At 38.2% G+C, this 71,215-nt stretch overlaps 7 protein-coding genes and 2 long non-coding RNA genes across 16 annotated transcripts in view; 5 read left to right on the forward strand and 4 right to left on the reverse strand.

Annotated features, from left to right (window-relative positions):
- Nucleotides 1-6,488: 6,488 nt before the first annotated feature.
- LOC147761552 (collagen triple helix repeat-containing protein 1-like) lies at nt 6,489-8,725 on the forward strand. Its single transcript, XM_087013265.1, has 4 exons — nt 6,489-6,546; nt 7,078-7,181; nt 7,829-8,039; nt 8,365-8,725. The coding sequence occupies exons 1-4, from the start codon at nt 6,489-6,491 to the stop codon at nt 8,511-8,513; spliced, it is 522 nt and encodes a 173-aa protein (XP_086869391.1). The 3' UTR covers nt 8,514-8,725.
- A 1,511-nt stretch (nt 8,726-10,236) lies between these two features.
- LOC106172076 (uncharacterized) lies at nt 10,237-12,448 on the forward strand. Its single transcript, XR_002886490.2, has 3 exons — nt 10,237-10,522; nt 10,859-10,954; nt 11,995-12,448. It is a non-coding gene; the product is annotated as an uncharacterized LOC106172076 (long non-coding RNA).
- Nucleotides 12,449-16,861: 4,413 nt separating this feature from the next.
- On the reverse strand, nt 16,862-45,976 carry LOC106172075 (uncharacterized). 4 transcript variants are annotated; one of them, XM_087012678.1, is made up of 6 exons: nt 44,704-45,976; nt 44,030-44,264; nt 25,498-25,722; nt 18,874-18,979; nt 18,190-18,354; nt 16,862-18,071 (listed from the first exon to the last, which is right to left on the reverse strand). In XM_087012678.1, exons 4-6 carry the CDS (start codon nt 18,971-18,973, stop codon nt 17,326-17,328), a joined length of 1,011 nt encoding a protein of 336 aa, XP_086868804.1. In that variant the 5' UTR covers nt 18,974-18,979; nt 25,498-25,722; nt 44,030-44,264; nt 44,704-45,976; the 3' UTR covers nt 16,862-17,325. The 4 variants fall into 4 exon arrangements, with proteins under 4 accessions (XP_086868804.1, XP_086868801.1, XP_086868802.1 ...); XM_087012675.1 differs by having other exon boundaries at nt 44,644-45,976; XM_087012676.1 differs by having other exon boundaries at nt 44,625-45,976.
- Nucleotides 25,993-32,853, reverse strand: LOC147761553 (uncharacterized). Of its 2 annotated transcripts, none has more exons than XR_015334459.1 (2): nt 26,213-32,853; nt 25,993-26,045 (listed from the first exon to the last, which is right to left on the reverse strand). XR_015334459.1 is itself a non-coding variant. In XM_087012674.1 (2 exons), exon 2 carries the CDS (start codon nt 32,311-32,313, stop codon nt 26,557-26,559), a length of 5,757 nt encoding a protein of 1,918 aa, XP_086868800.1. In that variant the 5' UTR covers nt 32,314-32,460; nt 32,628-32,853; the 3' UTR covers nt 25,993-26,556. The 2 variants fall into 2 exon arrangements, 1 of the variants encoding a protein (XP_086868800.1); XM_087012674.1 differs by having other exon boundaries at nt 25,993-32,460; nt 32,628-32,853.
- On the forward strand, nt 33,157-36,142 carry LOC147761554 (uncharacterized). Of its 2 annotated transcripts, none has more exons than XR_015334461.1 (3): nt 33,157-33,407; nt 34,821-34,912; nt 35,021-36,142. It is a non-coding gene; the product is annotated as an uncharacterized LOC147761554 (long non-coding RNA). The 2 variants fall into 2 exon arrangements; XR_015334460.1 differs by having other exon boundaries at nt 33,167-33,407; nt 35,303-36,142.
- Nucleotides 39,564-46,078, reverse strand: LOC106156336 (nociceptin receptor-like). Of its 2 annotated transcripts, none has more exons than XM_087012681.1 (2): nt 45,991-46,078; nt 39,564-41,090 (listed from the first exon to the last, which is right to left on the reverse strand). In XM_087012681.1, exon 2 carries the CDS (start codon nt 41,015-41,017, stop codon nt 40,040-40,042), a length of 978 nt encoding a protein of 325 aa, XP_086868807.1. In that variant the 5' UTR covers nt 41,018-41,090; nt 45,991-46,078; the 3' UTR covers nt 39,564-40,039. The 2 variants fall into 2 exon arrangements, with proteins under 2 accessions (XP_086868807.1, XP_086868806.1); XM_087012680.1 differs by lacking the exon at nt 45,991-46,078 and adding an exon at nt 41,542-42,381.
- Nucleotides 46,079-51,791: 5,713 nt separating this feature from the next.
- On the reverse strand, nt 51,792-61,387 carry LOC106172069 (uncharacterized). Its single transcript, XM_013552662.2, has 4 exons — nt 61,176-61,387; nt 55,886-55,946; nt 54,794-55,386; nt 51,792-54,307 (listed from the first exon to the last, which is right to left on the reverse strand). The coding sequence occupies exons 2-4, from the start codon at nt 55,935-55,937 to the stop codon at nt 53,495-53,497; spliced, it is 1,458 nt and encodes a 485-aa protein (XP_013408116.2). The 5' UTR covers nt 55,938-55,946; nt 61,176-61,387; the 3' UTR covers nt 51,792-53,494.
- A 3,643-nt stretch (nt 61,388-65,030) lies between these two features.
- Nucleotides 65,031-65,411, forward strand: LOC147761555 (uncharacterized). The gene has a single exon (XM_087013269.1). The coding sequence runs from the start codon at nt 65,031-65,033 to the stop codon at nt 65,409-65,411; it is 381 nt and encodes a 126-aa protein (XP_086869395.1).
- A 2,361-nt stretch (nt 65,412-67,772) lies between these two features.
- Nucleotides 67,773-71,215, forward strand: part of LOC106171665 (asparagine synthetase [glutamine-hydrolyzing]) — a 6,074-nt gene continuing 2,631 nt past the window's right edge. The window contains exons 1-5 of one of the 2 annotated variants that reach the window (XM_013552101.2): nt 67,773-67,904; nt 68,663-68,919; nt 69,556-69,793; nt 70,030-70,200; nt 70,816-70,908. In XM_013552101.2, coding sequence (XP_013407555.2) covers nt 68,671-68,919; nt 69,556-69,793; nt 70,030-70,200; nt 70,816-70,908 — 751 coding nt within the window. In that variant the 5' untranslated portion in view covers nt 67,773-67,904; nt 68,663-68,670. Of the gene's footprint in view, nt 67,905-68,306; nt 68,328-68,662; nt 68,920-69,555; nt 69,794-70,029; nt 70,201-70,815; nt 70,909-71,215 lie in introns of those variants that run through there. The other variant, XM_087013601.1, reaches the window with a different exon arrangement.

Below are 71,215 nucleotides of genomic sequence, written 5' to 3' on the forward strand. Positions count from 1 at the left end.
TCCGTTTTATATCCGCATGCTTTCTTAAAATTCGAGAAACACTTCTTTAAGAGCAAGGACATTGTTACTGGAAAGCAACACGTGTATACATGTACATGTATGTCAGAAATCGGCACCGTGTGTAGAAGAAGTGATAAAGTGCCATGTTAACACTAAGAAAGCATGACACGGCACTGCATTCGTGTTAAATATTAATGTTGGCTCGGCACTAAGTAAAGTATAGGCCTTTCTTAATCCATGATTTTTCCACCAAGTGTCAACGCAAATTAAAATCAATATTTAACGAAGGCGCCAGTTATCCCCAGGTATTGTCTACTCTACTGAGTCCGAGATTCTGTTTTTCTTCATGTGCGTGTGGGTTGGTGAGTGTGTGTGTTTAAGAACAACTGCTACCAAAAATCAATGCTCCCGCTTTCAAAGAGAATGTTTTTTCTAGTGTTTCGAGAACGCATTGCTAGGAATAGGAAACAAAGTGAAAAACGATATAAAGATGAGTGAAAATAAATACATTATCTGTTGCCCGCCCTTACTTCGCAGGTTACATAAAAATTTAATGTCTCAAGACGACTGTGTGTGCTCAAATGACTCTGTTCAAGCTGATTAAATAATGAATTGTGGTAGAAAAATCAGGTGTTGTACAAAGATTTTAGTAGGTATACCGAAAGACGTGAAATATTTATTAACGACACTTTAAAAAAACAATGCAAATTTTTTTCTTTAATTCAAGTTCCAACAAAATAAATATTGTATTATTTCCTGACATTTCTGAAATTATTTGCAAGCTCGAAGCAAGGATGGGGCAAGTGAAAGAAAACCTTGACATCGCGGCTCATTTTTTGTTCTCAGTTTCAATCCTTTTCTTTAGGAAATGCACGACCGAAAGTCAATACAATGAATTCGTATCTGGTGTCAGGCTCTTGTACAAATGAGGCACTCGACAGACCTGTGTAGTAACTGAAATCTATGACAAATCCGTGATGTGGGTTTTCCATGCATTCCTATGGTCCACCGCGTTAGAATTTTGTTTGAAATATGGTACCGCGGCAGCTACTGTTAATTTATGTGGCGGCCTCTCTCGTGAGATCAAATGCGCCCATTTTCGGCAAGTTTTCACTAACTATACCGCAACCTTCATACTGGATACTGTTGAAGCAAACACCAAGTTGGAATGTACCGGGAAATGTGAAGAAACGCACGGGTGCGCCGCAGTTGTATTCAAGAAGCATGATCACACCTGCGATATGCTACCTGAACCACAAAACGTCTCGCAGTTTTCTTCTAATTCCCCGACTGGGATATGGATGGCCAATGTCAGAGACATCTCCGTAAGTTTTTCCCCTTTTTATGTTATCCAATAGGTATATAAATCAGACGCTCATCAGAGGATCCGGCGGGTAGGTACCGTCCTGTTGCCCTTGACTTCGAGTATAACTGTTCTCCCTCGTACGAACACACTAAACATATAAACTATACAGATGATTTGAAAAAGTGATGGGTACGAGAAAACAAAAACATATAAAACTTCATAATTGTTGATGAAAATTGAACACAATTTTTCAAGACTTTTATACAATTAATTTCTTCTTCATATGTCGTACACCGCTGCAAATGCACAATGTTTCAAGACACATACAATTGGTTTATGGTTCATATGCACCGCTGCAAATGCAAATAATATTGCCATTTATCCGTTGTTCATAACCTTTCGACTGTTGAGCGTAATATTTTTTTTTCTTATTTTCATTTAGACACCTACCTTTTGTCCCTTTACTCTCTGGCTAAATGCTTCTTTCAATGTTTTCTGCCAAAAAATCACTCGAACAAAATATTAGCCAGCATGATCCACGAGTTATGTAATTTATAGAGGATAGAACAGATTATATTAAGGACAACCGGTGAAAGTGCAACAAGTGCATATGGCCTGGTAAACTACCATTACCATAATTTATTATGTTAAGCAGTCAAACGATCGTAATTTTGTCGCAATTTTACCTTTTTATTATTTTTCTTTTGCTAATATATCCTCTAGGAATGATTTTTTAGTTTTATCAAATAACAGAAAAACGTTATTTTATGTCTTCCCATTTTTTCACTTTCCAATACTTGAATTAATCATATTCTCGGTAGCGTCCGTCGATCATCTTACGAAAGTCGAATTGCAACAATTTTCATTCGGATGTGATTGCAAATTTGGAAGGATTTCCATAAAATATTAGATAGGCCTACATGTATGTACATTATAAAGTATTTTATAGTACAAAGTAACACGAAGAATTCATCTACAAGCTGTTGTTGGCTCATAATTACCCTCCTCATTTCAGACGAGGGATGGGTTTGAAGAAGTGTGTTCTACTGTGCAGTGCAGTGTGGGCTCTCGATGTCGTGTTGATTGTGACACAGGAGAACCGATCTGCGTAGGTTTGTACAACATCTTAAGGCACACTTCAACGACCGGAAACACATTTAACAGAGTGTCTGTAGTCCCAAAAGTAGTATAGACATTCAGACAAAAAACTAACAGTTTCAGTCTATAGTATGACTCAAGATTTATTCACGGAGGTTCTATTAATGAGATATTATTTTTATTTTTATTTTTAATTTTTATAAAGAGATTGCTGAGGTTTCAGGAGAACACGTACTTCATTCAAGTGAAGTATTTTGTACTTCCTTTTAAACATAGATTAAATTTTGGTCTTACCAACCAATTACCAGACCAGAGGTGATTCTTGTACCACTCTTGGCATATTCCCAGAATAATTTAAGATAAACTATTCAAGCATAGGTTATCGCTTGGTTTATTCGATAAGGCTCTCTGATATCATTGAGCTTTTGTAATGGGTCGTATACATGTATAGGTGTATAGGAATATTAATGTTAAAGAACATGAAGTTAAAAAGTCATACTCTTAGTTCTTACTTTTACCCAGTAGATGTAATTTCTTATAAAATTTTATCCAGTAAAATGAAAGGGGGCATTGCAATAGAATTGCATGTCCTCTTAAGAACCCAAAGGGGGAAATTATTAATTATAATTAGAATTGATGCATAGGACATCCAAAAGAAAGTTTAATTAGAGGTTGGTACATAAGAAAAAAAAGATTACATAGAATACACACAAAATTAAGTAACACTTAGTGTAATATTCTATAACCCTGTAGATTAAATATACGGAAAGACTACGTGTAATGTCTGCAACACAGGACTGACTGCTTAATCCCCCTTTACACTGGACGGCGTCATTTCTGCATCCCGTAGTATGACGCATGAAGGCCGCTGTCCAGTGTACCAGTGTAAAGGGGGGTTAACTGCTGTCCTATTGCGGACAAATTAATCAGAAATTAAAATTCATTTACAACTGAACTGACGAGAGTCACTATGCCATGCTGAAGTTAACATGTTTTATGTTGTAGGGAGTTCAGCGTATTGTGATGAAATGCCAGTTTCCAATATCGCCTACATTCCGTGGGCTGGTGGTTTGATTGGTGTGGAGAAAAGCGGGCCAGTAAGTAAACGTATGCACACTTTTACCACAAAGGGGAGACCACATTTTTGTCAACCAAGGAAAGTAAATGAGGTTCGTGGGGAAGGTAAAATTAATATTTACCATGTATTTACCTTCAATTAAAAATGTAAACATCTGATAAATAAATTGGAAAAATGTAAATGTTGCAGACACTGTACATTTTTACATCATAAATTATTAAAGGCCCCGTCACACGTATTCGGAATCAGCAGGAATCAATCAGAACAAGCCGGAATGAATAATTTTCAAAATGCGTACTACATTCGGGAAGAAATTTCAAATTGATCTAAAGTCTTGTAAGAATGCCTTTGGAATACTTAGAATGCGCTTGAATCCGCTTGAAATGATTCGTGCAAATTTCGACTGTATTTACTCTTAAATACAGCTCGAATGTAGTTGGAAAACAGGGAATATCGATAATGCTGTCAGAATGCAGTCAGAATATTTAGAATATTTAGAATACACTGCGAATGCCGTACGAGTGTAGTTCGATTGCTGGCTGAAATAGGATTTCGGCAGCCATCGAGATGCATTTGAGTTGCATATCGGCTCTTTCTACCTGTTTTGCCATTTCGGTTCTCACTCGAACGCGATCAGAATGTTTCGAATGTTGTCGGAATGCCCTTATAATATTTAGAATGCATAGTGCAGTTAGAATACTATGCAAATGGCATTCGATAATTTTTCTCTTGGAATGCACATCAAAAGTTTTTAAGATGAGCAAAACATTCGGCCGGCCATACGAATAGGTAAAAATATTTGGAATGCACTCGAGATTTTTAGAATGCTCTTCGAATATCCATAAACGCACCAAGAATTGTCTTTTCGGCGGCATTCTTGCTCGTTCCGCCTCTAGTATGACAGGAGTATAACATTAGAAAATTCCTTTTTTTAGCACCAAAACTGAAAAGCAGGCTTTCTAGAATAATTCTATTCTATACATAAAACGCAATTCAAATGCTTCACAAAAATACATTATAATGATTGTAAAATATTGATAATAATAATAATGATAGTTTTACCCACTGAAAATATGGAGTCATTATCTTTATTGCAGTCTTTCACTTACAACAAACTGCAGCACAGCACCGGAATGAGAATCGAATATGGCGGAATAATACGAGCCGCAATTAGATGCAAAAGATGTGGGACTCTGTTCTACTTTTATATTAACGGAGCTCATTGTGCGAGCCCTGGACCCATCATGTTTTTCGAATATCACGATACAAGTCGACACAGATTGGAACATGGCTCGCGTAAGTGTAGAACGTAATAGTTGTAGTTTATGTTGGCAACATAAACAGCAAATCGTAATGTACAATAAAAATGCACATGAACGTACACATCATTTCCCAACCTATCTCTTCAGATTCCAATACGCTTATTATATATTTAAAAGTTTTTGTTTTACTAGTTACACAGCGTTTCCATAGAAAATTGACAGGGCCATCTATACCCCCCCCCCCCCCCCCCCCCCCACACACACACACACACACCCTCCCTTCTTTGGGAGATAGTTTTTTATATTTGCGCCCCTTAAGCAGTCCTGACATTGGCAAACTTCGATTAAACAAATACGGTTAGGAGAAGCGTTGCGTACACCTAGAGGAGTTTCGATAGCCACCATATCCATAGCTCCTACTTTGCCTAAACAATTGCCCCTAGCCCATCGCCGGTAACAATGCCACTTCAAATCGTACTCATAAATTATATCAGCAATCAAAAGATGAACAACAACATGCTGGATGTTTGATACTAGCTGGTCTAACCTAAACTATATTAGGCATGCATCTGTTTCTAGTGTCCGGGATCTGTTGGAACGTTCCTGCCGGCATTGTCACGATTCAAATCAATGTCATGAACACAAGTGGGAACGGAACAGGAAGTATTGGTGGGATATCGTACCAATACCTCAAATTCGAGGAAATAGAAGCCAACCCTGGACAATGTGAGTATAATTATTATCATGAATTCTGACAAACCGATTGACTGTTTGGATCCCTGGTTATAGATAGAGACCAACTTGCGTCATTTCTGACATAAAATCATTTAATAATAACTTTTATAAAATATGTCTTACCATTCTAAGCCATGTTGATGTCATATAAATACACTACATTTCAGCGCAATGTGAAACGCTGACAGTTTTCAACATAAGGGAATATGTGCTGCGACACAGCATTCATGTCAAAGATGAAAACGTCTACATGGTAATGATTATTCTTACTCTCTTTCTCTCTCTCTGTCGATTCATTTCGTATATAAGACTATTTATGAGTCTCTGGGTAATTGGAAACGGTGGCATTGCATTTTGTTAATATATTTCAATTAAGTCATTCAATAAAAAACAGTGGAAATGGAAATTCACAAAATAGTGTTTTTTTACATTATGGCCTTTTTAAAAATTTTCCTTTGCAATTTTTCATCAATTTCCTGTGTTCCTTACATATTTACAGTACATATGTCGAATAAAGAACACTGTGAAATGAAGACCTCTTCTGTTTGGCACATTTCAGAGTGGAACGTACTTAAAACGAAGCTCGAACACCGCCCTGGCAGTCTACTGGACAGGAAATCTGCATGAAACAGGAGCAAACTGCGCCAGATGGCACTTCAAGTTAAATGGCGTAGAGTGCTCTGATCCCGGTACGATAGATGGCGCTTTGTACATGGCAAATGACGCAGTCTCTAAGACTAACAGGACTTTTGAGTGTGAGTAGAATTGATTGAGGCAAACTTGATTAAGATTTTATCATTTAAAATGAATGCGTGTATCAATTTTAAGGGAATAATGACCAGTGTAAGAGACAGCTAGAAATATATATTTTCGGTCTAATTTACATTTGATAAATTTCCCAGTTTCCGGTATATGCAAAGGAATCCTTGCAGGGGTAGTAAACATATCTTTCCACTGCGGAAAGTGCCCTTGGAACATCACCTCTAGCGGTGACCCGTCAACTGGCTGGATGACAGTGTCCAGAATAAGAGTGGAGGAAACCAGGCTGGGTTTAGATATAAGTGCACGTGAGTAACATATCTTAATTATTACTTTAGCCACGCTTCACCCATTTTGGCCAATTTATAAGCTAGGAAAATTAACAAACAATAATTTTCACAGCTGCATTGGTTGCAGTTGCACTGGTTTATCCAGGAGTCCAATGAAGGAAACGGGGGCGAGGGGCACAACTAGTTTTTTTTTTTTCAAAAAACGTTTACAATAATTCAAAGTGGGGCAGGTGCATCAAGATTTTTTGCCGTAATATGAAGGACAGAGGGGTAGAAATTGCTTAGGTTTTGTCTCCTTTCGATCGCATGTTATTCGGTATTTCAAGAAGGGAGAAAGAGGCAAAGCGGGTACCTGAAAGGCGAAGGGTTCCTGCACGTGCCCGCTGCGACCTTCTGTGGATCTGTTAATGTGAATATGATCGCTTGCATTTCATCAAAGTTCGGTAGAAATGCATGTACATGTACCTTCCTATAATATCACTTATTCTGGCAAATAACACATCTTGATGTACAGTTTTCTTATGAAGATTTAAAATCGTTATTTCTAAGTCTCAGGCCCTGCAGGAAACACAGCTACTAGAATCCCAATCTTCAACCGACAATATTGGTGGTGGCCAGCTCAAAACATCACTTTGAACACTGGAACACTTTACGTAAGTCCCTTTTTATATTACCGACATATTGATACATCAGTAATGTAATACAAAAAACATAGGCATACATAGGCATTGGCATACAAAAAACAAGGATACACACAAAGCCTTTTTTTTTGGGGGGGGGGGCATGAATTTTCCGGCTGATAATAGTCCATCAACATGTTATGTATCTAGTGCACATGTTAGCTGTTTGATACCCCCCTCTGAAATAATACACAAAATGAAACTTAAAGCGCCGCTTGCAATCTTATTGATGTCATCAAAACATCTGATATTTGTAAGAAGCTCTACGTTGATTATTTCTGAAAAATGAAATGACTGCGGGCGGCCATTGTGGGTTTCTCAAGTGGCATCTATCTGATTCTTAACACTAAAAGTGTGAATGAACACAGGCCACAAATGCATAATTAGTTAGAAAGTGTGGCACGATAGATGGCGCTTTGTACATGGCAAATGACGCAGTCTCTAAGACCAACAGGACTTTTGAAGTTCATGTATGCTGGGTTCTAATTTTTGATTGAAACTGGTGGTCAGTTTGGATATTTCATATTTTCTTTAATGGTGTTCTTTGGGATGTTATATTGTATTGTATCATATTATATTGCCTGGGCTACACAGTACATACGAAATATTTGATTTTTCAGACTGTGACATACAGTAAGAAGTCTGGGGTCAGTGGGATAAAGGTACTTTGGTCAGGAAATGCCCAAGAATTTTTTGTCCCCTTTAGTTGTTCACGATGGTACTTCACCTTCAACGATTACGAATGTAGCAACCCACAGACAATTGAGAGTTGGAAGCTTAATAGGTACTATGAAGCCAGCGAACTCGTCTATTTTAACGACCCATTTACAGGTATGTTTTTTTCTCGCTGCATGCACTGTACAATTTTTCCAGAGTTTCGCGGTGATAAATTACACTCCTCGTTCTTTTTTCTCCTCTGCTTTTGGTCAGACGCTGGTTTTGTTATAGAACAATTTAATAACCGACATACGCAATTTCGTCACATTTTTTTTTTGACACAGATTTGTTGACTCAGAAAAGACATCCCACAGATCCATATAGCTTCAACGTATACTCAAATTCCACACACACACACACACATACACACATACACACACACACAAAATAGAACTTTATTTAATGCATTGTACATATACTCGCGTTACGGACTTTGCAGTTCAAGGCACTTGTCAGGGCGTATCAGCCGGTGACGTCACCGTAGCGTTGAAGGTCGGTGTTTGCTCCAATACCAACGCAGAACAGGAAATCTTGACCTCCTGGGGGACAAAGACCTCGCTCATGATTGAAGAAACATTCCATGGATAACAAAACAAACTTTCTGACTTTTTCATGTGACCAGGTCGGTGTGTGGAAAGTCACGACATATAGAGAGCTGTTGCTCTAAACATTAGCCGATTTTAATTTTTTTAAAGAATTCATTTCTTAAAAGAAATAATTTTAGAATGTCAACGCCTGATATACAACTTCAGGGTTTTCAACTTTTTCATGAGTTAGCATATATGAAAAACGGTATACGAGCCATACTAACGTGTGTGTGTGTGTGTGTGTGTGTGTGTGTCTGTGTGTGTGTGTTGTCGACTCTTATGTTTTTGGTTACCTAACATATTGGTATTGTTTTTGGCACAAGTATATGATGATCTTATGAAATATAGGAGAATTGCAAACTAATAAGTTATTTTGATTCCTCTTTTTTTTTTGTGTGTGTGTGTGTGTGTGTGTTTGTGTGTGTGTTACGAAGATAACGTAGGAAGAAAGACAACAAGTATTTAAAATCAGCTTTTGATTAATGTGTAAAAACAAGATTTGGTCGACCATGTGTTTGTGAGATGTCGAATAAGGTTTGCATCCAAATGCTGTTCACTAATGCTATATTGGTTGTTTGTGACTATTCGTATATTCGTAGCTGTTTGAGCCTCCCTTACACTGGACAGCGTAATGCAGCCCTGTTTGAGAGTAAAATAAACACTATTTTACGTGACGCCAACTGGCTAACAACTGGCCAACCAAAGCAACGCTTGTGCCTCCTTTTTACGATCAATACGATGCCTGTTCCAAGGTCGCACAAAGGACGCAAAAAGGACGCCGTCAAGTGAAAATGTTTTTTACTGGTACATATATGTGCGTAATGTTAGTAATTGACACGATCTCGTCGTACTTTGGTGGTAAATGTAATGTAAACGTGGGAGAACGATGTAACAGGCTGTAGAAAGAGCAATGTAAGAGGATAAAGGGAGAGGAAGAAAATATAGATAAGGTAGATAGTGAGTAACAATAAAGAATATGGAGGAACATGAAAGTTGTTTAGTTCTTACCTCGCGTAATCAGTATGATAAAGTCAATACCTTCGTCACATGTGCTTTACAATACTGTCGTACGCGCACAAGGATTTTTGCTTTTGGAAAACAAAGTACAGTGTATATAATGCGATTGTTTATAAACCTTAGTCGAACTTTCTTCGTTTTACGTCCTGAGTGGATCCGTTAGTTGCTCAAATTACTAGCTGTGCATACTTTAAAACTTGCAATTTCAAGATTACCCGCAGAAACCACAGGACATCACATATAACAATGGGAATTACTTTTTCGATTATTTCAAACAACCCTATCTCTTGTCCAAATCATTATCTGTGAAATAAATAAAAACAGTTTCGTTCATCCAGTAAAATTGTAAAACGCAATGTGTGTCTGCAGCACGCCGCTTGCTGGCGCCCTCCTGTCGTACGGGACGGTGTTTAACTGCTGTAGTTGAGATCACCGCAATTTTGAACTTAAAACGAAACAAAAATCCTCGGATATTTGGACAGGAGTGAAATTGGAATATATTGCAATCTGTTATTTTGGTGGCTAACAAGTTTTTTCACTCTGTTAAAGTGTGTGTGTGTGTGTGTGTGTGTGTGTGTGTGTGTGTGAGAGAGAGAGAGAGAGAGAGAGAGAGAGAGAGAGGCGTGGTCCACTGCATTTATTGGATGAATTAACAAAAGTTTTTTTTAGTTGGCTGTCTCTAAATGATTTCACAATTTTTATTTTTATTCCTTGTTAAATGAGTTGATCAACAAAGCTGTTTATCATTATTTGCCAGCGGTGATTTAAGGTTAGATCGGCAACATTCATAAATTATATTCTAGTCAAGATCCAAAGATAATGTAACGTACTTCGGAAGAGGGCGTGTTTTAACTCAGGGAGTACTTGGTTTGAAAAATATCACGCATATACGTTTACGTATATGATTTGGGTCAATACAGAGTCTTTTTCAACAAGAGAAAAATTTATATATGAGAAGCTGAGAAAAACTTTTAATTTCCAGTTGTGACAGAGGTAAGTACAAGTGCAACATGTTTCTTCAGAAATTAACTTTCGACCGAATTGAAGTTTTGTTGACTCTCTCTCTCTCTCTCTCTCTCGCACACATACACACACATTAACAGACAAACACGTATACAAACATGCGCACGCACAAAGAAATCACTACTACAGACAGTTTTTGAAAACAACATCACGATTTAAGACTTTAAAAGCCCTTTCTTTTACTTTATAATATTTAATTTTAATCTCACGTTAATTTCCACATTGTAATGAATACAAAAATTACGATATTCGATATCAAAAAATCTAAACGTAATCATTTTCATATTCTAACTTCCATTCAACTAGACAGACGTAAAATGAGGGACGCTGTGATTCTAGGCGTTTTCTGTGTTTTCATGTTATCTACCGTCATCTCCAAGCCGGCATCAGATCATACAGGTGGTAAGCAAATTTGAGTTTTTATCTATCTTTTGACATTTAAAAAAAGATAACATGGACATGTACAAAACTGCTAAGATTTGTGTAACTCAGTCTATACCTGCCTATTTGTTCAACTTTCACATTCAGGTACGTGTTCTACAGGGATTTTTTGCCCTAATAAACAAACCGCTTTTGTACGTGTGGTGGAAAAAAAGGGCGTAGCCCCCTCTTTCCCTCCCCGCTCCCTCTCTCAATTTGCTCGTGTGCGCGTGTGTGTGCGTGCATGTAAAGGTGTTTCTCTGTGTGTATTTGTGTTACCTCTGGTTGTGTCATAAATAGAAATAACAGAAAGAACATTTGTGAACTCTCGTCCTAGGGCAGTACATTTGCAATTGCGTGCGTGAGTACATTAAGTTACCACAGTATGTCCTGTCGCTGTTGCAATAAATCTTCGTGCCACGAGATCAGGGAAAGTCATCATTCTCCGGGCGTCCAGAAGGTGTGACAACATGATTTATTCGAAAACGTTTTAGGGGCAGATAAAGACGATAACCACTATAGATGGATCCAAACTTCCACAGCATTTTTCCTCTCCTCTTCATCACCTTTGCAAATTGAAATGGGGGTTTATGTCTTGGTCACTTCCAAAAATGAGTATGCTACTACCAGTAGCCCTAATGCATGTACATGTACATGTACACTCATACAGTACATGTATATGGATTACATTTGTATTACGAGTGCATGTTTCGCATGCTCGTTACTGCAAAGAGCCTAAAATTAAACCCATTTCATTTTAAATTTCGAGGGTTAGGAGAAAGATTGGGCCCTCCCAGTAGTCAAAGTTTGTATGTACAAGTGACAACACTTTGGCAGCAACATGCAGTGGTCTTATGAGACATTTTTAAATAAAAACACGTGTGTGTGTGTGTGTGTGTGTGTGTGTGTGTGTGTACTTATAACGAACACCACATTCCAGAACCAGTAAATTTCATTTCATTGGCCAACTTTTCATTAATCAATCTTAAAGCCACTGATCAATTAAATAATTCTCGTTCCAGTTGCAAAAGAATCATGCGGCTGCGAGCATCACGCCACGCATGCGCACGGTATGGGTCTCTGGGACGTGTGCACACCTCTCAGTCAGGAAGAGTGGGAGACATGTCCAGCTTACAAGGACAGCGTGGTGGACAGTGACCTGCTTCATAACATACTGGACATAGTCTTTAAGACAGAGGATTAATTGATATTGCGCAAGATGGCCAACCGCTTGTATTTAAATCTGTGAAATGAAGGTAATCTGGTGTTGCACTCAAATACATGCGCAGTACATGAACATGAAAATTAAGTCAAAACATGCTTAATTGGACTCGGAGAATTGTTATATTTGTGATACACCGCACTGGTGAAATGTGAACTGGATAGCTCCTCTGGATGTGCTACTTTTCAATCCCCAAAAACATAATTTAATGCATAAAATAAAAGCGGGGACTGTTTGATATACAGCTACCTAATCTATTATTTTGTTTTCTACTCTTTATTGCTTTTTTCTTTTCTATTTTAACTTATTTGTTTATTGTCGTTGTTGTTGCTGTCCTATTCCCTGATCAAAGCTCAACTGTGCAATCTCCTGGTAGATGTTGAAAAGCTGCTTATGTGGGTGTTGATATTTTCAGACGGGTTTCTTCTGTCTGATTTTTTTTTTTTTTTTTTGCTTTGGGAGGATTAGAATAATCTCTGGGATATTTGATAGAGAAATCGCTGCATCTTTGTTTAAGCTGCTCTAAAACCGCCAGTCAGATTTTTCTTGAATTGAAAAAAGAAAAAACCTTACGTGCCAACAGCATAACTAGGCACGCATTTTTAAATGTCTGTCATGCCATCATGACATTGCAAACTATGATCTAGACTCGTTTAGCTGATAAACAGTACACTATGCTATTGATTGCCGTTTTGTCGCGTCGAATGGCGTAGATAAGTTTTGTTAGGGTGGGAGATGTCTCGCAGAGAACGGTTGCTATAATGGTGGTTCATATCTACAGTTTCCCCAAATATCAACTTTTAGTTTTTGAAGTATTGGAATTTCCTAATCGTATGCACTTCTTCCCAACCGTACTAATTATGATTTATACTGCAAAGGAAAGTCCAGCATTGGTCATATCTCAATCAACCTTCTTGCACAGCGCGGTTGTACACTAAATAAAACCGTCTTAATATATCGATCCATTAATATATAATTACCTTAGCCCTTTTTACGTCGAGCGGTACAGTTTTCTGTATCGTTCCAGTTTAACTGGCCTTCATTTATACATGCGTTCGATGTTATTAAGCCCTAAGAGAACACTTAGCATTTGCCAATGTCCCCATATATCCCTGCAGTCTCAGGATAGCCAAAACCCCTGTAATTTATTCCCAAAGCTCTTTCCTCTCCGACATTATTACATGTATCTCTCTGTAGTATTGCTGTCTACAGAGATGTATCACCCAAACCCAATATAGAGGTGCATTTCACAAGTTCAAGTCTCAAAAAATGAAATTGAATGAATTTGATGTATTATCTAACTTTTTAAAACTTACATGTGTATAGAACAAAAATCCACAAATGTCCCAATTTTACGCCCACGCGTTTCTGTTTTGTAAGCAAATAAACTGATAACCGTTTGAAGTGAAAAAAGCGTAAGAAAGAACATACGTTACCACTGAATCGCCTGATACAAACACGATCATTAGTTGAGCGCTGTGAAAATTTGTGCAAGCTAAACACTAACAGAACCCTATGAGTCATTAATAATGGAAAAGTGATAGGAAAATACTTTTAAATTGACCAGATCTAGGAAAATTACTTTCAAACTAAAGATCATTTTTCTTTACAATGTCCACGTTGATGACTCTTTCAATAGCAGTAATTGTCAATTGTATAGAGAATTGAAAACTTTGTTACCTAAAAGTTATCTACCACTGGTCATATTCGTCGTGAATTTAAAACTCATTGACAGTTTCAAATTTTGGGTGTATTAGTTACAATACCAACTACGCCTCGCATCCTTCGCACACCGTAATGTAACGTATGTTCCACAGCCATAGAAAAGATACGGGACACGAGTTTAATAAATATTGATAAGATATTTTTTCGCTTTTTTTCGTAGAATTTATTGAGGTGTTTAAAAGTAACTCAGACATCAAAAGTGATAACCTATTACACAAACACGATCCGCGTATCAAACGTCTTAATCATTTGCATGTAAAGAAAGGCAGATCCCAGAAACATCTAACCTACCACCTCTTTAAACGAAGCCTTTTTCAACACACCTATAGGTTTTCCAATACAGCAGAGAATTCGTTCAAAATTAGCTTTACTATCCTCTCTGAAAGGTCTAAATTGTCTTGCGGATTTCGGCACATTTGGGAAATTAAAAAAAATATGTATATATATATAATGTTTGTTCCATCTATAAAAAGTATGTGGCTCACAAAATTTTTAAGTCTTTCCATTGAGTGAGTATAAGAAACAGATATCACTTTAGAGTTCAAGGGTCTCTACGGTCCTTATCAGTCGCTATTTAAGACAAATTATAGGCTGCATGATTTCTTGTAAAAGTTTAATTGAGATTTCTTAGATGTTCATACTGTATTTTTACTCTGCCAACGTGCTGGATGATTTTTTTATTTTGGTTACTGGCGCTCTTGGCCTCTACTATAGTCGTCTCGTTCAAAAAAATCGTATACAGCTTGCCTTTTTTTCCTGCTACTCCCATCCGTCGACTTTTCAACCAGTTCATCCCCTTTTCGCGAGTTCTCGACCAACGATTCCGGCAAATGCCAGTAGCAGCGGAAAGAAATCTGAGACAACGGTACGTCTTCGCAATCTTCTCAGCCACTATATTATGCAAAATTTTCATCTTACTTTTTGGTGTAACTCGTTAAACTTGACCCACTGTAGCTATAAAAACATTTTCTATAAGTCATATTTTTTAGGATGATGAGTCTTATTGAATATTATTTTTATCCCTAATATAAGGATAAAGGCAACAATTTGCTACATTGTTATTATTGCTAAAATAATTAGGGTAGTGGGGTTATAAAATAAAAGCGGCCTTGTTTGACCAAATCTTGAACAATCAATATTCTTTGTTGCCTTCTTTTTGTTATAAATAAGACTATGAAAGTTTGTGTTGCACTGGGATGGAGGAGACATAAAAGTAATTGCTACTGCACAGTGTTAGCTTGGGTCTATAGCCTGCTGTATGATGCGTACTGTCTTAATTTTGGGTCATGTGGGAAATTCAGGTGGCTCCGTATTTCGTGCTCTACAATGGCTAAATCGTTGCCGGACAGCATTCTCCCTCTTTCTTATGGCATTAACCTGTGACTGCAGTTCTTTAATTGTTCATTTTAACTGCCTTCAGTTTCTTCTTAATTGTTTCCACGTTGTGACCACCTTGCACACACAACAAGTCTCTCAGGTGGTGATTGCTGTGGACTTGCCTCGGCAACTTCTATAGCAGCTAGGAGCTCTTTTTTCCTTTGGTGAAGGCTACGTTTTCGCGATTTAGTCTTCGCATGCCTCTTTTGTTTTTCACGACATTTATAGGGAGGCGGAAGGTAGGCCTACATAGTATTTTGAACCCGTTTTCCTTCGCTTCCAAATAAGCGTCACCTTCATTTTTTTTACGAGATCGATATCTTTTTAAATCTCAGCTCTTGTTTTCGCATTTTTCTGAAATAATGATGTTCCGTTCGGTATCAATGTATTTGGCACTGTGCTCACTGCGCTCGTTGGCGATTATTTTTTTCTTGCACAGTCTTGTTTGACATTTATTTCCGTCTTTGACATTCATTTCTGTATTTGAATTAAATTTTTTATTACGACAAAATCATTTACTTCGCCTACATCGTTACTAAGGATTTTATGGATTTATTTACACTTGTACCTAACCTCATCTAATCTTTAGCTCGGGCAGACGTCAGAAAGAACCACCTGACATCTCAAACAGAAGCTAGTTTTTCTTTCGGAGCCAGTTTCGGGCACAAGTAGATTTTCACTGGTAACGTATGTTCCGGTAACGTATGTTCCAGGCCACCTAATTTTTATTTCCATAACGTTTTCTTATATATTTTGAAGTGATTCGATCATGTTAAGTTAAATATGACGTAAGGACGTTTTTAATAAATATTTAAACCGTAACTAATGGGGCCTGCGTCATGGCTAATACTAGGTAACGTATGTTCCCTAGGAAAATTGACAAAATGTTTCATTTTGTACAAGTACTTGGTGCAAGAGAAAACAAATGTTTTCTTTTGCTGACAGAAAAATATATAGTGATTCCATGATAGTTTGACATTTCAGATATAATATTTGGAGCACGAGGGGAAAAATAATCTATTAAATGCTTATTTTACTGTCGGTAGGGTGTATTTTCCCCGTTTTTTTAATATTCAGTGACAGGCAAACTTAAGTCGCTAAAAAACAATTAACAGCTCAATACAGAAGCTTTTTGTAATTTTTTACAACGTTATACTTGTAGAAGATAAATTAAAGAACAAAACTCGTGATGATTAATTTTTCAATGTGATTAAAACGTTTCCACAGCTAGACGTTATGCATTTGTGACAGTAACGTATGTTCCTTTTTGGGGTTAGATGATGAATTATTTTTTATTATTCATGGTGTCAGGAAAGTGAAACTTTAATACAAACTTCTTCGTGTGGGACCCTTAAATAATCAAACATAGTTTGTAATCTGTGCACTACATATTTTAAGGAACATGCCTGTGACATCGTTTGCACCTCTATATTGGGTTTGGGTGGTATACGCATTTAAGATTTTCTACGCGCTTGAATATGTCCCAAAACCACATTTTATATTTGAAAATCCTGCAAAACTCATCTCATCCACTTCCGATATTGAAAACGATAAAACCTCTCATCTGAAGCGTACATGAGGTTGACATTTACTTCTGAGCTCTAAAATCCACGCAGACTACTAATTGTGTAGAACTAGATTATTAAATTTAATTAGAAATGGTACAAAATATCGAGTCTGTGTGCAGAGGCGGGTTGAGCTTTTTCTCGAGGAAACTAAGATTTGGTGTGAAAATCCCGCATAGAATACCTGGAAATATGCATACCATTTAGGCAAATAAAGTGAGCCTTGAAAAGAAAATATATTCTAATTAGACGCGATTCCAATATTTCATAACAGTATATACAATAGTCTACAGTCACTCAGCACTGATAAAGATGCTTCCAAGGTTCAACACAAGTCTCGGTTTTCACTGCGAAGTATTTGAATATAGCATGCCGTTTAGACTGCAAAACCCCATTAATGTTCCACTATGGCGCGGCCACACACCCTGTAAAGCTTAACAACAGTTAACGTAGGCCAGGAGAGTTTAATGAGACCCAATGTACGAAGCGGACCCCCGGCGTGCAGCCGCCTGTCTTGCCACGTCAACATCCCGGTGTAATCCCACCATCAGGTACCAATCCGGTTCCTCCGGATCCTCAGAGTGAATGTTTTGTGGCTGGGTCACTGGCTCCTTAGGGGGTGGTGTCGGATCCGCACTGCTAACGTCCTGGTGTGGGTTTGGGTGTTTTTCTACACTTGACCTGTGCTTACCATGACCGCGGTCAAGTCCGATCATTTGGTACCAGTCTTTCTCTTCGTCAACAGAAGGTTGCTCGGTAGGGGAGACAAATGGTACCGCGGAGAGCTTGACGGGTGGTGGTTCCACAGGCTGTAGTTCATCTGGTTGAAGGGAAGAGGAAGAGGAGGCAAAAGTTGGATACGAGGCGATTGGATCCGGTTGCGTTGGTTGAACTGGTTTGTGGTTTATTATCACTCTACGGCTGGCGTGACGGCGATTCAGCCCGATGACAGCGTACAAGTCTACCTCTTCCTCGGGTGATGAATATGGCGGGTTGACAGCCTTGTAGGGCTCGTCTGTCGGGTGGGAAGACGGGTCGTGGCAATTGCCATGGTGACCATTCAGAGACGCCACGATGTCGAGGTCATTGCAAGTGGAATCTTTATCGGGAGATGAGCAGAGCTGCCACCTATCGCCGTGTCTATCAACTTGAACCTTGTCGCTGCTGGTTTTGATGCCGTCTTCCGTCTCGAAGCAACCACGTGTTATAACTGTAATAAAAGTGTGAAAATGGGTTCAAAAATGACAGAACGTTTAAATCAAATTTTTTTTTAATTCTTAATTCTTACTCTCCTATTTTTCTCTGCTCCCGTTGGAAAGAAAACTCACCTCCCGAGGTAGGGCTATACCGGACGAAGCACCTATCGCTCAGGCATTCCTCTGCTTCCACACCGGAGTCACGACTTCCGGGGTATGCGCACGCTGGGTTTCCGAAGTTAGGGTCCAGGAAGAAGGAGTCCGATACTAACACACGGAATTGACAGTGGTAACATCCTGAAAGAAAAAGCAATATGGCATTTTTTCTTCCTTAATGTTTATTTTCACAAATGATTACCAAAGCACCTATAAACGAGCTTCCTTGATATACAGAAAGTTATATAAAGAATATTTTATTCGAAATTTTGAATTGCCAAACTGAAATTTATCTGCCATTTCATTTAATTAACAAGATCGATGGTGACGCTTTAAAGTAGTGATAACAATATTCTGCACGCTAAATTGTCCTTCTTCATAAGCATAGGCGTAACGGTTGAAGAGGGATACAGGGATTAGCTCCCCCCCCCCCCTTACCTCGTTGTTGATATTTCCTGAATAGTTGCCCAGCTTAAAATTTGCTCCAATGCTCATTTAAATTAAAACAAATGTACATTCTTCTAGTCTCTGCGATAATAATAAATATAATATCATATATGATATATAACATGCTGATTTATTGACTACTTGCTTTATGAGATAGTTATTAACTAAACCAAAAGTATATATCTTTGCTACGTAAGGCATTTAAAAACTTACTTGTTCCCAATGTGCTCGACTCAGTAGAGGAAAGAAGGCTCAAGACGATAAGACCTCCCAGCAAGAGCAGACAACTACCTCCCATACTTGTTGCCGCCATATAAACCTACCTACCAACCTCGAGTTAAAGTTGAAACTTAGATCCAGATACCGCTGAATGATAGGATAACATCTTTTATGAGATACTAAATAGTTCCTAGCACAAAGCTTTATTTCTTTTGTCGTAACATTACGTTAATGGACCAAGAGGTTTAACCATAATATGTCGTGACTATATGACTCTGGTGAACCGTTTACTTCGCAACTGCCGCCTTAACAGGTGCTTAAGGGTGGAAAGGTGCCAGGGGCGGGTTCTGAGGTTTACATGATGTTGCGTTACACATATATCATTATTTGTATCTCGACAGGTGAACTACATTGACGGGCCATCACAAACCGTAATTCAAAAGAAAAAAAAAGTTGTGGATTACCATTTTGCTGCGTGTCGTTCACCATTACATCCTGTAGACACTGACTATTGTTGACGACTGGCGTAACGATTGCACATGTAATCTTGATTTCAGGCAAGAAGGAATTTTTACAATATTTCTTGAATATACATATTTATGGGAGAAACTGCAGAATGCAGCTTGACTCAAGTTTTTTTTTTCACGAAAATTAATACAGGACATTTACAACACAATAAGAGACAAATACACCTTCCACACACCATTCACACACTGCAAACAAAGTTCTTACAAATGTTGATTAAACTCAAGTTTATTGACTCAAGTTGACGGCTGAAGCACTCATAGTTGTATACAGAATCTTGAACGTTTGAAATAAAGAAAGTAAAAAAGGAAAACATAACTACAGAAAGCAATGAAAGAAAAAAGCAATTCACAAATTGGTCCGTGTCGGCGGTTAAAGATATACTATCAGCTTTAGAATATACCCAAAGTCATATTTTCCATGTATGTAATAAAGGTACTTATTTTTCCCGATTCAGACCTTGAAAGGATAAAACTACTCAAGTTAAAAAAGCAGGTGTCATTATTTTCTTTTGAAAGTTACAGTAAGACGTGGCTTTCTAAACGTTAAGGAAAACTTTTAAAATAAATGTGTCAATTAAAAATAGAAAAGAAGCACTGACTCCAAATGCAGATGATGATGGAACAGTGATAGGTGGAGATTTCTTCTGGTTTGTCGGGAAAATAGCAGATAAGACACCATTATAAATATTGTAAATATTTTAAGCAACCGGAGAATAAATATGCATGTACTTAAATACTTCTATACGCATATACATGTAGTTATTAAAACAAATACAAACATTTGACATATTAGTTCACAGAAAAGAATAATTTTTACTTTGTATTTATCTGAACACCAGAAATGTAAAGAAACTGAGTCTGAGAGAGAAAGAGATAGAAAGAGAGAGGCTCTTGTAACACTGGGCTTACAACACCGCTTGGAAAACGAATTTCAACCCTCAACGCAAAAACATGATATTGATGACTAAAGGCTGCCAAAATTTCAGTTCATTTCCACTTATATATGAATTTGATGTTTACTTCAAATTATTGTCTAAACCCCAACTTTGTATTAGTGGGTGTGAGTGGGCAAAAATTAGTTTCACAAGCGGTCTCAAACCCGGTGTAACAGACATTTAATTCGACACCTCGCGTGCTGGACTGATATAGCGACATAACAAGTAAGTTTTTACTGTAAGCTCCCCACCTTTTGTTCATTTAACGACCTATTAACGCAGTTATTTTCTCGAAATGAATATTTCTCTCTCCATCAATGCTTATTTATACGCAGCTCAACGTTTAGTTATCGTTTGATCTAACTGCTGAATAATAATCTATTGTATGCTTTATTGTAAGTTTTCGATAATGAACTCGAGAATTTGCACACTTACATGTACATGGACAGGTAAAGCGCCCCCATAGTTTTTGGGTAATGAGTTGCCATTTCACTGGCATTGTTTTTACAAATTGTAAAAGCCATTAAAGAAAATAAAACCACAACTAATGTGGTTTTGTGTGACTTGATATACATAAAAAGAGGCCCGCAAGTGTCTTTTGTGGCACGCAACAGTCACACCACAAAAGAAAATTGCAATCAGGAACTATTACAATGACCATTTATAAATCAACTTAATTGGAAATCTGTCATAGATATAGCATTGTTTTTGTGTCATGGCATAGCAAACCTTTTCTGAATATTATTTCCGCCAGACGTAATTTTGTAAGTGACTATTAGTGAGAAACCAATGAATCATGCCGTTCAACATCTTCACTGTCAACGAAATAAGACGACGCGTGACCTACTTCTTTTATATTATGAACATTGGAGTACTTAAGAGTGTTTTTTTTTTTTTTTTGGGGGGGGGGGTATGAAGTAATTGCTAGGTAATAGAAATGCGTTTAAATTGCTTTACTTGCTTCGCTGATAATTTCGGGTGCGTTACAGTTAGAAGTAGTCTATTTGCTTGCAGAAATTTTAGACCTATCGTGAAACATATTTTAACACCCGTACAGGCCTAACCACGCGGCAAAAATGCTACAGTTGAGATGTCGTTGAACTACAACTGCTGGATACTGTATGTCATATCCATAACACACGATACGTTAGGGCCTACTCCTTAAAGAGTGAGGCGAGTAATCGTGAATATTTCTATATCACAATATATATATTAAAAAAGACACATCAGAAAGATAGCGCATGTATCACAATGCGTGTATAATTTATTGCAAATGCACTGGTTTCAAAGATGTTAATAAATGTCTTTCCTTTTTTTGTGTCAGTGTGTGTGCATGCATGCCTTGTTGGGTATATGCTCTAAAAGCACATTTATGCCGGTAAGTATGTATTGTTTGTATTTGTTTGTTCACGCTCCTACACTATAGAGGACTTGTAATCTACCAAACGAAAAACAAACATGTGTGAAACAAGCTCCAATGTCATCGAATAATAACGAGTAAGAATATAATTTTTACTTTGAATCGCTTCTGTAATTCCCGGTGTTTTGAGTGTGAAAGGTAGCAAGATCAAGAGCAAGTAATATCTGACATATGGTCTCGAATGTGTAGACCATTTATCTTTCTCTTTCAATGCCAGTGCGTATTTATAAAGAGCGCTTGTCCGTATAATTATATAAGTAAAGTAAAATGAGTGGAATATTATCATATTATTTGAATGTTCAGTTAACTTAAATATCAATCTTAATTAACAAAACAATTTTGCAATTTCCTTTGAACTTTTTTCACAGTATACTACAAAAAATTATTCTCATCACTAGCAACTGCCTGCCATAACACAAACAACGACACACGGTCATAATTTTCCTTCTTTAACGTTTTAAAGTCAACGCAATGTAACTAACCAGCTGCACAAAAGTTCTTCCTATCTCCTACCAAAATATATGCAAGTAGGTACCATTTAAACATGTTATTTCAATCTATTTAGGACAGAAGATAATGGATCTTATTTTGCCTCTATTTTAGACAGTGTCCGTGAACATGGAGATGTCCCCACCAGCGCCAAGGACCAGGTCAAGCGGGTCAGAGTAGCCATTTATTGCGCAACATGACAACGCTTTGTCAGCTACAGCGTGCACTAGCGCGTGGCTAACAGGGGCAAATATGGCCCCTCTTCCACGCTTTGTTAACACGCCGGTGGACTCGGGTCATCTTGTCCAGAGATAATACTATCAGTCCAAAGTGGAATAATAATTATAATAATAATAGTGATAATAATAATCATGTCGGCGACAGAACAGGATGGGGCTGTGAGATTTTTTTACTCATGGTGGCTCTCAATCTTTCCACATGTTCTAGACCAGTATCGCTCATCAGTATGTCTATAAATTTATCTGATTCTCGGTCTCTACTGAAGTACCGAATCTTACGCTGTTATGTGATGAGCTGTTGGCAAGGCGTAGTCGTGTGTCTACATACATGGCCATAAAGTGTCTTGTGCATGTTTGGGAAAGTTTGGAGAGGGAACCAAAAAGAGCTGTATTTCGCACTTGCCCATCACTGCTGATGTTTCGTTCTGATTGTAAACACAACTGTGCGGTTGATTCTCCTTCTGTTTATTAACTTAGCCACAAATGATGTAAAGCTGATGTCACGGAGGTTGTCTGTAAAATCGGGATCTCCAAATGGGTGCTGGAGTTTTATTTACGGTTGTGAAGAAATCCTTATTTTACACGTCCAAATAGTTAATATGCATAAATATCATTATAGCTTCAATTCTGGCTCCGCCCATGAGACTGCACACCCGGAACATATATCATTTTAATCTGAACTATTGCTACCAACTGCCTCTAGGAACGCCTTCCTTAACTGTCCGTATCTGATCACGTAAATAGCAGGATTCGCCGCAGAGTTCAAAGCCGTTAGCTAAACGAACGCCAATCGAATACTCAGCGTGAGAGGATTGTTCAACTCTCTATTATCAATTTTAAATGCTCAATTTTGATTCTGTCCATGAGAATGCACATTACATGCACTGGGCCCTGTTTCGCATGGGCTAGATTGCAACTTCTTACTGTCTACTGCCTCTAGAAACGCCTTCCTAAACTGCCGGTATCTGATCACGTAAATAACAGGATTCACCGCAGAGTTCAGAACCGTCAGCTGAACAAGCGCCAATCGAATCTTCAATGTGAGAGGATTATAGTTCATGAAAGTGTAACTATGAACGCCGAGCATTACTATAATAGGTGTCCAACACGTGAAAAAGCACGCCAGCACAAGAGCAACCGTGCGTGATAGTTTAGCCATTTTGTGCTTGTCATGTGACAATGAATTTATTTGCGCATGCTCGATTTTAATGTACATGAAGAGTATCCCTACGGCGTTAAATACGAAAAAAGGTACTAGGACCCAACTTATGTAGATCTCCGGGATGACCAAGGACAAATCACACTCTTTGTCCTTTTCAAATGACCAATCCTTACGCCAGAAAATCGGCATGACAAATCCAAGAACAAATGCTGGAATCCATATTGAGAGAGCCACACCAACGAACCACGCTTTTTTGTTGCGTGACATATGCTTTAGTGGGTATATTATGGCAAAATATCTGTCTACTGTAATCATGAAAAGCGACAGAACTGATGCCATGCCGGGGAAAAATACGAGAGCTACCATAAGGTACAAATATAAATGTCCTCAAATAAGTAATCGTACGATACCGTAGCTGCATGAAAGATGAGGGTCAGCCCAGCAACTAGGTCCGTAACTGTTAATTGTACCATCATAACACTGTTACTTGTCCGTAATCTTTTCACTCGGCAGTATGCCACGAGCACTATACAGTTGCCGACGCAGATTAAAACCATTAACATAATGAAAACTGATATCATCCAAGGTTTACTCCATTTTGTGACTGCTGCCGTCGAGTTCTCAACACTGGTTGAATTTGTCCCTATGTTGGAAAAAGTCTTTAAAATTCCTTCAACTGTATCATTCATTTTGGTTCTGTTGTAATCTGTTAAAGTGTAGTTCGTTATTTTGTGACTCGGGATAAATCGTCCTTGTTAAAAACTGCAAAAGAGATTGAAATATTTTAATTAACTGTGTTGGCAAAATTTTTCTTGACTAAATACGTCTTTTTTTTTTCTTTCCTTTAATACTGAAATTTTGCGGTTGAACAGGAATGCAGAGTCTAATCATATACCGTTTCAGATTTTAAGATATATTTCTCAATGTTTCCCTAGTTTCGTTATTTAAACATATTTCACTTTCCTGAGCGTTGGTAATTTCATTGTAATGTATCATATAGACGTGTTTATTCCTCGCTTGAGAAAGCGAAATGCCACGGTTCGGACTATATATATATATATATATATATATATACTTTAGTGTGAACAACCCCCCCCCCCCCCCCCCCCATTTAGACATGGCCTGTAATTTGAGGAATTAACAAAGCAGCCTGTGGGGTGTACCCAACCCAAACTGTATATGGGGTCTGTCATGAGCATTATTTGCACCCCCCCCCCTCACGCCCCGCCAGTAAATTTTAGACCTTGTCACTATACTAATATTTTAACGCAGACATTGTCGCGTTTATAAAAGAATTACATGTACCACTAACTCCCCTTATTCATTCCTTCAAAAGAAGTACGACTGCACAATGATGTATTACACTAATATAAACAGAGCAATAAAAACATTATTATATTACTCTTTAGATAACTCGCCCCACACCATACTCACTTATGAACAGTGGACCCCAATACTTTTAAACATTAAAATATTTCATACATTTTCCCCACTGTATTATCATCTCAGCGTACGTACTATATGTACCCCTGTACCTTTTATAATCTACATGTAAACTTATTTTACGTTTTCCAATATACAGGTATAAATATCTACCTAAAATTTATTGTGCAACCAATTTCACTTGTTAAATTATTAATTTCTGAGTTGCACTTCCAGTTGCTGATGTCTTACTTGATACGAATTTCAATGAAAGAAATAAATGTATAGATACAGTGTCAGGATTTAACAGTATCATATTTCAAAATCAGAAATAAATGCACAATGCTCACTGTATGACTTAACAAGTTACAACAGCTGTCTTGATAGTTGCAGTGAAGGCCGACAATATAAGTCAAATACCTACCTACAGCGTGTCATATTTCTGATTTATTCCCATCGTCGGTGACGACTGTTTCCTGTGTCACAATTCTTTTACAATATTCCACTGCATTTGCTGCTGTTTAAACCAACTGCAGGTTTCATTATATATCCAAAATACGTAAGATTCCGAAGACCTGCAGCCAAGACGACCACGATCACTGTGCAAGCGAGGCAGCGTAGTACGGCCAGGGTGCTATGCTTCGGACACCTGAAAAATACACGTCTATCCTAGGCCTCATTCCCATACCTAGATCAATCTAGCGTAATCGGTTCATTTCCGAGGGTACTTGGCTAAACTGCTCTCTGCTTAAGTGGCTTCGATGTTTGCCAAGCCTACTGAAGCTGCTGAACGATAGTTAATTACCCCCTAACAGCTTCAGTAGAGCCGCTGACATCTGACATCTGAGCCTCTTAAGCTTATAGTGCATATAGCACGCAAGGACTATATAGGTGTATTAAAAGTCAAAGAAAAGGCATGTGTTTTTCACTGGATCTTGGTTTATTCACATGGATTCACAAGACACGTAAAAACTAAAAAAGAAGAAAAGAAAAAGAAAATTACAACAATGTTCTTACTAACGGTTATTTACGTGTTCAAATTTACTTACTCAAAAAACTTATAAATTTCAATAATCACCAATAATAAATAACCAATCATCAATAATCAATAATAATCAATAAACAGTATTAAAACTCACCATTTCTGCCATTCCTTTAAACTATAAATTTCAAGTAGAAATAACAGATTCAAAAGTAAGAGTACTATGTGTTCCTCCTACGGAGACACTGTGATGAATGAAACAAAGTGCAAAACTCATGGGGCACCACCCTGAATGAAAAGTTGTCATTTATGCAAATGAATGCATTAGATGAGCCGGACACCAGGCTCCTCAATCACAACAAAAGTAAACTAAACCTTACATACCGGCCACCGAAAGGCGATTTAATCAAGATTCAAAATAGCCTTTCTAATCAAATATAAACACTATTTAATTTACTCAAAAAATGTCTTATAAAGTCATTGTCACTTAAATGCATTGCATTAAACAAAATTTCCTTCCAATAAACACAGTTTTCGCACATCACGGCGAAAGCGTCCCTTGGCTGTTTTAACAATCACCTGGCGCACATGTCCGTATTTATCAGGAAAAGTTTCCTCTATCAGTCCTTTAGGCCACTGGCCGCGAAAGGCATTTTCATCAATAAGTAAAACAAAGTCACCTTTTTCAAAGTTTTTTGCTGGTCGGAGCCATTTCTGGCGTTCTTGAAGCACTGGCAAGTATTCTTTAATCCATCGCTGCCAAAATTGGTCTGCAATTAATTGCGCATGTTTCCACTGTTCATTATATTGATCACGTTCTGTGAAATTGTCAGCGGGCAAACAGGGATTCGAACGCAGCAACAGTAGTTGATTTGGTGACAGGGTTTCTAGTTCGTAATAATGGTCTGCTTTGCGGATCAACGGACGATCATTCATGATTTTCTCAACTTCAGCAAGTACAGTAAGTAATGTCTCGTCATCTACCAATCTATTTCCCAAAATCGAACGCATGATTTTCCGCACTGATCTGATTAAACGCTCCCATACGCCACCTGCGTGGCTTGCATTTGGAGGATTGAAATACCACTGAATGTTGCGTCGTAACAGAGAATCACTGATTTTTTCTTGATTCCACTGCTGTAAATTGCGTTTTAGATCTGCTTCAGCACCTCTGAAATTGGTCCCGTTGTCACTGAAAATTTCACACGGCGGTCCTCGCCGACTAATGAAACGCAAAACTGCTTGAATGAACGAGTCTGATGACAGATTATATGATATCTCCAAATGAACTGCTCTAGTCGCCATGCACGTAAAAATGCAACCATAACGCTTATTTGTTCGTCTTCCGCATTTCACTAACAGTGGTCCAAAGTAGTCGACACCTACTGAATGAAATGGTGGCTTCCCTGGTGTCACACGACTTCTTGGAAGTGGGGCCATAACTTGACTGCTGGGAACTGCATTCCATCTGCGGCACACCATGCACTTGCGAATGACTTTTTTCACTGTTGACAATCCACGCGTTATCCAAAATTCTTGACGTATCACAGATAACACGTGATATGCCCCCACATGTCCTTCTTTAATGTGATAGTGTCGCACAATGATTTCAGTGACGTGATGATCATGCGGAAGAATTTTCGGGTGTTTCTGTGAGGTAGATATCGCTGCATTCTGGAGACGTCCTCCTACACACAGAATCCCATCAATTTTGATCGGAGATAGCTTGCGCAATGGGCTCACGTATCCCTTGGAATCAGGTTTTTTGGTCATTGCAGATGATACAACGTTGCACTCTTTGGGAAATGATTTTGCTTGTACATACATCACAATAGCATCAGTAGCAAGCGCGATTTCCTGTACTGTTAATGGTCCATTGTTTCTATCTACTGTCAATTGTCTCACGCGGGACAGTAAGTAGCGTTTGAAACGCAAAATCCAGGCAACTGATTTCTGTAACGCATACCATGATGAGAAATGATGTAACAATCGCTCTACACCGTCCAATACTTCCGACGACGTAGTGACGTGTATCTGAGCTGATTTACGTTTCACTTCTCTGTCATTTTCTGGAATTTCATGTAGATTATCTGGTTGTTTCGGCCAGTGTATCTCGGGCTGATACAAGAAAGCTGGGCCATGTAACCAACGTTGTATGTCATCACCGTTATCACTTCTGAGCTGTATTCCTCTCGAAGCGTAATCTGCTGGGTTCTGATCTGAATCAACATGATACCACTGCGATGGGGATGAAACATCATGTATCATTTGTAAACGATTGGCAACAAAAACGTGGAATCTGGTCGCGGAATTCCGAATGTACTGGAGCACAATCGTAGAATCTGTCCAGAAAACAACACGATGAATGGGCAGTTGTAGTTCTTCCATCATTTGTTTGTGGACTTTCGCAGACAATGTAGCAGCTGTTAGCTCCATTCGAGGAACAGTCACTGTTTTCAGAGGCGCAACACGTGATTTCCCCATGACAATGGTGCAAGATACTTGCTGGTTAATATCAACAAATCGCAAGTAGGAAACAATGCCGTAGCCGGATAACGAGGCATCTGAAAAATGGTGAAGTTCAATGGACTGAATATCTGCTAATTGAGCTGATTTGTAGCATCTTGGGACTTCAATTCTTTGTAAATTGTCCAATCCTTCTCTCCACTGTGTCCATGCATTAAGATGCTCTGCAGGTAAGTCACTGTCCCACGCAATGCCTTCCCGACACAATTCTTGGAGTATCTGTTTAGGTTTGAGAATAAGTGGCGCTGCAAAACCCAGTGGATCATATATCGATGCAATAAATGACAAAATACCTCTGCGGGTATTCTTTACATCCCTTTCACGGACGCAGTATCCAAATGTATCCTTTTCTATGTTCCACTGTACGCCTAACGCATGTTCTATCGGCTGTTTGTCAAAGTTTACATTTCTGACCGACGGTGCTTGCTCTGCAGTGGGCACACTGGATAGAACTTCCTCCTGGTTCGATATCCACTTGGTCAGATGAAATCCACCTTTCTGCAGTAACGAGGTGAGTTGAGTGATCATCATCTTAGCTTCATCAACGGTCTCTACAGACTTTAAGCAATCGTCAACATAGAAGTTTCTGTAGACAGTTTCAACGGTCTGGAAATCAAAGTCATTTCCATGATCCTCTGCATTTTTGAGGAGAGCGTAGACTGTACAACTTGCAGAGGAAGTAGCACCAAACACGTGGACTAACATTTGGTATTCTTCTGGTTGTTTGCTGAGATCTCCTGCCGGCCACCATAGGAATCGTAAGGCGTCACGATCACCAGGGTGCACTCTCACTTGATGATACATTTGCTCAATATCAGCAACAATGGCTATCTTCTCCTGGCGGAATCTAAGGAGAACTCCAATGAGTGAATTGGTCAAATCCGGACCCTGTAACAAGGAATCATTCAGCGAAACGCCTGCATATTTCGCTGCACAATCGAAGACAACTCTAATTTTGGACTTCTTTGAATTGATCACAGGGTGATGAGGTAAGTACCAAACAGAATTGCTGTTGTTATGCAGATTTCTGTGGTCAATCTTCTGAGCGTGTCCTTTATCAATATACTCCTGGAGAGCTTGAGTATACTTCTCTCGTAGTTTTTCGTCACGCTGTAAACGTCTTTTGAGCAGATTCAAGCGCTTTTCAGCTGCTGGCTTATTATTGGGTAAGAGCTCGTCTGACTTCCAAGGAAGGGAAACTTGGTAATGTCCGTCAACAAATACTATGGACTCATCCATGATCCTCTTCGCTTTCTTATCTTCTAACGACATGCATTGGCTGTTGCTAACTGAAGATTCACTGAATTCACTGTTGTACATCTTGCTTAGTTGGGTAGAAATGGAATCGCAGCCTCTCAGAGAATTGTCACATCCGAGTACCTGGTCTGCGTGAATGAAATTAACCGTGACGTCACCATCATTTGGTCTTTTCATGGGACCTAATATAGTCCATCCTAAAATCGTTCGGATCGCGTACGGTTGTTTCTTATCGCCTCGTCTCTCTTCTATGCGCCAATGAGCTTCAGGGTGATCATTACCGATGAGAATGGTAACTGTTTTGTCATCTAGCTCCGGTAGTCGTACATCTTTCAAGTGGCTCCACTCTGAAATGTCGGAGTTATTTGGAATGTTCTTTTCACAGATGGGTAGTCTGTCGGTCGTCCAAACTTGATCTAGAATCAATCCTTGCTGGCTATTGATAGCTTTCACTTCTAGCTGTACTTCTTGTCCTTGGTTTACGCAACTTTCATCGTTAACTGTACTGACACTGTACTGGATAGGTTTCCCACTGGCACCTAACTTTTCAGCTAAACTGTGTAAACATAAACTGTGATCAGATCCATTGTCTAGAAATGCATAAGTTTCAATAATCGGTCCACCATTGCCGCCGCTCACGGTCACTGGGACAATCTGTAGACTGATTCTTCTTCCTGTCGCTACCGCTGCACTCTGGACTGCAACTACGGGGTCAGTAACAACAGACGTAGCGTTGGCACCAGGCTCACGTTGCAGTGCGGGGCTGTTGGCAGGTACACAGGGTGGGTGTAGTAACGCGTGATGTCGCTTGCCACATCCAGGGACTTGACACAATTGTTTCCATTGACACGTTCTCGCCGTGTGTGGAGGGTTGGACTGAAGACAATTGAAACACAGTTTGTTTTCCGACACAAAATTTTTCCTATCGCTGTAATTCATTCTAGCAAATTTGAAACATTGCTTGATAGTATGATTTCCAGAACAAAACACACACGGGTCTCTCTGGACTGACGATGGCTGGGACTTGTTGGAGTTACTGTTGCTTTTCTCGGCAGGGTGAACGTTAGTGGCTAGGGTAGTGGTCTTATAGGACGGGTTGTGACAACTGACCTTTGACTTAGGTTTCACATCCGGCTTGGATCCTACCAATTGTCCGAACCTTGTGTTGGCAATCTGTACCATTTCCTCCAGGTAATCTGCGAGATCCTTGAACTTGACCTCAATCCACTGATTCAACAATTTTCCGGAACGTTTGGCCCATCCAGCCTGGAGATATTGCGGTAATCGCCGGACCACTTTTTCCAGAGTATCCATAGAATTCAAATCTTCATAGTATCCCATCTTGGATGCTGTCATTTGGCACGTAGTCATGTCTCTTGAAAGCTTGGAGAGTCGTGTAACGTCTGACGCTTTAATGGGAGGACCTGTTACTATTTTCTCCAACATATCTTTGATGATGATGTGTTTTTGTCCGAAATGAGTCTGTAATATGTTTCTAGCCTGGAAATAACCTTCCTCTGGTTCAAGTATGACACAGCTTTTTATGGCTTCTTTGGCTTCACCTGTGCAGTACTGTATGAGGTATGACAGTTTACTTCTAAAGTCTGGTACTCTTTGTTCAATATTAGTCTCAAAGTTTCTTATGAAAGTCGGGTATGATACGGGATCACCATTGAAATACAAGTACTCACGTTTGGGCATTTCTTGGTTCAGCGTGATTTCTTGTAAAGCTCGTTGTTGTTGTTGTTGAAGTAAGTGTGCTACTTGGTCACTCATGGTAAGCTGACGTTGTTGCTCTATGGTAGACGTACCTATTGACTGCGCTGTCATTGGTGTATATTCTGTTGCATGGGGGTTAAATGTCATCGCTGGATCTGTATGGGATGGCACAATGTACGGTTGCTGTAGCTGTGACGGTTGTGACGACTGGGCTGCCGTAGGAAACTGCTGTGGTTGATTTGTCCTTGACATCGGTTTCGGTTGAGTGGGCTCCGTCTCATATGATACTCCTAATTGCTGAAGCTGTTGCGTGGAATGCGGGTGATGTGCATTCATGCGTGACCGCTGTTGCTCACTCTGCTGTTGCTGTTGTGCACTGATATGCTGATGAGAAACATGATCGGAATTTGTCAGATTATGTGCATCAATAGTATCAACGTTACCTTCTTCCATGGAATTAAAGTAGCGATCAATCGTGAAGTTGTGTTCCGATAAAGATGCGTCTTCCTGAATTTCAGCCTCAATTTCCCGCCGTCTCACCTGGGCTCGTAGGGAAAGCATTCTCATTTCATCTTTAAGTTCTTGCTCACGATACCGACGCCTTAGTGCGGTTTCCGCTTCTTCGAATTCCAGCTGAGCATTAGCCATAGCGAGTGCTGCTTTTGTCCTTTGGGATTCTGATGCCGAACGCAAACTGTTGGTTCTGAATCGTCTATGGGTTTGTCCGAAATCAAGTAAGCTGCCGTGGTACGCCATGATGGAAATTTCCGTGGGATGATTGAGAAATGTTTTTACTTTATATAGCACGCAAGGACTATATAGGTGTATTAAAAGTCAAAGAAAAGGCATGTGTTTTTCACTGGATCTTGGTTTATTCACATGGATTCACAAGACACGTAAAAACTAAAAAAGAAGAAAAGAAAAAGAAAATTACAACAATGTTCTTACTAACGGTTATTTACGTGTTCAAATTTACTTACTCAAAAAACTTATAAATTTCAATAATCACCAATAATAAATAACCAATCATCAATAATCAATAATAATCAATAAACAGTATTAAAACTCACCATTTCTGCCATTCCTTTAAACTATAAATTTCAAGTAGAAATAACAGATTCAAAAGTAAGAGTACTATGTGTTCCTCCTACGGAGACACTGTGATGAATGAAACAAAGTGCAAAACTCATGGGGCACCACCCTGAATGAAAAGTTGTCATTTATGCAAATGAATGCATTAGATGAGCCGGACACCAGGCTCCTCAATCACAACAAAAGTAAACTAAACCTTACAGTGCAGTTGAGCGAGAATCCCCTTGGAGATGGACCGGTCCCGCTAGATTGATCGATGTATGGGAATGGGTTCCTCGTTACTTAGCATAGCTCACAAGCGTTAATTGCCCAGGGTCAGGACAATAGACAATAAATTCGACTTAAGTTCACTGCACCTAAATTACCTATAATTTCAGGATAATTGCCCTGTACTTAAGACAGGCCTGTTATTATAGGATAAACTTAAAATCGCACCAAGCGATTCCTTGAGGATGTATACGTAAAAGAATCACTGCTGGTACAATCAAGGAGTTATAACAGAAGGAGATTACACGCGTGGGGGCGGAGCCCGTATTACGGTCTCTCATTGGTCGGAATGAATAGAACCCAGAGAACAATGGATGCCTATCTCTGTTACGCTTAATTGTTTCTCTCGTTTAAATCTCGTTTGTTAGTATCTGTGCCTTCGTCTGTTGATTTTTGAGGACAGAAACAGAAACGGAGTCCCAAGTTTCTAAAAAATGAGAGAAATACAGAATTTATATGATATTACGTTGGACAAGGTTTTCAAAAAACAGGTAAGTGCTTTTAAATGCATAACTACACGAAATATGAAGATAAATTGCAACTTTTATGTCGTAGGGTCTCACTGTGTAAGTGTCCAGCTACACGTTGATCTCGCGAGGTGGTGTGTGGAGAATAAATATTGCACGAAAAATATTTCCCACTCATAACAAGTGCCTATAAATATAGTATCAGATGAAGAAAGTTTGGTCTTTATACAGTTGCAATTGTTAAGTAATTCGTGGCAATAGCAAAGAATAAAACTTAGGTGCACTTTCAGTAGCCGAATAACAAGCAGATGCTTAAGCCGCCATCTTGTTAATATTTCGAAAAAAAATTACTCCAAAAGACATTTTCCTCCTACTTTTTGAAACTTGTGTCACATGACAGTCATAAAATTTAACTAATTGTTATGTGTGCAACACACTTGCTTGAGCAGTATTGTTTTTTTTTTGCGATTTTACATGTGGTCTAGCTTGGATACGACAATTGACAATTTTCATGAGTTCCGATCAAAAAGTGTTACGCTTGTTACGGCCAAAAGCCTTACCGCTTTTTGTACTTTTCAAATGCAAGATTATAAAAAATTTTGGTGTGTTTAGATTCTTGAACATCTTGGTCGTGGCGTGGTATATATTGCATGGATACTGCTCCAATATTTCTTGAAAAAAATAACCTGATTTGTTCAGAATACCAATTTTTTACTCTAGTGTTATGGGTAAATGTACCATTTTGGCCTTTACCTTTTTCATGTTTAAATCTAAAAAGACTTATCATGACAGTTGGTCATCATTTTTCTTCTCACCATGGTGGGTGGCTTTGGAGTGGTAACTTTGTTGTTAAAGTAAAGTGCTCAGTTTTTTTGACTGGCAAATTTTGCCTCCACCCAGCATTTTCCATCATGGCGGTCTAACAGGAAGTTTGACTTCACAGTGTCTTTGGTATAGTTATTTTTAACTTATTTAGTCTTCTTTTTACATATATATGTTTTAATTCATATTAAACTTTTGAAAAAAGAACACACATGAATCCTGGTGCTTCCTTATTTAAAGTCTTAAGGTTTTAAGTACACCTAGGCTCCACCAATTACTTTACCTGTTATCTCACTACACATCTCTCTTTGAGTCAAGGTGTGTAAAACACACCTTATTGTCTAAGACACCTCTATAATTAAGGGGTACTTGCTTCTCTACTTAAATTATACTTCACTACTTTGGCATGTTAGGTGGCAAGCTTGGATGTTTCAGTTCATTTTAAGAAAGAAGCTTTGCCTTGGTGGTTACAAAGGAATAGAACTCTATTAAGGTTTATTCATTACTTGAAATTAAATATTTCATCTTGTAGTGTTGAAACAGAAATTCTCTCAAAATTGATAATGAATATGACATGCATATCTTAACACTACTCAAGTTTTTTTTCTATTATAGATATGGGAGAAGGCTGCATTGAATATATGAATTATGGTCAGGCTGGAAAAATTAAAATATGTCAATGAAAAAAGGAGGTCAGTGTGTCTGGGGTAAGTTACTTTTGTCATAATGCCTAAGATGCATTAAACATTCACTAACAACAGTACCCTTTTTATTTTTTTTTCAAAATACAACAACCTTGGGCATTTTCCTTTTAGCAACCAGCCTCTCTGAAATCCCTTTTTTGTCCTGTCAGAAGAGTAGGAACCAGGGCGGATTTAAATAATTTATTTTAATAAGTACAATTTCTTTCTATTTCTTGGGGTTATTAGCTTGTGATCATGAATCTTGATGTTCTAAATAAATTTAGTTGTAAATTGTTCATTATTTCAGTCAAGTCATAACAAGACACATTAAACTTCACTGCGTAATTCCATAATGTCTACATGGATACTAGTAGTTCATAATGCTATTATTATGTTTTTTTTTCTAACCTACAGGTTTCTCTCTTTTCTGAGTGGCATGGCATTAGCAAGGCAGAAGAAAAGGCCCTGAAGAAATTCTCACTTGAGTTGTCCTTTTTGGAGAAGAAACTGGATAAGACTGGCCAACAGAGATTGGATTAAATTAATAGTGCTCCTTTATGACATTTTAAAATATTTTCAGTCACCTAACTGACTCTATACATTGCAAAAGTGGACATAAATTTTATGTTACTGTTATGTGGAAAAAAATTCAAAACCTATATATAAATTGTTGAGTGCCATGGTATAACAGTCTACCTGATTGCCAGTGAAATTTCTGTTTCAGTGAAATTTCTTTAAAGCAGTCACTTACTGCTTACTTACCAGTTAATTTTTTCAGCTGTTACATTTTATAAATGTTCTTACTAAGTGTTGTCTTGATCTATAATAACCTTTTGAAAATCCCATGTTTTTTATCCTATTTGTAAGAATTAACCACTTTATCTTCTAGGATTTTTTTTCATTCGGCCCATTAGATTCTCAGACCTTGCTGGCCTGTAAGTGGAATAGTATCTGGCACAGACTGGTATCAGCAAGTCAGATAAAAAAGAATATAATTATTTCTATTTGCACGGTTGAAAAAAATGCCATCATAGACTGCATAAAACTGGAAAACTGTAGCAACTTAATCATTCTCATGACTTCATTTATTACTGCTTATGTGTAAAATTTTTGTTTTTGTTCTTCTATTGATATAATAAAATGGTTTTACTCACAGATGCTACTTTCATGAGTATAGAGTATAGAGTGCTTGAGTATAGAGTTGACTTAAAAGATATTTTAAGTTAATATAGTAAATAATAGTTTGAAATTCAATATTCTCATCTTTATTTGTTTCACTTTAAAAGGCTCAGTGAATACTAAAATTTCTGATATATTTTGTACATAAATATATTTATGAATGAATAAAATTTATTCTTAATGTATAGCACTATGCACTTGTTTACCGACAAATATGAACAGTGTTAGTACGGGTCAAATAATCCTGAAAAAAAGGGAAATTTCCAAGATAAAGAAATTTATAACGAGTATTCAGTAAACTGACGTGTCGTGGAATTGCCTCAATCTTGGATTAAATCATACCGAGTGAGAGAAAAAATACTTTAAGAAATTTAAAACCAGACACAAAGCGTAGGCACTGTCACAAGGTATATGTTTATGGGACCCAAGGGCAGGAGGGTCCAAACGTTAATGTATTAATATTATGTCCTTTGGCAGTGAGGACAGACGTTCACTTGAATGTCATTTTCACAAACCACAGTTGGGACGTACGTTTTCTTTTGACTTCTCCTTGGTGATTTTTCACCGGGTTGTGCCATAAAAAAGCCATCTATCACCGACTAAAAAAAGCTCATGGCGACCATCCTCAGTCACCACCTTATAATCGCTTTCTATGATATCGTTCCCTTCCAGCACATCGTCCAAATAATTACCTGTGAAAAAAATCGTCAGCATACAGCGGCGCTTTGACATTACTGATCTCGAATTCTAACGCGAAATAACGCATATGAAATATATCTCCAAGCTGAGGAGAGCGACGCAGACGAAACCTTGAGACCGGAGGCCCCCCGTAGCTAGCTCCGCCCACCGTAACAGACATCGGACAATAGAAAGGCTTGCGTGTAATCTCCTTCTGTTATAACTCCTTGGTACAATGTACGATATGGTTATGGAAATAGTCTCCTAGACGTTTTTGTTATCATGCAAGGGCACATAACCACTGAACCGCGTTGACAAACCAAGAGAGTCAGCATTTACATAAACCAGAGGTACATGTAGAAGCCTTTTGGTTATTGTTATCCTTCTTTTTATTGTTCTTCCTGAGTGATTTAGATAGCCGGCTATTTTTCTTGTCTAAAACTTGCATTTAATTTTCAGAACTTTCTCTACTTTACACATATCGTATATCCCTTTTTCTGTTTAGATTGATCTTGGACCTAAATAGAGATCTATTTAGGTCCAAGGATTGGTCTTATGATATTTTATTTCATTGAACAACCAAATTGCTGCTATAAGCACGAAATGAATATAATTCTTATAAAAACCGATGCATATCTACGATCATATGAGATATCCTCGCTACTTGTGCAGCTATACTGACTGGAAATCGGTTACTACTTAACATGTAATTAATTTTAGATTCAGGATTTTGACAGGGTACTGGTAGGGGCACTGGTATATGAGAAAACTAAAATTATCTTGCTTTGCTTGACAGGTATTGAGTAAATTAGGATAGTTTGAATTAATGTGAAAGGCAAAAGGTTTGGTAAAAGTTCACCTTTTTATTAAGGTGTGCTAGAGAGAAAAAATGGGTTGCTTTTAAAACTAATTGGGATAATGCAAAATTGAATTGACACATTGTTCTTCCACTCAGTATCAACCAACTAACCCCAAGTAGGACACTATAGCTACATGTATTCTCATTACATATATCATGAATACGATTGTTGCTCTATGGGGAAAGTAATTGCCCGAACTAAACAAACATACGTGCCAGATTGTAGCAATTCAGTACCCTTGTTTTCCTTCTGAAACGCACAGTTATCTTCCATGTGAGACATATAAGTAATGAAAATATCCTACCTTGTGTATAGCGTGGGTTCTGTTGGTCGGACAAGTGGTTTGCTGGCAATTCATAATTGAGACTGACAGAATATCTTATTTACGCTGTCACTTCTCGCCCCCAAATGACGTGCGCACTTCTGCCATGATTGTGACAGGGCCACGCCCTTTCCTCTCCACCGCCCCGCCCCTTTTTTGAAGTTGATGTTAATTTCTCACTCAGACATGAACGCGAGACGCCGTTTAATTCTTGATTGCCTTATCTGGGTGTGGTTTTTACCTACTCCGTGATTGCAAGCGTGTTCAAATTAAGTTGACTGGGGTATTATTATTACATCAATTCAAATGTCAAAACAGAAAAGAGGAGTAAATGCACTTTTGTTTGACCTGACGGCGGTCGCGGAGAGACACGGACTGTTTTGTAAACAGTGAAGTGAGGTATCCTTGACTTAAGCGCCATCCAGAAAATAAGAAATGTTGATGGGTAAGTACTGTGTATAATAGGTTGTTTAGTTCACAGTAGATGGTGTCTCTGTTATACCTTAGAGCAGTTCCGTTTACTCGGCATTTTCACCATAATAAATTCATTTAAACCATAAGTATGTATCTGCATTGTAATTGGCGGTAATTGATTGATGGAAGGTTAGTGATATTAGGAGGGTAATATTTGTGTGTTGTTTTATGAATAGAGATACTCCAAACCCGGATTCTGTTAAAAGCGCATCCACTTATCACATCTAACACATTGTAAACTGTGAGCTGTGGTACGTTTCAAAATATCGATTCCGAAGTTCATCATTATTACGTTTGTAAATATGTAAGCATTAACGAATACTGACGCTTCCAGTTCAACAGTCTACAAATCAATTTATCCTTATAAATTAACTAGACTGTAAAATTAATTTAAAAAGTAATTGGAGATCGCTACAGGAGTATAGACAGATCTAATTTAGTCCTTTTCTGACCTATCCTGAACATTCTTCCAAACTTGGTCCACGGCCTTCTAATATACTATCCGCGTTAAAGTGTTCCTTCCACAGAAATATTATCTATGTCTGAATACCCTACAAAGCTACATGTGCTTATTAAACTGGACGGCATTGACGTCTGAGCATCACGGAGCAACATTGAGAAATAAAAAGTTAAATCAAAAACATAAAACATCAAATCTAAGTGCAACGTCGGGTCGAACAAAGGTTAACGCGAGTAGGCGAAAAATTTGAATTTCCTGATAAAGCGTTTGGTAAGGCGCTGAATAAAAACAGTTGATAGTTGATAATCAAAATTTCAATAAGTTAACGCCAAAAATTCGCTTCAATGCGTATTTAAGGCGAAAATCACTTCAGCAAATTTTATAATTAGGCGGTTGTTAAAAAAGACTACAAAGCTCATACGTTTTCTAAAATAAGTACAACAATCAATTGCAAAATTACAAGAAATCTCATCCACTTTCATTTTATGAAATTTGATAACTAGAGGTTAGATAACTACGATAAAAGTATCAAATTCCATCTTTTAACCTTACCCAGAAAATTCACAGGTCGTCGTAAACATTATAGCAGGCAACGTTAGTATTTGGCAGAAAGATAAAATTCTGGATCTAAAGAGGAACAGCCAGAGAGATGATTCGAAGTTAAATAGATATTACCGGCTCTTACAACTTGAAATAACTACATTAAAAAGCATGAATTTATTACCATAGCAATATAAAAAATAATAGAAATTGGTGGTATAGTACATAACAATCGAATAGAAAATAAACTCCGCATTTAGGAAGAGCTAAGATTAGATTAATTCCAGAGACAAATCTTCAATCCACATCTTACTCTTTTACTTATGGGAATTTTTCATGCTTTCAGCACCATCTATTCATATCCAATGGACATTTTGTGAAAGAAAAATAATACATGTGCGGGGACACGCACACACGGCTACACACTAGTTAAAAAATCGTCCTTCTTTCGCCATATTAATTAGCATATTTTGATTTTTAGACTAGGTTAGAACCTTGCAAATATGGTAAATGTCTATAAAGTTAATGTCACTAAAAAGAGAGTTAATGTTCGGAGGAAAAATGCATCTTTCTTATCCGAGGTTGCAGCACGCATGCGCAAAGGCTCAATCCTGACTTCTCCTTTATGAGACAGCGCATCACAGAGCACTGGACTCTGTAACCTTCGAGGCAGGACGGACCCTCTTACTGCCAACAGCCTCTAGAAACGTCTTCCTAAACTGCCGGTATCTGATCACGTAAATAACAGGATTCACCGCAGAGTTCAGAACCGTCAGCTGAACAAGCGCCAATCGAATCTTTAATGTGAGAGGATTATAGTTCATGAAAGTGTAACTATGAACGCCGAGCATTACTATAATAGGTGTCCAACACGTGAAAAAGCACGCCAACACAAGAGCAACCGTGCGTGATAGTTTAGCAATTTTGTGCTTGTCATGTGACAATGAATTTATTTGCGCATGCTCGATTTTAATGTACATGAAGAGTATCCCTGCGGCGTTAAATACGAAAAATGGTACAAGGACCCAACTTATGTAGATCTCCGGGATGACCAAGGACAATTCACACTCTTTGTCCTTTTCAAATGACCAATCCTTATGCCAGAAAATCGGCATGACAAATCCAAGAACAAATGCTGGAATCCATATTGAGAGAGCCACACCAACGAACCACGCTTTTTTGTTGCGTGACATATGCTTTAGTGGGTATATTATGGCAAAATATCTGTCTACTGTAATCATGAAAAGCGACAGAACTGATGCCATGCCGGGGAAAAATACGAGAGCATACCATAAGGTACAAATATAAATGTCCTCAAATAAGTAATCGTACGATACCGTAGCTGCATGAAAGATGAGGGTCAGCCCAGCAACTAGGTCCGTAACTGTTAATTGTACCATCATAACACTGTTACTTGTCCGTAATCTTTTCACTCGGCAGTATGCCACGAGCACTATACAGTTGCCGACGCAGATTAAAACCATTAACATAATGAAAACTGATATCATCCAAGGTTTACTCCATTTTGTGACTGCTGCTGTCGAGTTCTCAACACTGGTTGAATTTGTCCCTATGTTGGAAAAAGTCTTTAAAATTCCTTCAACTGTATCATTCATTTTGGTTCTGTTGTAATCTGTTAAAGTGTAGTTCGTTATTTTGTGACTCGGGATAAATCGTCCTTGTTAAAAACTGCAAAAGAGATTGAAATATTTTAATCAACTGCGTTGGCAAATTTTTTTCTTGACTAAATGCGTCTTTTTTTCTTTCCTTTAATAATGAATTTTTAAGGTTGAATAGGAATGCAGAGTCTAATCATATACCGTTTCAGATTTTAAAATATATATATTCTCAATGTTTCCCTAGTTTCATTATTTAAACGTATTTCACTTTCCTGACGTCATAATACATCATACGCGCATAATACATGTACAAGAAAAACGCAGCATCGTGAATGGCTTCCTTTGGCTTCATAACATACTGGATAAGAAAATAAATTGGTAGTTTTAATGTGGCATTTTGTCATGTATCATGTAAACGGGTTTGTTCCTGCGTGAGATAGCGAAATGCCACGGTTCGGACATTGCGGGTAAACAATGCCTTGAGTGTCAGAGCAACGTAAAATCTAGCTTGTTAAATATACCTTGTGATGGAGTCGCTTTTACTAGCTCTGACGAACAGCGACAATCTGAGGGCGTTCTTCTTCAAAAATTTGCTTGGGGCCCTTCCATATTTGGAAGTCATACGTCACAGCTCTGTCCGCCTGAATCCATATTTGGAAGTCATAAGTCTCGTACGTCACAGGTTTGGCCGCCTGGGGCTGCCTTTCCCGCCTTGCGCTGAAGTTATTTCGTGCAGACGAGACAAGAAGCAATTAAAGTGCCTGACGCCGAGTTACAAGTTTGAATTGAAAATATCTTGCAGTCGAAGGTCAGTACCACAATACAAGCAACATTCTGCTTTAAAAACTGACTTTCGTGTAGCCATTGCGCAGCCCTTATAGTGGTATCGGGCATACAGTGTAGCTGTCAAATTTGGCACACGGGAAGCACGTGTATTGTGCACGTGTATATCTCAGGACTAAATGTTCTTTGATAAGCAAAAAATACAAAAACATTGGATATATCTTTTCTTTCGAAGAAAGTTATTTTTTCACTTTACATCTTAAATACAGCAAATAAAATTAAATAAAGCAGAATTAAATCTGTTTTACGTTTCATTTTGGTCTGATTACATTCAACTGCAGATTCACTGCGGAGCAGTTCTATTTGATTGACGAAAGTGTAACATGGCCGCTGTTCGCTAGAGCCGGTATTGCTGATATGGGTTATATATGAAATCAAGGGCCGGTTTCACAAAGCAGTAGTTAGTTAGAACAACTAACTACTGAACTACCTCGCTAACGAACAAACTTAGCGATTTTCGAGGGGTGTTTCACGAAGCAGTAGTTAACTTATCGCTAAGTTCAGTCGTAAAGTTCGGTCGCTAGTTCTCTCGTTACTCACCGTATTCTCGAAACCGTCTGCCGGAAGTGGAACTCTTGCGTAAAAGTGTCACGAAAGCACTACCTCTCCAATTTTTGGTGGCTGGAAATGCATAAGAACGTCTGCTTTGAGGTCGTCGTAAAGGATCTCCACCACCTTTTTTGCCGCTCTTTTTGTCACAGCTAGGCGCAACCGCTCGTAAATTGCATCATCGTGTGTATATTCTAATAGATCCTGCCTTTCATGAAAACGTCGTAGTCTACGTTGCCGTCTGGCTGTACGGTTAGCAAGAAAGGTAGCCGCCCTTTTGGATACAAAGACAAACGACAGACAACGGTAACTAAGCCACCTTTTTATTTCACTCATTACGCATGCGTACGATGAAACTCTAGAGTTAGCGACTGGTCTGACCAGTCGTTAAATATCCAAGGTAACAACGAGACAATAACGAGCGAGAGAACTAGCGATTGCTTCGTGAAACGGCACTCATAACTAGCGATAGGCTAACTACCGATCGCTAACTAACTACTGCTTTGTGAAACCGGCCCCAAGATCGAGCTGGCAATACCGGAATCTAGAACCTACGACATTATACGTACGTCTCAGATAAACTTTTATTTAAGGGGCTTTTCAGTACATTAATTGGAAAGGTTACAGGCTTTGTAGGATATATCTTTATATATATATTTTTATTGTTTCAAAATAATATATATATATATAATTTAAAAAATCTCCTATCCTTTTTTTAATGTTTCAAAGTAATATATATATAGGCATATATATATATATATATTTTTTTTTTTTAATTATTTATTTTATCAATAGCACTATAGGAATAAAAATGCAGTGAAACTAGTGAAAACTTGCATTGCCAAGTCATTTACCCAATTTTCCATATGACAATAAATATATACATGTTAGCATACTAGGCTGCTAATGATATGCTGATGGTATCACAAGTCCATCCCATTTACGAGACCATTCCATAAATAATTTTCCAGTGAAATCTATACATGTACATGATAATAATCTATACAATGATAATACTTGGAAGGAAGATCGTTCGGATTACATAACCAGTATTCGCACAATTAACATAGTGAATGCGAAGGCCGGAAAAAAATTGGGTGTGAACCACCCTCCCCCATTTGACATGACCTGTAATTTCAGGAATTAACAAAGCAACCTTCCCAACCCCACGCTGTAAATGGGGTCTGTCTTGAGCATTGTTCGTCCCCCGCAAGTAAATATTAAATCCTGTCGCTATACGTACCGTATATTTTAACGCCGACATGGTTGTGTTTATAAAAGAATTAAAATTACATGTACCGGTACAACGAATTCCTATCATTTATTCTTATAAAAGAAGTCCTATTACACAGTATTGTAATAAACTGATATAAAAGTGAAAAAAAAATCATTATATTACCCCAACCCTACTCATATTTGACCAGAAGATCCCAATATTTTTAAACATTAAAATAATTCATACATCTAGCGGTGTGTTATGCGTACTGCATGTACCCCTGTACCTTTTTATAATCTACATGTAAACTTATTTGAAAAGGCCCAGTAAACTAGCATAAATATCAACCTAGACATTTATTGTGCAACTAATTTTACTCGACAATATAATCCAATACCTACCTACGGCGTGCCTTATTTCTGCAAAGATTTATTTCCTTCTGGTGACGACTGCCTCCTGTGTCACAATTCTTTTACAATATTCCAATGCATTTGCTGCTGTTTAAACCAACTGTAGGTACCATTATATATCCAAAATATATAAGATTCTGAAGATCTTGCTCCTGCAGTCGAGACGACCACGATCACTGTGCAAGGCAGCGTAGTGCGGCCAGGGTGCTATGCTTTGTTTGGACACCTAAATAATACAAAGTCTATCCTAGACCTCATTCCCATACCTAGATCTATCTAGCGTATCGGTCCATCTCCGAGGGGATTCTGGCTAAACTGCACTCTGGTTAAGTGGCTTAGATGTCTGCCAAGCCTACTGAAGCTGCTGAACGATAGTTAATTACCCCCTAACAGCTTCAGTAGAGCCGCTGACATCTGAGCCTCTTAAGCTTATTTCAGTTGAGCGAAAATCCCCTTGAAGATGAACCGGTCCCGCTAGATCGATCTAGGTATGGGAATGGGTTCCTCGTTACTTAGCATAAGTCGCAAGCGTTAATTGCCCAGGGTCTGGACAATAGACAATAAATTCGACTTAAGTTCACTGCACCTAAAATGCCTATAATTACAGGATAATTGCCCTGTACTTAAGACAGGCCTGTTATTATAGGATAAACTTAAAATCGCACCAAGCGATTCCTTGAGGATGTATATGTAGTAAATAATGCACTGTCCACGAGCCCGATAGCAGGCCGAGCGCCAGCGAGGCATGCTATCGTGTATATCGGGCGAGGGGGTAACAGTGCATTATTTGTCATACATACAAAGGGAAATCGTGCGTGTTCCCCACCCATGCCCCTAACTTTGAATAGAACACGCTGATATCACCGCGAATGGGGTAATATCAAAGAATGGACTTTCCCCGCGTTTACTGCCTAATTGCGGTCACCGTCCAATCATCTTCGTTTGCGTTAGTGGTTTTCTGTGAGTAGTTGGCCGATTTCCTGCCCATCTTCCGCACGTGGCAGTCACTCCGTCTCATTCATTGTATCGGTCCCTGCAATCCTTTTGTTTTGATATCAGCCCCGTGGTATGTATGTTAAAGAATCACTGCTAGTACGATAGGGTTATGGGAATGGTCTCCTAGACGTTTTTGTTATCATGCAAGGGCACATAACCACTGAACCGCGTTGACAAACCAAGAGAGTCAGCATTTACATAAAGCAGAGGTACATGTAGAAGCCTTTTGGTTATTGTTATCCTTCTTTTTATTGTTCTTCCTGAGTGATTTAGATACCCGGCTATTTTTCTTGTCTGAAACTTGCATTTAATTTTCAGAACTTTCTCTACTTTACACATATCGTATCCCTTTTTCTGTTTAGATTGATCTTATGATATTTTATTTCATTGAACAACCAAATTGCTGGTATAAGCACGAAATGAATATAATTCTTATAAAAACCGATGCATATCTACGATCATATGAGATATCCTCGCCATTGGTTACTACTTAACATGTAATTAATTTTAGATTCAGGATTTTGACAGGGTACTGGTAGGGGCACTGGTGTATGAGAAAACTAAAATTATCTTGCTCTGCTTGACAGGTATTGAGTAAATTAGGATAGTTTGAATTAATGTGAAAGACAAAAGGTTTGGTAAAAGTTCACCTTTTTATTAAGGTGTGCTAGAGAGAAAAAATGGGTTGCTTTTAAAACTAATTGGGATAATGCAAAATTGAATTGACACATTGTTCTTCCACTCAGTATCAACCAACTAACCCCAAGAAGGACACTATAGCTACATGTATTCTCATTACATATATCATGAATACGATTGTTGCTCTATGGGGAAAGTAATTGCTGGAACTAAACAAACATACGTGCCAGATTGTAGCAATTCAGTACCCTTGTTTTCCTTCTGAAACGCACAGTTATCTTCCATGTGAGACATATAAGTAAGTAAAAATATCCTACCTTGTGTATAGCGTGGGTTCTGTTGGTCGGACAAGTGGTTTGCTGGCAATTCATAATTGAGACTGACAGAATATCTTATTTACGCTGTCACTTCTCGCCCCCAAATGACGTGCGCACTTCTGCCATGATTGTGACAGGGCCACGCCCTTTCCTCTCTACCGCCCCGCCCCTTTTAGAAGTTGATGTTAATTTGTCGCTTAGACAAGAACGCGAGACGCCGTTTAATTCTTGATTGCCTTATCTGGGTGTGGTTTTTACCTACTCCGTGATTGCAAGCGTGTTCAAATTAAGTTGACTGGGGTATTATTATTATTACATCAATTCAAATGTCAAAACAGAAAAGAGGAGTAAATGCACTTTTGTTTGACCTGACGGCGGTCGCGGAAAGACACGGACTGTTTTGTAAACAGTGAAGTGAGGTATCCTTGACTTAAGCGCCATCCAGATAATAAAAAAATGTTGATGGGTAAACACGGTGTATAATAGGTTTCGTTCACAGTACAAGGTGTCTCTGTTACACCTTAGAACAGTTCCGCTTACTCGGCATTTTCACCATAATAAATTCATTTAAACCATAAGTATGTATCTGCATTGTAATTGGCGGTAATTGATTGATGGAAGGTTGGCAATATTAGGATGTTAATATTTGTGTGTGGTTTTATGAATAGAGATACTCCAAACCCGGATTCTGTTAAAAGCGCATCCACTGATCACATCTAACACATTGCAAGCTGTGAGCTGTGGTACCTTTCTAAATATTAATTCCGAAGTTCATCATTATTATGTTTGTAAATATGTACGCATTAACGAATACTGACACTTCAAGTTAAATAATCTACAAAGTAATTTATCCTTATCAATTTACCAGACTGTAAAATTAATTAAAAAAGTAATTGGTGATCACCACAGAAATATAAACAGTTCTAATTTAGTCCTTTTCTGACCTACCCTGAACATTCTTCCAAACTTGGTCTACGGCCTTCTAATATACTATCCGCGTTAAAGTGTTCCTTCCACAGAAATATTATCTATGTCTGAATACCCTACAAAGCTACATGTGCTTATTGAACTGGACGGCATTGACGTCTGAGCATCACGGAGCAACATTGAGAAATAAAAAATTAAATCAAAAACATGAAACATCAAATCTAAGTGCAACGTCGTGCCGAACAAAGGTTAACGCGAGTAGGCGAAAAGTTTGAATGTCCTGATAAAGCGTTTGGTAAGGCGCTGAATAAAATCAGTTGATAGTTGATAATTAAAATTTCAATAAGTTAGTGCCAAAAATTCGCTTCAATGCGTATTTAAGACGAAAATCACTTCAGCAAATTTTATAATTAGGCGGTTGTTAAAAAAGACTACAAAGCTCATACGTTTTCTAAAATAAGTACTACAATCAATTGCAAAATTACAAGAAATCTCATCCACTTTTATTTTATGAAATTTGATAACTAGAGGTTAGATAACTACGATAAAAGTATCAAATTCCATCTTTTAACCTTACCCCGAAAATTCACAGGTCGTCGTAAACATTATAGCAGGCAACGTTAGTATTTGGCAGAAAGTTAAAATTCCGGATCTAAAGAGGAACAGCCAGAGAGATTATTCGAAGTTAAATAGATATTACCGGCTCTTACAACTTGAAATAACTACATTAAAAAGCATGAATTTATTACCATAGCAATATAAAAAATAATAGAAATTGGTGGTATAGTACATAACAATCGAATAGAAAATAAACTCTGCTTTTAGGAAGAACTAAGAATAGCTTAATTTCAGAGACAAATCTTCAATCCACATCTTACTCTTTTACTTATGGGAATTTTTCATGCTTTCAGCACCATCTATTAATATCCAATGGACATTTTGTGAAAGAAAAATAATACATGTGCGGGGACACGCACACACGGCTACACACTAGTTAAAAATCGTCCTTCTTTCGCCATATTAATTAGCATATTTTGATTTTTAGACTAGGTTAGAACCTTGCAAATATGGTAAATGTCTGTAAAGTTAATGTCACTAAAAAGAGAGTTAATGTTTGGAGGAAAAGTGCATCTTTCTTATCCGAGGTTGAAGCACGCATGCGCAAAGGCTCAATCTTGACTTCTCCTTTATGAGACAGCGCATCACAGAGCACTGGACTCTGTAACCTTCGAGGCAGGACGGACCCTCTTACTGCCAACAGCCTCTAGAAACGTCTTCCTAAACTGCCGGTATCTGATCACGTAAATAACAGGATTCACAGCAGAGTTCAGAGCCGTTAACTGAGCGAGTGCCAGTCGAATATTCAACGTGATGGGATTATAGTTCATGTAGGTGTAACTGTGAATGCCGAGCATTACTATAATAGGTGTCCAACACGTGAAAAAACACGCCAACACAAGAGCAACTGTGCGTGATAGTTTAGCCATCTTGTGCTTGTCACGTGACATTGACTTCCTTTGTGCACGCTCTATCCTTGTGTACATGAATACTATACCGGCAGCGTTAATTACAAAAAATGGAACCACGATCCAACTTATATAGATCTCTGGGATGACCAAGGGCAGTTCACACTCTTTGTCTTTTTCAAATGACCAGTCCTTATGCCACAGAATCGGCATGATGAATCCAAGAACAAATGCCGGAATCCATATTGAGAGAGCTACGCCAATGAACCACGTTTTTTTGTTGCGTGACATGTGTTTTAGTGGGTTTGTAATTGCAAAATATCTGTCCACTGTTATCATGAAAAGCGAAAGAATTGATGCCATGCCGCGGAAAAATATCAGGGCATACCATAAGATACAAATATGAACATCCTCAAATAAGTAATCGTACGATACTGTAACTGCTTGAAAGATGAGAGTGAGGCCAGCTACTAGGTCCGTAACTGTTAACTGCACCATCATAACACTGTTACTTGTCCGTAATCTTTTCACTGTGCAGTATGCCACGAGCACTATGCAGTTACCGACGTAAATTAAAACCACTAACATAACGAAAAATGGTATCATCCAAATTTTGCTCATTTGTGTCACTGCTTTCGTTGAGTTTAATTCACCCACACCGTTGACATGTAACGCTGCGTTCAATGCATTCAACCCTCTACCAACTGTACCATTCATTTTCATCCAGCTTGTTCTGTAAGAATTTTGTTGGACAGATTCAGTCGTTTACAGTTCGTTCGGTGCAAATTATGTCTTGGTAGGAACTCACCTGTAAGAAATAAAGATTGCAAAGTATTATTTTTCTTGTCCAGAAACATTTCCTATGAATGTAGCAAAGATACTTACATCTTTGCTACATTCTTTTAAATCTGCATGAGAATGGGTAAAAAAACAGTGACATACACTGTATTATTAGTCAAATAAAATAAAAGCCCGTGGACACGATGATCAAAATCCTCCCGTTAAAAATGTTCAAATGATATTACATATGTGGAAAAGGGATACCTTTATGTTCACTTAACTAACGGTACGATAACTATAAACCTTTAAAATGCCATGACTCAAGCTTTAGGGGATAGCTTAACCAAGTCTTGTGGTCAATTTCTATAGCAAGTTGTATACATGTACCACGCTGCTGATGGCATCACATCACAGTGATCTAACAATAAGAGCATTTCAGTACAAATATCTTATTACATTAGGGATAATGAACGCTTTCAACAATACCACAAGTGTATAAATTGTCTCCCCTCTCGGAGTTTTGATAGTCCTAGTGTGATACCCACCTGCAGTATACTTTATCCTTACTAGTGCAATGATGTATTCACATCAGGTGACGAATACTTCCCTTGACACCACTCTATTACACTATTCCGATTTAGTGGGTTAATGCTGTTTTAACATCCTGCGAGTTATCAAAACGCATAAGTTTACAAAAAGCTCGCTCTGAAGCCGAGACGACCACGATCGCTGTGCAAGGCAGCGTAGCATACATGTAGAATGACCACAGTGTTATGCTTGGTTCGGACACCTAAATAATACAAAGCTAAGTTAAAGTAGGCCAAGTATAAAAGGTTAATTACACGGGGACAGGACAATAGCTTCTACTAGAATGACAATTTCACTGGACGCAAAATGCATGTAATAATAGAATAATTACTTATACATTTCAACGACATGTAATTGTAGGATGATTACTCACCTTGTTGTGTTACTGCTGCTTTGAAGATCGTCTGCTTTCCAGGCTGTCATTACCAGCCCCCAGATGTCGCACAGAGCGGATGTACGATTTTTTTTTTTTTTTTGTATAAACTGACTGCGCCCTACCAGAGTCAGATATGGATTTTTCACTAGATATTCACAGATATACCTCTAATTCATGAAACTATTCTCTAAAACTATTTCCGTCTGACGTAATTGTTATCTCTCTCTCTACGAAGCTATACCTGGTAGATACACTAAAAAATTAATACATTGTCACAGGCGAGTTTTCCAGACTACGGGGTGAGTGGAGACCGACCACTCTGTAAAACTCCATATTTTGGGTTACTGAAGTTCTGACACGACTTACTTTAACATAGCCATCCCAGTTATACTTAGATGACATGTAAGTATAGTGTATTTGTCACAGGTAAATTTATTTCACAGTCAGAGTTTTAAAATAAATATATTAATATTAATTAATTTTATGTGTGACAAACAGTGCATACATGTATCTGCAATATGGACATGTTTAAAGAAATATTTTAAAATGACAACGGTTAAAAACTGATGAAATTCCAACCAAAAAACGTGGTTTATTTCAACATAAAGGCAAAACAAACTGATAGTTTTATCACACAGCAAATTCCCGGATATAAAATCGTTTTCTATTGCATAATGACAGAACGCGAGGTCAATATTTAAACAGAAGGGAAAAACGACTTTTTCCAACGGCACAACATCAGGAAATATCATTTTTCTTTCTCAATAAAGCTCTTTTTCTCTTCTACGAATTCTATGTTTTATCATTTCCAAATTTCCTGAAGAACTTGAAAATGTCCTGTTTGTGAAGCTTTTTTCTTTTTTTTTTTGCAGTAAATGTCTCGATCAACATGTTGGCCGTGTGATTTCCCTTCCTACGTGTTATTTTACCGGTACTTCCTTCTCTCTAGGGTGTCTTGTATTGTTCTACCAGACCAATCATGTGCCTCATATACACCACAGTTCACAAGTTGATCATATTTCTTTAAGCCATCCTCATAGATTTGACTGTTCTTTTTAGTTTGAATAATTGTCCTAGAGCGCGCCATCAGAGCGCGCCATCCCATTAACATTTTTCACGCCGCACAAATATATCGCGTTATCTATATTCTATTTTGCAACTGACTGATAAATGCACTAGACTATTCATTTTTCATTTCTTTCTTTCTTTATTTATTATTAACGGGAAAGCTGGCTATAAAATAGTTATAACATATTTTTATTACCATTGCGAGGGGGCGTTTATCCATAACACCCTGAGTATGTTAAATACTGTATATGTGTGACAAACAGGTTACTTTTCATAAATTCAAGTTGTGTTACATTTATATTCTTCCTCTATATTTTTGTATTTACAAACTCTGTATGCATTCATTGATGGCTAGTATTCAGTGTTGCCTTGTACACATGTCTGTATGAAAACATCTTTATATTTTCATAATAAGTACTAGAAACAGGCAGCCTGCTTCTACCTTTCCATCTTTTCATCTCTAGTAAATATACGCACCCCACGTAAGTAATAGTACATTTGTATTGTTCTACTTTATATGATTTACTTATATACAAAATATGGACGAATAAAACGTCCAAGATAAAACATGCTGAGACATTTACAAAGATCAAATAATGAGTTGACAAATAAATTTATTCCGTTATTTTTGGAATTATTTTTTCTACGCAGAAATCATGTGATTTATAAATATCATGTACTCGTATGAAGAACAAACAGCTAATATCACACGTACGATTATAAAATGAAGCGACATAATGTGATTCAAAACACCACTTGTTTTATAGTATTTCATACATTGTAATGTGTTCTTCTCTCAGACAACACAAATATCATAATTAAGGTAACAAACTCTACTAACAATACACTTAATACAAAATTATCTACTGTTTCTAGTGAGACCTGTATTGCTTATTGCTTTATATAATAGGTCTTCCTGTTGTATGGACATTAGAGTCAATAAATAAGGGTTTCAGCGTCTCATTTTTTTTTCTGCTTTCAAGTTTCATGGCTCACTCGTGGATGATCAGTTCCCCGTGATGATGGGTCGCAACCCCATGCCTAAAGCGGTAGATGAAAAAAGTATTTAGTCTCTTACTTTTTTTTTTTCCATCAAATTTAACATTCACTACAAGCAATCACTAAAAAAAACAGTTTTACGAAGGCATGGTTCATTTTCTCCCCAGGGCAATTAAACACAAGTTGAGTTGAGTGACAAGCGAGGTTCAAAGTCTTTAGTTACGGATATCACCACGAAACAAACCATTACCGCCTCATGTCGTTATACGTCAGTTTTCTTTTTTAAGCGAAGTTTTCAAAGCTCCAGCTGTGCCCAAATCTATTCTTAACACCTTAAACATTCACAGACCTAACATGCAGGTCACTTCCCAGTTCCGTAAAACATAAATTTGCGGTTTCCTCTAAGTACGTGACTTGATGTACGCCCTATGGCAAAAGTTGAAAAACGCGCATTAAAAGTCACTAAATAACGGTATTTTGGGACTCTATTTCCTTGTAACAAGCCACCTACTGCAGTCTACAATAGTTAAAACTGTAATAAGTAGACCTATGCTAAACAACAAGCTTCCTTTTTGATCAGGATATTTTGGTAAATAGCAAAAAAAAAAAAAAAAAAAAAATCGGACTACGTGTAACGTTTCTGTTTAACTTTTTACCTGTCCACGCCGTTGATATGTCTAAATATTCACAAAAACAGTATATACCAAGCCCATAAAAATATAACAGAAAAAAAGCAACGTATATTAATAAGAAAGAAAATAATACTACATAACTGGGTAAAATTAAACAGAAAAAAAGACAAGCATATACATGCTGACAAAGAGACCCCAAATATAAAATGCAACAATTAATACAATGGAAAAATAAAAAGAAGTAATACCTCAAGATCTTTGCATTCGGCATTCAGTGACGTCAAATATAAGAACTGACCTGAAGAGACGAATCTACTGACACCGATGATTAGTAATTAACTTTAAGCGACCTTGACTCGAGTATTCAAAGCCATGCCAGGTCAAAGTCCTTCTCGAAAAATGGAAACCTTTCAGTATATTTGGTTTCCTATCTTATTAACATTATCGCTGATGACCTTCGCATTCAGTCCATCATGCTAAAAGACAATTGATACTTTGGGAGTGGCTGCATGTATACTGAAGTTAATGAGGAATATGAAAAATGACTACTATAGAAATTTCGGCTATGGAGCGTATACATGTGTACGCACACATGTGCGAGCACAGAGACAAAACGCTCCTACATACAAAAGACTTATGTAAAGTCACAACTCAACTGAGAATTCGACCTATGTTATTAGTGGAGTAGTGTCAGCCGGTGATATATCAGACTGCTGTTTTTCACTTTCTACTCTTGTTTGATATTCCTGCCAATCAAAACGTCGTTGGAAAACTGGCCCGGGATTGATCGGTCTCGTCGTGCACTGGAGATAGTTGATCAATTCACGAGGTAAGGGGAGTTTTTGCAAATTCCGCCTGGTAAATTTGCGGAGAATCACAGTTCGACAGAGAGCCTTTAAGGTTCTCATTACAGGGGGAAGCACGTAGTTGCGCACTACCGCATTGTCCATGTGATCTCTATCGTTAGTCTTAAGGTAAAGCAAGGCGACGGTGCGGCCATCGTTGGAAACCATTGGGAACAAGTTCAGTGCTATCTCCTGGTAGGTTTTTAGGGTCTCGTGCTCCTGTATGATAGCCTGGTCCAAGAACGGCGCCAGGAGCCGCGGACCCGGAAGCACCGGCTTCCGGAACTCGATCTTACAAAGCGGAAGTAGCACGTCAGATCGGAAAATGAGCACATGGTCCTTCTTACTCGGGTAATCTTGAAAGTCCCGGTTGTAGTCCAGTGTTAGTATCAGATCTCCATCGGGGGAGTATTTTAAAAGCACTGACATCGCATTGAAGCCTGGCTCTTCGTAGGTCAACGTCACTTCTTGTTTCAGTACGTCGTATTGTTTAAGCGGGCCGTGGTTTATTATACTCTCGAAGTCTATCACCGGCGCATTGCTCTTAGCCTCGACGTACGTTATAATGTGCTCGTTTCCGGGCCGGGGATCAACGGCAATGGCGGCTGGCCAACCGGTGGTGGGAAACGTCAAATTCTGGAACAAAAATATGTGAAATAGTCTTGTTAAAAGAAACACAATACAACAATGCATTAACCATATATCCTGGTGGTTTAGATCTAAATAAAATACCTAAAGCATACTTAAGTACCGGTACATCGGAGTTTCGAATTCGTTTGAATAAGCATCATTAAAATTGTGTTTACATGGATGTTTAAGTCAGTTAGAGAATCATATTTAATAAACCTTCATATAAAATTTCATATCGAGCATAAAAGACGTTATTATTATTATTATTATTATTATTATTATTATTATTATTATTATGTGCTTCCATTTAAACTACATTAAAAATTTCAGGGGGCACATTATAAATTTGTTAACAAAAACAGTTGTCCCTGTAAACAAAAACAGTTGTCCCTGTAAAGAAGAGTGGAGGAAAAAGTAGCTTTGCACATGTTTTCTCATTTACCACTTGACCCTGCATGCATAAAAAAGGTTAGAGCTTCAATATCAACTTACCGTGTATTCCATGGTCTCACAGTTCAGAAGTTTCGTCGTACAGACCAGCATGAAGAGTCTCTCCATCTCGCGCGTGTGACCCGTGCATTCGGACGGGCCAGTGATCACCATGAAGTTCCCATTGTCGTTACTCACGCACCGGAAGTTAGCGGCGGCGTGGTGTAACCATGGTGACGCCTTTGGCCGCCATTGTAAAACCTGACACACGGTCCTTTTTTCCAAGTTGAAAAGATAAAACTTCAGCTCTGGTGTATATGCCAGAAGTTTGTCCTTACTCGCCCCACAGAAAGTAAATTGTTCTCCCGTAAAGTCTTCCACGATTGAGTCCTCGTCTGCTGTAATCGTGAAAGGGAGACTCGACAACTCCTGTATTTGTATTCCTTTCCTAAGGTCAAATGGGCCCATTTCCAGCTCGTAAAGGCGGGAATTTATTAGTCTCCAGTTGTCAGGAAGTTTTCCCATTTTACGGCTTGATAGCCATGTTGGCAGCGTGAAATTCAGAACTGAAATGTGTTTTGGAATCTTGACTTTGGTGATGTTGGCCAGCATATACTTCAGCCGCGTCACAAGCATACGATCAAAGTGGTTGTGATCTAAAATATGACAGAAAATATTTTCATTTCGGATAGAGGATAAATGATTAATAATGATTTACTTACGGGTAAAATGCATTCGAGTGTATGCAGCCTTGCATTTTATTCATACTCATTTTTAAAAAGTTATTTTTAAAAATTCAAATCGTACTGCGAAGAGACTCAAAACGAGTACAGTATTTAGAAGTTCCTAAATTACGGTATTCGTTTATGCCAAGAATGTGTCCATCGTTTTTCTGTTCCCTGTGTTGTCTAATCTAATCTAATCTTAAGTGTGCATACATTAACACGATATAAAGAAAGAGGCAACAAATAAAAGGTAATTCAGGGTAGATGGTTTTGGAACATTATATAGCATTTAATTTTATACTTTTACAAAAATAAATAAATAAGTAAATAAATAAATAAATAAGTAAGTAAGAAATAAAAAATACATTAACTTGCTTTCAATACTAGAGCAGGATTACCTTTTTGATAAGATAATCGGAGAAAGACTTACCGACGGCGTACTTCGGCCAGGCTCTTACCCACATTGAGCTTACTTCAGTCATTGTTTATGTCTGAAAGAAAAATTTTGCTTTTAACAGTTGATAATTGGTTAATAAACAAAACTATGCATTACATGTATAATATCCCAATAGAAAACAACAAGCCTTAAGCAAAAGGAAATCACATTTTTAGGAACTCAGTAAATTGCACGATAAAAATTTGATATCCCGATACTGATAGAAATTGGGGTTTCTCAGCATAGGGACTAATCACATCAAAGAAGTTTCTTTTTTATGTTACAGTTTCAGGATTTGATTTTGCAAGTTACTATGGCAAAGTCACAAATAAAAACGGTTAATTTGAAAAATAGTTTTTGAATGTTACCTGTATTCTGGGTCTTAATAAAATTACCTTATATGCTTTAAAAAAAGGCTTACTATCGAGTTACATGGTTCTGCATATTTAGTGCAAAACTTGCAATTTTACTCCATTGATTCAATAAATAGATAAACCCAGAACTTTACAGGCAAATATGCAGTTACTATTAATCAAGCAACCACATGTAAATAAAAAAAAATCACATATGTGCTTCTGAGCTGTAAGATTGTTCCATTCGATATTAGTCACTGGGATATAAAATGGTAGCACAACAAGAATACTTTGTGAATTAAATGCATTTCTTAATTACTTCCTTCTGAAATATTATTTTCAGCGAGAAAATATTTTTTGGGCCTTGAAGTAATTGCAATTTGATGCAAAACAATTTTTTTAATCCAAGCCAAGGTGCCCCCGGGTAAGAGGGGGTGGGGTGGGAGGGGATGCCGAGGAGGTCAAAATGAAACCATGGCTTCAGTTTGCTGTGTCAGGTCTCTTTGCATTAAGGAATAAATGTCAGAAATTAAAGCAACCGAAAGCAACTAAATTTCAGATTCAAAAGAATAATTGGCGATGGGAAGAAATAATTTCCTCTACCCCCTCATACCCCTGCACTTCTGACTGATGTGGTTGAAAAGAAAGTGGGGAGGGGTAAACCCCCACCCCCAGTCCTTCTCCCCCTGCTGTTCATATGTCTATGTACAATGTATGTATATAAATTCGTCTGGAATCAAGACCACGTGGAGACAGCGTGAATGCCTTGCTGGCGAGGATCCACAGCTGCTACATATCACGCGCTGTCCGCATTTTAATACATTATTCTCGCTTTCTCCCCAACTCATGCGTCATGCAGCTCAGGCTTAGCTATTTCTGTGAGAGAATATATATATATATATATATATATATATATATATATATATATATATATATATATATATATATAGTAAAGGAACTAAATTTTGGAAATATTTATTTATTTATTTATTTATTTATTTATTCTGAACTGAAATTCTGCGCTATTTAGAAATTAAACTTTTTTTATTATACCTATCTGTTCATGTTGCATAACTCAGATTTTGAAATATCACAATTTATTTTGCTCTGCCTATTTCATCTTTCTATCTCTCTGTCTACCTATCTATAACTCAGATTTTGAAATATCACAATTTATTCTCCTCTGCCTATTTCATCTTTCTATCTCTCTATCTACCTATCTATCTATCTATTCACTTATTGATTTTTTTCTGACCACCAACGAGACACATTTAAAACAATAAATTTAATAAAAAAAAAACTTAACCCAAAGGAAAAAATGGCAAGTAATAAAAAAGGTGACTCCCTCTGTTGCTTTGAGTGCAATATGGATAGAACTGTAATCAAATCCTGGTGGACTGAACAGTTATTTCGTTTTGGTTGTGAAAACATTCCCATGTGCACCTACTTATACCAGGTACTGGTCAGATTTCTAGATATCCTTTAGGTGTTTAAATGTAAGCATTTCTGATGATCATTGTTTTTAAATTCAATGAGTCAAAGTTCGAAACTTTAGAAAAACGTTCTTGTTATTTGACCTTTAACAAGCTGCGTTAAAGATTGGCGTAGTATATGATAAATTTAGTTATTAGCTTCACGTAAGACAACAAAAGCGACACATTAAAACATGTGCGATTATCCGACGAAATCAGTTCCTTTCTGTCCTTTACATTTTTTTTTTTTTTTTGGGGGGGGGGGGGAAGCAAATGAAAAACAATTTAGGATCAATAAGCAGTAGTATCAAATAAAGAAACAGGAATCAAAGAAAGTGACATGTATAGTTATTAATAATTTGTTTACAGCAAAGTAAACACAATAAAACGTGATTTTTTTTTCAATTCACAAAGGGGACACCTACATGCCTAATGCCTTATCATTTTCTCATGCTTTCAGTTCACTCTAGTTGTGAAATTGAAGAAAGGAGACATTCTGCCTCAGTTACCTATTTCAATAAGCTCACATGAGTGCAGTATCTACAAAATAAAATCCACTTCCAATGCCATTATTATCTCTAAAAATAAATATTTTTGGTGTTATGCCAACTGTGTTACATGGTCAAATCAAACCCGAGGGACATTTCCTCGCTCCTTTTGTAAGGGATGCCTTATCCGCTATTGACATTATTTATTAGAGTACGTCCTCTGTACAAGATAAAGAGAAACTACAAAATAATGTAAGCTACAAGGAAGAAATACGTGCCGAAATGAGTGCTTCCTAGTCGCCGGTGATTTATATCAATACTTCGTTTCAGTCACAGCAGCATATTAAGTCTTCGGGTTTCCACTAAATAAAAACAAATCATATGGATTTTTTTTAAATGTGCATTTCTCATGATAAACCCAATAGCTGTTCAGTTTCACACGCGAAAGGAAACCTTTTTACCTACGCAGAAATTCGAGGTGCTGCTTCCTCCACGCCAATTAACGGCTAAAATGTGGTTCACGAACACCGTCCTTGTATAACATGGACGTGGCACTCCTTGATATCCGGGACCTTAACACTATATCCTCACAGTCATATGGGCAGCGACCTTACATGGAACATGGACAAAATTTGTTATTATGTCCAAGACTGGAAGGAGTGTCCTTCAACGTCCCTTATTATGTCTGGGTGGGTCTTATTTTCAATTAATCGCGGTCAACTGCACCAGCAGTACACAAGGACTGGTTGACAACCAAGTCAAAAAAAATTCTTACGCCTTTTTGAACACTCCCGTTTTGTATTTGATTATAAAGGCGGCGTTCTCTGCTTACAAATAGGTTATTGTCTTTACTGCCTGGGTTTTTTTCATTTTTATTTAATTTTTACTTCTATTTTTATTTATTCTTACCCTATGTTTTATTCCTCTTCTTAGCTTTTTTAATTATTTAATATGATACCGTAAGAATAATTTGTCTCTAAGTCTTGAGTTTAGTTAATTTTGGACCTAATGCACGTCAGTCTGTTCACTAACACATGATCATAATTATTGAAGAAACATATTTGCCACTATCACACACACACACACAAAAAAAAATACACGTCAATCAAAAAGACATTAAGTCCCTGTATTGCAGTATAAAGACTGATTTATTCCGTGCTGAGGGTCACGTGTTTGCGGTGGAGACGACGGACTTAATAAAGAATAGGTTTAAATGCACAATTGGAAGTCACTGGTACGTTAATATCGTGCATTGTTCGACGCGCGAAGAAGCTGCTTAAACAGTGGGTGTTGTGTCCCATGTCACATGAAAAGCGTATCATTTTTTTTTTTTTTTTGAAAAAATGCACCACCTTCTACATGCTTCATGCAGGTTGCACTATACATCAGTTGCGGATCTCAGATACGCAGTGGGTGCCTCCCTCACCATCTTCAGTTTCGGAGGGGAGGTACTGTTTATGACCCAAAACTATAAAATAAAGCGCCATTTAACTGCACGTAGCAGCTGGAAGTGATTATGACAGTTTTGAAGTCGCTCAAAGGACTTATCTTTTTATTTATTTTTCAACTTATAAACTAAGTTTGTATCGTCATAGTTTTTAAATGTTCTTAAATTTTATATTAATACCTGTAAAGCGCACTGAAATGGATTATCCTTACCCTTACAATCCTTACCCTTCAATAAATAAGTATAATGAGATAAAACCAAGCAATTTTTCATCCCGTGTCCTTAACATTATAATAAGTTTGTCCTCGTCTTTACTGGGCAAATAAGATTTCCTTCCAATCCTGCTCCTTAATGGAATCAAGGAAAACGCCATCGTAGCTTTATTTATTGTTGCCCTATGTGAGATAAAACCAACCCAGTAAATAAACCACCACGATAATATAACGAATATCGCACTAGTACATCCGTCGTATTAAAAGAAGTGTCTCCTAGACAGCTAGCTGTGGCATTTATTTTCGAAATGTATATTAGTAATTTATTATACTTAAAAAGTATTTCAAGCATGCTCTTGACTAAATGAAAAAATATGTATCATTTTCACAGCTCGTGAAAATAATGTATTACTAATGCATATTGCATGTTTGCTGAAAATGATTTTATAATTTTTTTTTTTTATTTTGGCACTTGTCTGCTCTCATGAAGCGTAAAACATGCCTAACCTGTTCGACACGCCCACCTGATTCACCCTTAGAACTACCAGCTTTAAATGCACCTTTCAAATATAGCATGAACTTTATTTTGTCAGTAGATACTTACGTTCAACTAATGGGTCATGAGACACGGCTTAAACTTGTGGGTTATCGCTTTAAGTTTAAAATTCATTAAAGGCTACATTATCTTAAATGTATTATCTTACTTACATATAATACCTTGCTCTTTTACAGTTTGAATGACATTATGTGTATCTCCTGGGGGGGGGGGGGGGGGGGGGGGGGGGGGGGGTCAATTACGATCCCACCCCACACCCAACGCCACCAGACACCGTACAGTTACCGAACACTGCTACCCCAAATAAATAAATAAATAAATAAATAAATAAATAAATAAATAAAAGGTATAAGCTAAATCAAAAATTCCCATCCCCATGTCCTAAATTATACTATAATACTTCTTGTCCAGTATTCATATTCCACAACAAATGGAGGCAAATGTCGTTTTGATATCCTCGTGCTTCCCCCCTTCCGCCCCACCCCACCCCCACCCCAAACCACAAACCACCCCACCCCAACCATCCCACCACAGCCACCACCTCTGGTCAAAGTCTGGATCCACCATTGGTGGGGGTTGAGGTAGTGGTAAGGTTATCATTGCACGAGCCGTGATATTATCTAGGTCAGCCAGATATGACCCAACGCATAGAATATAACAGTAGTATAGTACCCGTACATGTACAGCCTAGGCCAGCGTAGTACAACGACGGGGGGCTTGAAACGCCAGCGTTCTAGATAACACACTAATACTCACTTGTTTCCACTTTCATGCTCCTTTTACAAGTCTTTAGTGTCCCTTGAGCTTTTGGTTATGTCACAAGACCCAGATTGTTTCGCGTGTTGACACAAATCCGTCGTCCTGGCACGTAATGCAACCTAACCGCATACACCGCATATATGTAAGCGGCTCTCTACTTCCTTGTTTATCATTGAAAACGAGGCAGCCAATCAAATACGCCATCTGGCCAAGGAACAAGAAGGGGATTCCCCTTCTAATGTACAAATCCCTGTAAGATACGCAGAATAATATTGTATTGGTATACTATATTAAAACATAATTATGACAAATAAAATTTCTTCTCAGTATACCTTATCAAACAATAGATTATCAGTGGTGCTTGTTGCACGTCCTGGACTTTATAAAGTATCTTATACTGGTGGATCCAGTGGCGGCTTTAGAAGGGGGGGGGGGTGTCAGGGGAGTCCTGACCCAACCTTCGATTTGTGTCCCCTTTTGAAATTTACATTTTGACTAGCTGAATCATAGTTCTAAACCGTACCAAATGGCACCGTTCGCCCTCTAAAATACCAAAATTTTTGGGGCCCTTCAGTGGGTCCCAGACCCCACCCCGAGGAGGGGGGGGGATCGGCTTCTCATCCGTGGACCTCCTCTTCAGATAAGATTGGATCCGCCCCTGCCAATACAGGTACTGAGTGAGGTAATATACTCAACGGCGTTGGGGATGTTTACCTGGTTTACGTCTTAAAGGGATCTCAAAGGGATCTGCCTCGTCAGTAATAATGGCTTGAGGGTTTATGGAACGGCAATCAGATCTATTACTATTTCTATGTGGTTAAACAAACGCTTAATGTGAAATGCCCTGGCATTTAATAAGTTCAGTTACCTTTAAATGTTTAGAAAATTGGTCACAATATTATAATATTAAAAGCTGTAAGGCATCATCGTCATTATTATCATATTTGTTATTATTATTATTATTATTATTATTATTATTATTATTGGTTTTACTTAGTTATCACGCGTTTGCTATTGTAGCTATCAATGTTCTGTGAATGACCTCTGCACACTGTGGCGAACAGGTAAAAAAAAAAACGAATGAGTGAAAAAAATTAATGAGGTGGGAGGGGGAAGGTGGGGAGGGGGCACTGCGTCTTTTCTTTCGTCTTTTAACAGAAAACAGAATTCAAAATAGGCAACTGACAGATTATATGTCCATTGAGTATTGTTTTCTGTTTCGGTTTGTATCATGAGACCGATGACACTAACAATAAACCACTAGTGAGCCTCTTGAAAGTGTTAATGAAACCGGGAAGTGATATGCTTATCATAGATAAATATAGATGACAAAAATGAAGCGAGGGCTTTAAAACATTGCATTGACTGGGTCTTCCGCGTTCAGTTTCCGATTTCAGTTTCGGGGCAATTTAATATTTTTCCCTTTTTAATTTTAAAATAGAATATAAGACCTACATGCAAGTGCGTGGAATTAAATATTATTTAGTGTGGCAAGGGTGTTGTTATTAAAACCGCACTATGTACACCGCCTGGGCTTTATGTTTATGACCGTGTTCAATTTAGTTTAACGCCCTCAAAGGGGGACAAGTGTATATTCATTCATTAAATCTTAATTATGACTATATGCACGTGTCCAAGGCTTCATCTTTTATTATAATAATTGGCTGACATCTCTGTGTATTGTGTTGAACACAGGGGTGTGGGTGGGTAAGGGGGGTAGGGCATAGGACAAACAACCAAACAACCACCCCGACCCATCCCACCCCCCAACTGAACTACTGCGCATGCGTAATTGGATTTTGAGGATTTTTAGAAACTGTTAGGAGGGGGGGGCAAGTAACAAACGGTTAATTTTAAGTGCGGGTCTATTTGTTAATCGATTAAGTAATTAATAAATCGGTTTGTCTGTAAGTAACATTATGCAGGAAGAGATTTTAATCTAATGTTCCTGATAGGTCAGAAATTGGTCAGGTTTTAGTTGATTTATCAGTCAATTTATAGGTTGATCAATTTGTTACTAAATTAATACTTCAGTAAATGTGTATTGAATTAATTTATAATTATTTTGAATAAATAATTAACAAAATGAAATCGAGATTATCAAAAAACATAATAATAATTTAATAAATCAATAATTTTAATTATTGATTTATTAAATTATTATTAAAATGATAATGAAAATTTACCTACCAAGTCGGGGATGTGCGCTCTCTGATTTATTAATTAATTAATTACAATATACTGGTATGAGGTATATGTAAGTCATATCTTTGTGATTTAATCTGTGTCGCATAAAATAAAATGAGTCTGTATGCTGCCTTGTATACAGGCAGTACTTTGAAGTGACGCAATGTTTCTAGATGAATAAGTCCGTCTCCGTCTCGGCCCTGTTTCTTTCACTCTCTCTTCCTTTCGTTTCTGATCGTGATCCTCTCTCTTTCATAAGTTCTTTCGAGAGGCCTTTTATGTGTAAGCGGACCCTGAAATATATGCAGTGAATCACTTCCATTGATTAAGCCACCTACTAGATACGAATAATATCTCATTTTGCTCTGAGCATTTCCTCCCCGCCTTTGGTCAAGACCCATGTAAAAAGGAACCCGACTTGTCTCGCTACAGAGACATCTCGTGGTGCTTTGAATTAGGGCTGTCGATTTGAATTTCATTTTTATACTTAAGAATTGGATCCAGTAACTCATAAAACGTTTCGTGCTCTCTTTGTTAAGGCCCTATTTCACACAGACCACGAATCCCACGAATCGCCAGGAATTGACAAATTTTAGGATTCGTGAGGATTCGTGAGATTTTGCCAATTTTCTGGACTTATTCGACACGCTCACGATTCACTTACGATACAGGTACGATAGTGTTACGAATATTCGTGGGATTCGGCTGGAATCGCACGAATATTGTCCAGAAATTCACTACGATTTTTTGGAATCGGGAGTTCGTGGCCAAAACTATGAACAGCTCAAAATTTTTGCCACGAATTCCCGATTGATCAAGAATTGCAAGAACTTACTACGATTATATACGAATCTGTTAAGAACTTCACGAACTGATTACGATTCAACCAAATTTTCAATTCCTGGCGATTCGTGGGATTCGTGGTCTGTGTGAAATAGGGGCATCAAAGTTTTTGCCACCCATTCCTGTTGGTCAAGAAGTGCAAGAACTGACTACGAATAGATACGAATCTGTTAAGAACTTCACGAACTGATTACGATTCAACCACGAATGGCGAAATTTGTCAATTCATGGCCATTCGTGGGATTCGTGGTCTGTGTGAAATAGGGCCTTTAAGGAGCACTCTGTGTAACTCTGTAATACATGTCCTCATATACGGCTGAATACAGCACTCTTTACTAAATACATGGACATAATAAGAAAAGGTTCTCTTTTTATGTCCATGCTAAATAACAGAAAGCTGTGAACCATAGAGGAACAGCGACATGCGAGATCGCATCGTGATATCGCATCATGCTATCGTGATATCGCATCGTGCTATCGTGGTATCGCAATATCGCGTCCCATTAAACGAATCGATATTACGATGTCACGAATCAGCTACCATAACATGCAGTCAGAAGGTTGACGATAATTATGTCAATTAGTGAGAGAGAGAGAAATGGGCATTTTAAGATTTTAATCACATTAAAACACACGTTTTGGGATGTTAATGATTATCCCTTCGAATTAATCTTCTTTGCTGGAACCAAACTTTGGTGTATAGTCTCAATAACCGCAGAGGACTGATGCGGGAATTTCATTGTTTTTAGGGATGCATTATTGACATTATCGAAGTCTGTTCTGCTCTACGGGTCTGAATGCTGGAGAGTTACAAAGTCTGACATGAGCAGAGTAGAGTCCTTCCATAACAGGTGTCTCCGCAGGATCTGCCGCATATTCTGGCCTAATAAGATCTCCAACCATGACCTGTACATACTGACAGGGAACCAGAGTATTGTAGGGCAGATCAAGCGACGGCGATTTCAATGGCTTGGCCATGTACTTAGGATGGACGAGAACCGAGTACCAAAGGTAGCTTTGAGATGGACACCACCTGGAAAAAGAAAGAGAGGAAGGCCCAAGACCACCTGGCGCCGAACAGTGATGGCAGAGCTGAGGGAGGGGGACCTTACATGGGGACAGGCCCAGCACGTAGCCAGAGATAGGGCCAAATGGAAAGAAGTGACTGTGGCCTTATGTCCCACACGGGACGAAGAGCACTGATGATGATGATGATGATGATTGACATTATCTCGGCCGAGAAATTTAATTCAAATTGCGTAGTTTTTAAAGCAAATGAATTAAGAACAGGGTTAAAATTTGCTAAGTTATGTTTGATTTCAGTTAAAATTATTGTACTTAAATTCGCCAGCAACCCCTCTACGTGTAAGTGTTGCGCTAAAGCGTGACCGACTCGTTTGACGAAATTGTACTATGGACGAGAAACTACGCTACAGAGGGCTTCATGCTCTGTTACGATGTCACCGAGAATTCATTTAGTTCTGTTTATTATCCATTAGTTAATAATATTAAATAATATCAGAATATCAGTGCTATAATCTTATTGTCCATCAAAATGATTTTAATTGTTAAAACAACAACAGTGATTCAATTATCTTATTCTTCTTTTTATTCTTCATTCGTTTTGTCTTCTTTTTATTATTATTGTCGTTGTTGTTTTATAACACGTATTTCTTCCATTATTTTTTACATACCCCATTTCCATAACTATATCGATCTAGCAGGATCGACCTACGTGTATCTCCGAGGGGTTTCTCGCTTTACCTTCAGCACAAGCGGCTCTGATGACTGGTACGCCTACATAAGCTGTTAGAGGGTAATTGACTATCGTTTAGCAGCTTCAGTAGGCGTGCCATACATCTTAAGGCCCCTTTACACTGGACGGCCTACTTTCTGCGTCCCTTCTGCGTTCAAAAATGTGGTCAGGACGCTCAACGGTCGCCAAAGCAATTAAATCGTGTCTCAGTGTAAAGGCGTCTGCGTCCCTTGTGCGTCCTTTGAACGACCGAATCTTGATTTTACCTGTAAAACTGCGAGCAACCTGCCTGCCTCCACTGTTCGTCCCCTTTGCAACCCAAGGCGTCCATTGCGATGTTTGAGCAACCATTGAGCATTCTTGCTGCGTTCTCTGTACCTTCATCGGCGATCAGTGGCGTCTATTCTACGATCATTCTGCATCCTGCTTGACCGATGAGCGTTGTTTGGTGTCCTTCTCTATATTCTAACTCATATTTTTTCCTCGGTTCTAACCAGGTCATCCAATAAAGAACATTTCCATCACACAAAACAAATAAATGGGAATAAACGCTTTAAACTACAGTGATGCAAGGTCTGCATGGACTGATAATCAGCCAGATGCTCAATTGTTATCTTATAAGGATGGACAGGCGCCGAAAAAGAGAAAGTATGCCTGACACAACATGGAATATTTGAATCCGTTTTCAAATGACGCATTCTGCAAAAAGTTCTGACAATTAATGCATCTTGTAAAAAAGGCAAAATATTCGTTTTATAATAACCTAAAAAAAAAAAAAATGGATCGTTTCATGAATTTTAGGGGAAAAAAATCGGAGGCTGATATGAGACCACTGTTGCCCTTAGAATTCCTGTCTGGTGAATAATACCTCATCACGGCCCCGTTTGAGAGTGAAAAAAATAATGTTCTACGTGACGATCTTTGAGTTTTCATTCTGCAACCAAAGCGATGCTTGTGCCTCCTTTCTACGACCGCGGCGATGCCTGTGCGTCCTCTCTGCGACCACGGCGATGCTTGTGCGTCCTTTCTGCGTCCATTGAGCGATCATCCTCCATCGCGTTCTCTCTGCGATTGTTTTGAACATGCTCAAAACTCCTGGCCAGTTTCATCGTCGCACAAAGGACGCAGAAAGGACGCCGTCCAGTGTAAAGGGTGTTTTAGCAGCTTAATCTGAACGCAATTTGACGATAATCGCCTTGGAGATGGATCGATCCAGCTAGATCGATCTAGGTATGGGAATTGTGTCTAACTCCTCCCTTTTTTATCTTTTAGTGACATCGACATAAACTGAACGGGCTCCTATATTGTACAACGATATGACCATGATAAGATGCTATGTGCGTGAGGCGATACATGAATTTCTAACAACTGCGTGCATTATTAGACTTGAACTATTGTACAGCGCATAAGCCCGATGGGATGGGTCTGTTAATATTTACTGCGGCACGTGACACTGCAATAAACAGACAAATAAATAAATAATCAGCAAGACATGCATCTCATAACTGGATCAATAAATACTGGTGGTGTGCCGTCTTTTCCATACCTATCGTATTAAAGACCCACGGTCCAATAAAGACTTTTGGATTACATTTCAGAAAATCTTAGTGTTTTGTTCTGCACTCTCATTCCAATGGGATGCAATAATCTTAAGAAAAAAGAACTTCGTCAAATGTTGCTGATGTTATTGGGTCCCCTGCAATGGGGCATTCACATTGAGGAGTGGAAAGTGGGTTACGTCATTAAATTCCGCGCCTGTTGTCCAATAGCCTGGTCATGGAAAATTTCCCTGGTCTTAGCGGAAAATTTTACATTCACCCCGCCTTTGTGGGCCAGTCGCTAGCATTTTCTTTGCCTCGGAACATCGCACTAAAGACACAGTTCTTGGCGTTCTTGGAAAAGTTAAGCTTCAGAGCACCCTAGCAACGGATTTTACTGCGGTATTGTACACGTTTTTTGTTTTACGTTTTTTGTTTACTTTTCATAATGCACAATCGGGAAATAGCAATGAAATTACGATGTAGCATTTTGTTATTTTCGAACCAATGGAATATCTAATAAGCCACCAAGTCATTCAAAATATGTCGACAAAGTTCCCAATATTAGATAAGAAGTGAGAGTTAATTTTTAATATCAGCATACGGGCAGAGGGTGTCTTCTAGACGCCATGGAACTGACCTTGTTTATGTATTGCCTTTTAATATTTTATGCGCATTATACATGTACATAGGTCCTAATGCGTTCAAGTTCTATATCATTAGTAGGCGCTAATTGATGCCCGTTATAAAGCTATCGATCCTGGAAGCATTGTATGTGTCGGTCAATACTTCAAGCGAAACAAGAGGAACTGAACTCTGAGAAAGGTTTAAGGAATGCGACTAATCAACGGTTTTGTAGATAAGTTAGTTTTGCGTAGGCATACTGAGGATTTCAACAGAAACGAAATAAAATCTGGAGACCAATTCCTCATTGGCAAACACATATTGTGGAACGCTTAGTCATTTGCATTGACACGGTTTGACATCGCTTGATGATCTTGCATTGTGAAGTTGATTACATCAGGCGCTTTAAGAAAACTTCTGAAAAAATTTATATATTTTATCTCTTCTCTATGCATTACTATAAACAGTCGATCATGGCACAGGCGGCGAGACAGATGATTCCACTTGAAAAATGTGACATTTTTTCTGATTTGCAGAAGCAACGATGTGTGGCATATGGGCGATATTCGGAAGTGAAGCCAAAATCTCGGAGCAGGCGCCAAGCAGTTTCACTATATCTCACCGCGGTCCAGACGCCTCCTGTGTGACCACCATCAACCATTTTACCAACTGCTGTCTCGGTTTCCACCATCTTGCCATCAACGATGGTGTATTTGGCATGCAGCCGATGAGAGTGCGCAGTATGCCGCACCTGTGGATGGTGTACAACGGTGAAATTTACAACTGCAAATTGGTAAGAATAAGACATACATTTTTAACGTTATAGTTAAATATTTTGATATTTAAGAGGTTTTAATCTTATCATTAATCTGTCAGCGGACACAGATGGCACCTAATATTGAAAAGTATAAAATGAGAGATAAGACAAAACCAAGCACATTGGTCGTCCAGGTACCTTGACCTCGTGCAATATCTTTCATTATATTTGCCTCACGTCATTCGGCAATTTTTTTAATCCTTGGTCACTTCTCTTGGCACGGGCCCAGCAGTGACATTCTATGACAAATGGCATACTGTTTGACCGTGGCCCATAACAGCCTGCTAGAGCGTAATTCAGTACCCACTACCAGGGCCACAGATCGATTTTTCACTAAATATGAAGAGATATGTCTCTAGCTAAATAGATGGCTAACCTCTGTACTATCAAAAACGTACACAGAGTAATAACTGCGGCCCTGGTAGAGGGTAGTAATTCAGTAGGCCCACAAAACAAGGCATCTGCATTTCTGGTATATTACGAAATTGATATGGTCTATGCCATTTTTATTTATTTATTTATTTATTATTTGTTTGAGCTTACTGAATTACCCAAGCACATGCAGGTTCTTATGGACCATGAGACTGCTTAATATTCTCATTCTCACAACAGTTACAGGAAGAATTCGGTTTCAAGTACCAAACCAACTGTGATGGGGAAGCCATCTTGCACTGTTACAACCACGGCGGTGCAGAGTTTCTTGCTAAGCACCTCGATGGCGTGTTTGCCTTCTGTCTATTCGATACAGAGAAGAGAAAGGTTTTCCTTGGCAGAGATACGTTTGGCGTTCGTCCAGCTTTCCGCTTGACCACAGAGGACGGATTTCTGGCTGTTTGTTCGGAAATCAAAGGTGAAAGTTTATATAATTATATGTTTTGGCTGGACTTTGATACGTGGAGTGAAAACTTAAGAGTGTCACAGTAGAGAGGCTGCACTGCAAGATAATTAATTCTGCTTTCAGAGTCAAATAAAAGAAATAACCACAAGCTGTCTTGTCCAAAATATTTTTTTAACTAAATTACCCGGTGTCATTAACACAAAGCATATGTTCATATGTTGTACACGTAACTTCTCGTCATATTCCAGGATTGCAAAATCTCATCCACAACGGCACAGCGAGTACAATTGAAGCGTTGGCGCCTGGCCACACGGAGGAATATCTCCTGGACGAAGACAACAAGGCCAGGCTGGTAGACCGGAAGCGATTTCATTTCCAGGCACAGCCACCGGTTTACAAAACCATAGCGGAACCTCTCGGTCAGTTTGTGCCGCCATGAGCACAGGGGTTCCCGCGGGGTTGGAAAGAAGGGGGGGGAGGGTTAATTCTGTTAATGATGTGCGACTCTTTTCTATTTCTTATAAGAAGTAGAAACTTTTCACATGCAGCGGTACAGATTTCTGTATCGCACCAGTTTGACTGATCCTAACATGTTATTGTTTCTTACTATAGCCGCAATACGTGCCAATCAAAATCAATCGTGTCGAGCGCGGGGTTTTATGTGACTCTCTTACGTATTTATCAGGCCTTTAAGTTGTCTATCTATCAAACTGGGTCGAGCCATAATACTGTATCGCTCTATATATAGTGTCTTAGATTACGTCAGCCTGCCTCCCGTAAGTAATAGTAGATTTCCAAGATAATCTCAAGTATAGATTCAGATCACAAACGAGCATTATTATTATTATTATTATTATTATTATTATTATTATTATTATTTATTATTATTAACACTAGTGTACTGTCAACGAATAACAAACCTTTATATTAAATAATCTTTAATACTAAAACGTTTGCAAAGCTGTGACGCACTGATGAAATTCTATGCCAGAATGTCCAATGTACGTGAATAAACCTGTATTTTGATGTTACAGGAAACGACCCGCTAGCCAATGTCCGCAACCTGATGACCGCAGCCGTGAAGAAAAGGTTGATGTCTCAGCGGCGTATCGGATGTCTACTATCTGGTATTTATATTTAAAAAAGATCACTGTGAATGGAAATAGGAGCGCAGGGTGATGAAGATAAATATTTTCACCTTAATAGACTTAACAGAAAGTTTAAAAACAATAGACACACCGCCACAATTACCCGTCGCCAATCCAGTCATTGTATGCGGTTTATACAGTTTTTTGATAAAAAAAGTAAATCGTAATGAGGAGAAAAAAGAAAAAAAAGATAAAAAACGTATTTTCCCTACCTTTGAAGCGTGAAGTTTCTACCCTTCCTCAAAAGACCATGATCACATGACTGACACGTAGCTGTGAGTCCCGG

This window comes from Lingula anatina, chromosome 5 (assembly GCF_051362555.1).
Source record: "Lingula anatina isolate TDL-2025a chromosome 5, LinAna3.0, whole genome shotgun sequence".
In the NCBI taxonomy this organism is placed as follows: Eukaryota; Metazoa; Brachiopoda; class Lingulata; order Lingulida; family Lingulidae; genus Lingula; species Lingula anatina.

Coding starts and splice junctions, on each gene's coding strand:
- LOC147761552 (XM_087013265.1), top strand. CDS start 6,489: ATGACAGTGTCCAGAATAAGAGTGGAGGAAACCAGGCTGGGTTTAGAT. Junction 6,547..7,077: donor GGGTTTAGATATAAGTGCAC/GTGAGTAACATA, acceptor GTTATTTCTAAG/TCTCAGGCCCTGCAGGAAAC. Junction 8,040..8,364: donor TTTTAACGACCCATTTACAG/GTATGTTTTTTT, acceptor CGGACTTTGCAG/TTCAAGGCACTTGTCAGGGC.
- LOC106172075 (XM_087012678.1), bottom strand. CDS start 18,973: ATGGCGGCAACAAGTATGGGAGGTAGTTGTCTGCTCTTGCTGGGAGGT. Junction 18,355..18,873: donor GTCGAGCACATTGGGAACAA/GTAAGTTTTTAA, acceptor TTTTTCTTTCAG/GATGTTACCACTGTCAATTC. Junction 18,072..18,189: donor GTATAGCCCTACCTCGGGAG/GTGAGTTTTCTT, acceptor CTTTTATTACAG/TTATAACACGTGGTTGCTTC.
- LOC147761553 (XM_087012674.1), bottom strand. CDS start 32,313: ATGGCGTACCACGGCAGCTTACTTGATTTCGGACAAACCCATAGACGA.
- LOC106156336 (XM_087012681.1), bottom strand. CDS start 41,017: ATGAATGATACAGTTGAAGGAATTTTAAAGACTTTTTCCAACATAGGG.
- LOC106172069 (XM_013552662.2), bottom strand. CDS start 55,937: ATGACTGAAGTAAGCTCAATGTGGGTAAGAGCCTGGCCGAAGTACGCC. Junction 55,387..55,885: donor CTGGCCGAAGTACGCCGTCG/GTAAGTCTTTCT, acceptor GTCATATTTTAG/ATCACAACCACTTTGATCGT. Junction 54,308..54,793: donor GTGAGACCATGGAATACACG/GTAAGTTGATAT, acceptor TTTTTGTTCCAG/AATTTGACGTTTCCCACCAC.
- LOC147761555 (XM_087013269.1), top strand. CDS start 65,031: ATGAGCAGAGTAGAGTCCTTCCATAACAGGTGTCTCCGCAGGATCTGC.